Source organism: Acartia tonsa, chromosome 15, assembly GCF_053477335.1.
Source record: "Acartia tonsa isolate MP-2025a chromosome 15, ASM5347733v1, whole genome shotgun sequence".
Taxonomy (NCBI): Eukaryota; Metazoa; Arthropoda; class Copepoda; order Calanoida; family Acartiidae; genus Acartia; species Acartia tonsa.
The window spans coordinates 9,194,616-9,253,874 of NC_137274.1; the positions used below are offsets into that span (position 1 = coordinate 9,194,616).

The window sequence follows — 59,259 nt, forward strand, 5'->3', positions numbered from 1 at the left end:
TTTTTATAATCAATATTCCATTAGTTCTTTTAGAAAATTGGAAAAAAACGCAATTTCATTTTAACTTGGAAAAAAATCATATTTCTCTTATAGCAATACAGTATGACAGAAGCAGCAAAAAATGCCTAATGAGAAATGACGGCATACAATGCAAATGACCAATGATAGGCCAGCATATGTTTTACCATTGATCTTTTACGATGTACACTAGCCTTTCATTGGTTATTTGTATTATATGACGTGTTTTTTTTGAGGCACTATTTGCTGTTTCCAGAATGACAGATTAATGAGTTAATGGATTGACTAAAAATGGATAAATGGACAAAAATTTACCTGATTAATATAGACATTATTCATGTTATTGCCTCCACTGCTTGTCAAATCCTCCCTGTTCAATTTTATACAATGATGACTTGTTTTCTCATTTAATACCTATATTTGCGACAACTTTTACTTCACAGAATTTTCTTATTTTCAACATTAACAAAATTCTCTGCTCTATTACTGCAAGATCCATGTCAGATCTATATATTAAATACATTTCTATGGGTGAGCTCGAGTTCTCCAACCACAGTGTTCCAATAATCATATTAAACTTTAATTTACAATAACAATAAGACCTTTACTCTATTTGTTTATGAAATGAATTAAGTTTTTCATATAATAATAATATGTACTCTTAATATTAATTTTATCCAGTGATATAATTACAGTTTGGTAATGATTATCTAAAAAAATCTATGTTTTTAATGGATGTTAACGGCCAAATGGTTGAATTTATAGATTATACTCAGTCAAAACTTTAACTGACAAACAAAGATCCATTTTAAAATGTACTCTTTTTATTTATCTAATGAAATATTAATAAGTACTCTTTGTATTAATTATCTAAAATAATAGTACATACTCTTTGTATCAATTCCATGTTATTATGTACTTTTTGTATTCGAATCCGGTGGATGGGAACTGGTTCTCATCCATACGAAAAAACTATGTCTAGCATCGTATTATATCCAGCTTTCTACGAATATAAAAATGTACAATCATAAGATTAAAACCAGTTTTTTTAGCCGGTGCCTTCGGCACCTCGGGGCTAAAAACTAGTTTTAATCTTATAATTGTACATTCTATATCCGCGGAAAGCCGTTTATAATACGATGCGAGAAATAATTAATAATTAATTCTCCATTGTATATCCCTGCTGCCACGAGAATTAGATCTAAGTTCCTCTCTGCTCGACGAGTGCTGATACCTGCGAAATACAAAGCCTTAGAAATCTTTATGTGGCGGTCAGTCAAACAATATATTTAATATATAATAATTGTCATAAATCTTTGTACATTGTGTTTGCGTTTGATCCTGCCTCTAGGTAACATATATAAATTTCTTTTTTATATAAATAAATACAGTTTTTAAAATCTATATACACAATATATCTATGCATATATATTCTGGTCCTGTCATTGTGTTTTAATATGTTGACTGAAATAAGTATTTTAATTTTGATATCGAGATGGGCCATATGATCTATCTATCTGTCTGTCTGTCTGTCTGTCTATCTATCTATCTTTCTTTCTGTGTGTCTGTCTGTATGCCTGTCTGTCTGTCTGTCTGTCTGTCTGTCTATCTGTCTGTCTATGTGTCTGTCTGTCTGTCTGTCTGTCTGTCTGTCTGTCTATCTATCTATCTATCTATCTATCTATCTATCTATCTATCTATCTATCTATCTATCTATCTATCTATCTATCTATCTATCTATCTATCTATCTATCTATCTATCTATCTATCTATCTATCTATCTTTCTATCTATCTATCTCTCTATCTCTCTCTCTATCTATCTATCTATCTATCTATCTATCTATCTATCTATCTATCTATCTATCTATCTATCTATCTATCTATCTATCTATCTATCTATCTATCTATCTATCTATCTATCTATCTATCTATCTATCTATCTATCTATCTATCTATCTATCTATCTATCTATCTATCTATCTATCTATCTATCTATCTATCTATCTATCTATCTCTCTATCTATCTATCTATCTATCTATCTATCTATCTATCTATCTATCTATCTATCTATCTATCTATCTATCTATCTATCTATCTATCTATCTATCTATCTATCTATCTATCTATCTATCTCTATACCTGTGTAGATATGCAAACTGCTCCGGGGTGATACAGGTACACTGAACCTAAGGTTTATACAATACTTGCGCAAAAAAAATTTGCATGAAAGTCTGGGGTAAAAAAAGCCGTTTCTTGATGTCATGCGCGGTTATACGCATTGTTGGAAGGGTGACGCAAATTTTTAGATCTCAGTTCTCGATGTTATTTACGTTATTTATAATGTCAAGATGAATTTTTCTCAAATCGCGAAAAATGAGATATAAAATTTGCGTCACCTTTCCAACATTGCGTATGACTGCGAACGACTTTAAGAAACGGCATTTTATTACTGCTCATCATATATGGAGGGGAGGGGGGGGGGGTTGTCACAATGTAATGGATATAGAATAGTGAATAATGTAGCTGTTTATAGTTCCCTATCAAAATGGGGATAGATGTCACAGCTTTTGGCCTACCTATTCTATTTGCGTCAGGGAAACCATATACCCCATCTGTTTTCCCGGGGGTTACTTTCCCCCTTCCCTTTCTCCTTCCCTCTACAACAAATCAATAGTAGAGATGAATATACAGATAACTACCTACCACACTTTTTCAATGACCTATTTCGTCTGCTAGTAAATTGTTTTCTTCTACTTGGCTATGTTAACATTGGGGGGGGGGGGCTTTTGATAATATTCGTAATCATTTATCTAATGAAAGACTTAATGGCAATTTAAATAAGAGGGTGGAGAGGGGGGTGGTGTATTTATCTCGTAACTAACTAATACAGAACGACTAGAGGGGGGCCCGGGGGGGGGGTCAACTAATATCATCTCGAATATATAATTGTATAAAGAATTGCCTTTCTGCTATCCTTGGTTGGAGAACTAGGGGCTGTAGTGCTTAGGGGCTTCCTCTTACTAGAACCACTAGATCTAAATAGGAATTAGTCAGGTAAACTGTTTGGTCACTGACTGACGGACAGACGGACGGACTTATGTACGGACAGATAGATATATAGATGAGTAGATTGATTGAAAAAGCTAAATAGATATATAAAAAGATATACTGATAGATTTATCAATCAATAGACATAATGATAAATTAATACACGCCAGGCTACAATTGATTCAAGACAAAAGTAAGTGCCGAGCTCTTTGACCTATGTATGGTGAAATTAGACATAAAACCATGATGATTCCAGGTAAAACCAAAACATTTCAGCGAGTTTTTTTTTGAGTAAAAAATTTGAAAATTTTAAGTTCAATTTTCATCCTCTAGGAGTTACCGCATAATCATGACAAGAAAAGATTATTTATTTAAAATTTTGAACAACTTTGTTTGTATGAAGTCGTTCATAAAACCTCTCTATATATATGATTTATTTAATGATGAATTTCCGTGACCTTAGCAAAGCAACTGATAACAAGGATGACTACATCCATAAAAGCGAAGCTCTGAAATGGAAGGACAAACGAACATTAACACTTGTAGATTGTCAGAACTGAATAATCTAAATATATTTATGTATAAGACTCGAAGCAAAATTGTAATGTTTATGGACATACTTGCATTTTTAGGACTTGATTATAGAGTTGCTTCGCTTAAAATATTGTACTTTGTTGTCTCAGGAATCAGTTTACCAAAAATCAGATCAATCGGATAATTAGATCACATAAAAAATTGTTGTTAAAAAAGTAAAAAAATCAACATGTTTAAAATGGACGTACGGACATTCTGGTAATGATTAAAGAGTTACTACGCTTACTAAATCGTACCTAACTACTACAGGAATCACAATGCAAAGTTTGAAATCGATAGAACAATTATAACATGTCTAAATTAACGAAAAAAGCTATCCGTGACGGACGGACGGACGTACGGACGGACCGACCCTAATTATAGAAAAGCTTCGCTTTTAAAAAGACTTACCGCTCCCCTCCATGTCCCGCCGAACCGTTGGCTGTCAGTTGTCCATTTCCGCCGCTGGCAGTTAGGCTTCGGCGGTCACCGCCGTTACCAACCTTAGAATAGTTATGTCTAGCATCGTATTACAACAGCATTCCGCGGATATTTAAGATTGAAACCAGTTTTTTTAGCCCCGAGATGCCGAAGGTACGAACCTAGTTAAAGTGTCTGACTCTGATTATGACGTAATAAAAAATAGCCAATGAGAGGCCACCATAAATTTTACCATTGGTCAATTACAGTGTATACTGGCCTCTCATTGGCAAATTTTTTTTACGTCATAATCAGAGTCAGATACTTTTACTAGGTTCCTAAGGTACATTTTTATATTCGTAGAAAACTGGATATAATACGATTCTAGCCATCATTTTTTTCGTATGGATGAGAATTGGTTCTAATCCATCGGATAGGAATCGGTTTCGAATGAATACGAGAAATATAATTCTCATATAAAAATAACAAGATGTCTATGTATTGTATAATACATGTTAAAACCCACGACCGTGGCTTAACACATAGCGCATCCGCTAATCTCGGGGAGGTGATAGGTTCCAATCTCAACTTAACACCGAGTGATAAATAAAGACCAAAGAACTTTGATAAAGACTTTAAAGGTTCCTACTGCTACTATGTCAGGTGGGCGACATTCATAGTTAGAGTAGGGGAAATGCCTTGGCCCAAAACAGGCGCAACTCATTACCATGAACAGTTAGGACTTCTCACACAAAGGTCGTACAGTCTAAAAGTTGGTTGTCTGATGGGTGTTACTTTACCTAATACCTCGGGTGTTTGGACAGAAAATGAGTCCTTTAACCCTCTTTGGTTATCCTGGGTTGTTGGACCATGGCGTTTGAGTGTCATGGACATCATCCCAGCCCGTATGAGGTAAATGATAAAACTAGGGTTGGGCCGGATATCTGGCCAACGTTCGATATCCGGCAATTTACCGGATATCCGGCCGGATAACCGGATATCCGGCGTAAAAAATCAGCCGGATATCATGTAACCGGATAGTTTTAATATCCGGTCGGATATTGAAAATGACCGGATATCCGGCCGGATAACCGGCCAGACCGGATATCCGGCCAAACCCTAGATAAAACATATATTTTGGGTACCTAATGGAAACATATATTTTGGGTACCTAATGGAAACATATTTTGTGTACCTGTTGATTATTTCTATGGTCCTGGTTGTCCTGTCCAGTCTGTCCACTAGTCTGCCCAGTTGTTCCAATTCTATAACAATCATCAAAGCTTTGATAGACAGACAGACAGGCAGACAGACAGATGGACAGATGGACTAACAGATAGATAGACAGACAGAAAGATAGATATACGAACAGATTGACAGAGAGATATACAAACAGACAGATTGACGTCAGACAGATATATAGACATACAGACAAAGCTTTGAAAGACAGATAGACAGATAGACGGACAGATAGATAGAAGAACAGATTGACAGACAGACATACTGATATATGGACAGACAGACAGACAGACAGATGGACATATAGACAGACAGACACATAGGCAGACAGATAGACAGGTAGATAGAGAGAGAGAGATAGATGTACATACTGACAGACAGACAGATATAAATAGAAAGATAGAGAGAAAGATAGATAGATTTAGATAGAGAGAGATAGAGAAAAAAATAGGAACGAGTTTATTTTTATTGTGAAAGCTTTGGCGTCCCTATTAACACTACAGTTGCTAGCGGCGCGTGACCTCGACTCTCTCAGCATCCGCTGCCCGCGGCTCAGCTGCTGCGGCTGACCGCCGCCAGTTGTGGTAGGAGCTGCGGGATGCGAACAGGTGCACTGAGGCTCGCGGCCAGAGGTGCCGCTACCGCTTCCGGTTCCACCGCCTTAACAAAAAAAGACGCTGAAAGTCGTTCAAAAAAAATTATGACGTCATAAAAATGAGGGATGAGGAGAGGAAGAGTGTGAAAGAAAACCCCTAATGGATAAACCTTCATTTTTATGACGCCACATTGAGCGACTTTCAGCGTCTTCTTACAAAAAAAATACATTGTAAATCCTTATATACAAGTAACAGGTTATGTATCTGTCTGATGGTATGTACCAAAGGATCACGCTTACCACTGGATCGATAAAGTTCTCCTTTACAGTGAAGATTCTCAAGGTCCAAGAGAAAAAATAACCCCCCAAAATAACTTTTAAAAATTAAATTAAAAGCAAAGTTCCCACTAACCCCTCCCCCTTCCCTCTCATCAAAACCCCTCCTTGTAGATATATAGGAGTAGATCTACTAGAACTAGAGAATGTCTGTACATTTGTACCTGATCTTGAAGGAGATATATGAGTAGATCTACTAGAACTAGAAAATGTCTGTACATATGTACCTAATCTTAATGGAGATATAGGATTAGATCTACTAGAACTAGAAAATTTCTGGGGGTATATAAGTGATCTACTATAACTAGAGAATGTCTGTATATATGTACCTGATCTGGAAGGAGATATAGGAGTAGATCTACTAGTACTAGAGAATGTTTGCACATATATACCTAATCTTGATAGATCTATAAGAGTAGATCTACTAGAACAAGAGAATGTCTGTACATATGTACCTAATCTTGATATATATAAGTAGATCTACTAGAACTAGAGAGTGTCTGCACATATGCACCTGATCTTGAAGGGGATATAGGAGTTGGTCTACTGGAACTAGAGAATGTCTGTACATATGTACCTGATCTTGAAGGAGATATAGGAGTTGATCTACTAGAACTGGCCTTGACTCGAACCCGCGACATTGAGTCAGAACGTCGGCCATCGCAACATTCTATGGGGAATGGTGAGTTTTGTTTCAAATAAACTGACAGATCAACTTACAAATAAACTTATAGATAAACTGACAGATCAATTGACAAATCGACTGACAGATCAACTGATAGACTAATTGACAGATAAATTCAAGGATTAAATATCTGACTGATCAATTAACAAATCAACTAACAAATTAATTGACAGATTAATTGATAGACATACTGATAGATCAATTAACAGATCAACTAACAGATTACCTAACAGATCAACTCATATTTTAACTGACCGATCAACTGACAAACAAACAGATCAACTTATTCATCAACTGGAAGATCAACTGACAGATTAACTAACGAATCCACATTAATTGATAGACATGCTGACAGATCAACTAACAGATCAAGTGAAAGATCAACTCAAAGATGAACTGATAGATTAACTGACAGACTGACTTATCAATTGGTGTTAAAACTCAAAATTCCTTTGAATTGTTTTGCATCTATAGGGGATGTAAAGTTGAGTCCCCAAGTATCATTTCTAATTTAAATAATAATTTTCCAGCATCAATGAGGTATTTTCAAAATTCATTCATTAAAGTAACATGATGTCTATCTCTGTGTGTGTGTCTGTCTGTACCAAAGAATCTCACTCAAATACTAAACTAATATGGTTCTCACATGGAGCATTTCAAGTTTTTGGAAGGTTTATAACCAACACCCTTTCAAAAGAAAAAATTCCCATAAAAAACTTGTTCCTACTGCTGATATGTCAGATGCGTGACAACAATTGTCAGAGTTGGTGAATGTATTGGCCCATAAACAGGCCTAACTTTAGACCTACTATAAAGGTCTGGCTCTACATTGTCATCAACCATCTCCATATTATGGGTAATGGTATAATAGTATGCTTAGAGATCTTAAGGGATAAGACAATTGACAAAAAATGTGTATACATCCTCAATAATGATCAAGAAAATCAAAAAGTTCAAAAACAATAAAAGCACCTAAAATTTTTGATCTAACATGGTTATAAACCTTTGGGAACAAGTGTAAATAACAGTCCAATGTTCCCTCCTGACTGTGCTAGAAAATTACTATCCTTATTGGATCCTTCCAGTAGACAAAGCACTCGCTTGCCTGACCAATCCGGGTGCCAGGTTGGGTTAGTCTCACATCCAGGATTTTATCCACCTGAAATAATTGTTGGTGTTGTTACAGTGAGATAACAGTTGCCCCAGACTCAGATGCCCAGTAATAGAGTGAGATAACAGTTACCCCGGCTTAAGATACCCAGTAATAGTGTTACAAGTGAGATATCAGATGCCCCGGCTTCAGCTACCCAGTAATAGGGGATTTAAAAATTTCTTCCTCTATTATAAACTGTATGATTTAATTTATGCATTATAATAAAGTAACAGAATGTTATAGTTTTTGTTTGTACTAAATGATCTTGCTAGCTACTAAACCAATGTGGGTTTCCTTTATGTTGTAGCTTCTCATAGATCCTGGGCCATTTATAACTATTTTTGGGGAGGGTACCACCACCCTCTAGAGAAAAAACATCAAAAAACCCCAAAAATATATAACAAGTTCCACTTCAATATTTTTTAGTAAACAGATGGATTAAAAAGAAAAAAAATCAAATGCCGCTAGTGCCTCTAGAGGCGTAGACGCTAGTAATTTAATAAAGTAACTGTATCCAAACTTTTCCACCAATAATGTTATTCTACATGAGGAAAAAGGGAAAAACTTTTAGTCTATCAATATATAGTCCATGTCCATGTTTTGTTCATCCGTACAATGTCCATCCGTCTGTCTATCTGTCAGTCTGACCGTTCAACTAACCTGACTATTGTAAGCAGTGATATGAAAGACAAGCTGAGGATTGTTTGAGACACAGGCAATGTTGACTGGGACCAGATCCTCGGATATCTGCTGCCATTTCACGCTTCCACTTCCTCCTAGGCAATATACAACTCACAGCATGTGCAACAAACAACAGACAACCAACAGACAGTTAAGAGATAACCAACAGACAACCAATAAACAACCAACATAAAACCAAACAATAAGCAATAGAAAACCAACAGACAACCAACATACAACTCTCAGACAACCAACAGACAAACAACAGATAACTTACAGACAATCAACAGACAACCAACAGACAACCAACAGACAACTAATAAACAAGCAACAGACAGCCAACAGACAGTTAATAGATAACCAACAGATAACTAATAGACAACCAACAAAAAATCAACAGACAACCAACAGACAACCAACAGACAAACAAAAGACAACCAACAGACAACCAACAGTCAAGCATCAGAAAACCAACACACAAACAGCCATTTGCTTGCACAACCGTTGTCCTAGTAATAAGCATGTATGTTTACAAGCCAAGGCATTCCCAGTACTTTTATCAAAGTGTCACGCACCAGACATAACAGCTTTAGGTACCATTTTTAACGCTTCTAGTAAATTTTATTTATCTATCTTTTTTAACCGACGAGAAAGTCAAACATTTCTTACATTTAATTCCCATCTTAATAGCACAAAATTTATGTTTTCAAAATGTTTAATAACAAGGATGACAACATTCATAAAAGCTCTGAAATGGTAGGACAAACAAATTTTAACACTTGTAGAGTGTCAGAACTGTATAAGCAGAATATAAATGTATAAGTCGAAACAAATTGTAGGTTATTTTTTTGCAAAACTGCTTCCATACAGGATACTGTTTAAGGTTATGTTTACATTTTGAGAACTTGATTATAGAGATGCTTCGCTTATGACATTGTACCTTGTTGTAATAGGAATTAATATTCCAAAATCAGATAAAAAAGATAATTAAATCACATACTAATTTGTTGTCAAAAATTAAAAAAATAAACATGTTTTATATGGACGTACGTAAATCCTGGTAACGATAACAGAGTTGGTACGCTTCCTTAATCATACCTTTTAACTTTTATAAGAATCATCATGCAAAGTTTGAAATCGATAGGACAATTCCAACATCTCTAAACTAACGAAAAGGACTAACTGTCCCGGACGGACGGACCGACCGTACTTATAGAAAAGCTTAGCTATAAAAAAAGGGATATATTAATAATATACATAAATTAGCGTCCTCAATCGTAAAATGATAATTAGAAATATAATTAGCGAATTAATTAACACCCAATAATTAATTATTGATAATTATGTCAAAGATCTTTAAGAATAAGTTCGATTACTGTACAGGGATCTAAAGGGATAAGACAATGGCCGATAAATTGATGTAAATCCCCAATGATGATACAGAAAATTACCCCTTCTGTATAATAAAATTAGTGATTGAAACGTTTAAACACTAAGCATGATAAATCAACCAATCAAAAGTTCCTAAAGTTGTCAAGCCAACAAATAAGAAAAGGTTATTATAAAACTTTAGAACTAGTGTAATAAACAGCACAATGTCCCCTCCCTCTCTGAGGTGGATTCTTAAAAAAATTTTTGCCCCACTAATCGCTTAGTGGGGCAAAATTGTTTTCGTGAAAAATCCACCAACATCACATTAAAAATCTACAAAAATTAAACAAAATCATAGAAGGGTTATGAACATAAGATTTTATTAATTTTTGCAGATATTTTATGTGATTTTGGAGGATTTTTCACGAAAACAATTTTGCCCCACTAAGCGATAAGTGGGGCAATTTTTTTTTAAAGAATCCACCTCTGGACTACTACGAGTTAGTTTTAGTAAAAATTCTAAATTCGTAAGGACTTCCAGCAAAAGGTCGTGCAATCAAATTAGGATTTTAAAAAGAATACTTTATAACATAGGCCTCTAGGGGCACTTGACCCGCCACTTTTCACTTTAATTGTATGAGGAAAAGTTTTTTTTTTAAAGGGAGGTATTTTTTTATTTCTCCTGGGGGAGTAGAGGTCCCCCCCCCCCCTTGGACCTATACAAAGATTCACTATGAAGGAGAGACATATCGGTTCAGCGGTTAGAGATATCTTAGGCTACAGACATACAGAAATACATCCAGTTACTTAAAAAAATTATTAAGCGTAGCAAATCTATGATTGTCCATACAAACAGACAGACAGAAATCCTACTACTTTTAAATAATCATTAAACATAGCAACTCTATAATTGTCCAGATTCATAGAAAGACAGACATCCTGTTACTTTTAAATATTGAATAAGAGTAGCAACTCTACGATTGTATACTGTATAGACTATCTAACAGACAGACAGACATACTATTACTTTTAAAAAATCATTAAGCATATCAACTCTATATTTGTCCACAGAAACAGACATACAGACATCCTGTACCTTTAAGTATTAAGCATAGCAACTTTATGATTGTATAGACAGACATCCTGTTACTTTTAAATAATGATTAAGCATAGCAACTCCATAATTGTTCAGCTCACCTGTCGTCACATGGAAGACTTCAGCCCAGAGCCTGAGTAGATGTGCATCTTTTCTTGACCTAGTATTGGTTGCCCATGGGTCGTCAAATCTATATCCTAGATAGATAGATCGCTAGATAGATCGATCGATAGATAGATAAATACATCAATAGATAGATCGCTAGATAGATCGATAGATAGATAGATAAATACATCAATAGATAGATCGATAGATACATCAATAAATTGATAGATAGATAGATAGATAGATAAATAGATAGATAGATAGATAGATAGATAGATAGATAGATAGATAGATAGATAGATAGATAGATAGATAGATAGATAGATAGATAGATAGATAGATAGATAGATAGATAGATAGATAGATAGATAGATAGGTTGATAGATAAATTGATAGATAGATCAATAGATAATAGATGAATAGATAGATAGATCAAAAGATAGATCGATAGATAGATTGATAAATAGATAGATTGATAGATAGATTGATAGATAGATGGATAGATAGATTGATTGATAGATAGATTGATAGATAGATCAATAGATAATAGATGAATAGATAGATAGATCAAAAGATAGATCGATAGATAGATTGATAAATAGATAGATTGATAGATAGATTGATAGATAGATGGATAGATAGATTGATTGATAGATAGATTGATTGATAGATAGATTGATTGATAGATAGATAGATAGATTGATTGATAGATAGATATATAGATAGATTGATAGATAGATATATAGATAGATTGATAGATAAATAAATAGATAGATTGATAGATAGATCAAAAGATAGATTGATAGATAGATTGATAGATAGATTGATAGATAAATTGATAGATAGATCGATGGATAGTATGATAGATAGATCGATAGATAGATCGATAGATAGATCGATAGATAGATCAATAGATAGATCAATAGATAGATCAATAGATAGATCAATAGATAGATTGATAGATAGATTGATAAATAGATTGATAGATAGATTGATAGATAGATTGATAGATAGATTGATAGATAGATTGATAGATAGATCAATATATATATTGATAGATAGATTGAAAGATAGATCAAAAGATATATCGATAGAAAGGTCGAAAGATAGATTGATAGATAGATCAATAAATATATAGATTGATAGATAGATTGATAGATGAATCAATAGATAGATTGATTGATAGATAGATCAATAGATATATCGATAGAAAGGTTGAAAGATAGATTGTTAGATAGATTGATAGATAGATCCATCGATATATAGATCTATAGATAGATCAATAGATAGATCGATCGATAGATGGATTGATAGATTAATCAATAGATAGATTGATAGATAGATCTATAGATAGACAGATCAATAAATACCTTTAATTTTAAGTGGTCCACATGAGCAAGAGAGCTTGTTGCCCATCTTCTGAAAAAAGTCTTTGAATGGGGATTTCTTCATTGTGATTAATCTCTTTCCAAGTCTGTTTACAATCAATCAATCAATTAGTTAGTTATATTGATATATAATTAGATAGATAGATTGCAGGATAGATTGATAATAGATGGATAGATAGATAAATAGATAGATATATAGATTGATAGTTAGCAAGTGAAGGCACCAAAACTGTTACCAGAGAGTACTCAATACATAATGTGAAGAATAAAATAAAGATTAAATATGAATTTTACATATTTATTCAGATATTACAAAAGTATTTTAAGTATTTTTGCTCTTTTTAGATGTCAATGTAAGATTGAATTAAAAAAAGTAAAGTAGATAGATAGATTAATTGGTTGATTGATTGATATATTTCCTATTACGAGTATCATGCTGACATGATTGTGAGTGAACCAGATGACCCCGTGCCATATCCTGCGTAGAAACCAACAACATCAAAAGCGTCATTTTACATTTTTTACATTTTTATTCCTCGCCCGTTAGAAGGGTCAACCATGCAAAATATACACCCCTGGTTTAAGTTAAAACCTGAATAATTTACCCTTTAATTGATGGGAATTCCAAAATGTTAACTTTTAATTCTTTTACTGGGTATGTGAGGCGGGGTTTCTGTAGGTTAACCCAATAAAGAGAATATAATAAAATTGGTCAAACCAAATTAAACAAGGATCTGTCTAAATATGCCCACTTATACTATTTCAATAAATGTTCATATTGGTCAGGGATCTTAGGGGATAAGACAATGTAAAGTGTATGTAATAATCAGATGCAAATATTGAGCATACCGTGTCATAACTAAAGACTTAAAAATGGTCCTTTCTTGTCCTATGTCATATGTGTGACAATGATATAAGGGATAGGGGAATGTCTTAGCCCTAAAAAGTCGCAGTGTAACTGATTATTTACACAACATACAAAGATCAAAATATTTTTTTTACAAAACTAGAAGATTTTGTACAAAAAAAATATGGATGACAACATCCATAAGTAACAAAGCGCACAAAAAAATCATCGATGGATAAATGGACAAAGAGAGTTATATAAAAAAGAGAGAGAATATGAGATAAATAAATCACAAAACCTTTAAAATAAATGTATGTTTATCTCCATCATGACCGACTAACCAAAAGACAAAATAAGTTGTATATTGGATTCTGTTGATTTAGGGGTATTTTCACCAAAAAAATCAGCAGAGAATAGCACTATTGACTAATGCAATGATGAAGTAAATTAAAGGTTAGCTAGATTAACTTTTGTTTTCCTTGTAGCGAAGCTATTCTACAATAATAATGTTGTTGGCTCTACGTCCCTGGGGCGAATATGAGGATAATGGTCTGTTTTAAACCGGTTTTAACCAGTTTTTTTGTTTTCTTTCTATATCTCTATAATCTGTCGAAAAGATGAATTGATTTTTAAGCTGTAAATTACTAGGAATATAAAGGGATAAGACAATGGCCGACTAATTGATGTTCATCCCCAATTTTAATAAACAAAACTACCCCTTATGTAGATTGCAATTATTGGTTGAAGCGTTTGAACACGCAACATTCAAGTGGTTAAGCCAACGAATTATAAAAACGTTACTATAAAACTTTCGGCACCTCGGGGCTAAAAAAACTGGTTTTAATCTTATAATTGTACATTCTATATCCGCGGAAATCTGTTTATAATACGATGCGAGAAATAACTATTAAACCTTCCCAGAAACTATGAGAAGCTTCGCTGTAAAGGGGTAACCTTATCGGTTCAGCGGTTAGCTAGATCCTTCGATACACACAGAAAGACAAAAAGACATCCTGTTACTATAAGGATTGTAGATTCGTATCTAAGCAGAGTTGGATTCTTAAAAACAATTTGCCTCACTAATCGTTTAGTGAGGCAAAATTGTTTACGTGAAAAATCCTCCAAAATAACATCAAAAATCTACAAAAATTTTAAAAATCATAGAAGGGTTATCGACATAAGATTTTATTTAATTATTTGCAGATTTTTTATGTGATTTTGGAGGATTTTTCACGAAAACAATTTTGCCGAAATCTCTCGATTAATTTAACCAAAAAAAAACTACGAAGTGATCTAAAGGGATCAGACAATTGCCTATAAATTGATGTACATCTCCAATGATGATACACAAAATTACCCCTTCTGTAGATAAATATTAGTGGTTGAAACGTTTAAACACTCTACTTAATGAAAAAAGTCCGCAAAGATGTTACGCCAACGTATAAGAAATCGTTATTATAAAACTTTGGGGACTAGTGTAATAAACAGCCCATTGTCCCCTCTCTCTCTCTCTCTCTCTGGCGTATACGGCTACAAGTTAAACGACCAATTTACATAAGCAGAATATTAATCTATAAGACTAAACAAAATTATATAAAAATTTGTTGCAAAATTGCTTAAATACAGAATTCTGTTTAAATATATATATTTTGTAAAAAAAAAGTAAAAAAGACTTTTATTTTTGGATTTGCTGCACTTTCTAAATAGTATTTTACTTTTCTAACCTAGCTTTTACAGGAATCACAATTCAAGTTTATAATTGATATAAGACAATTCTAACATGGATAAAATAACGAAAACAGCGATCGTATGGCCGGCTGGACCCTAATTATAGAATAAGCTGCGCTTTTAAATAGGGGTGTATGCAGAAAGAGTGGGGACAATGGGCTGTTTATTACACTAGTCCTCAAAGTTTTACAAAATGTTTTATTATCCGTTGGCTTAACGTATTTGGGGACTTTTACTCAAATTTGATTGTTTGGTTTATTACGTTCGAATGTTTCAATCATTAATTTTAATCTACAGAAGGATATATTTTGTGCGTTATAATTGGGGATGTACATCAGTTTATCGGCCATTGTCTTAGTCCTGCGTTTATGTAAAAAAATAAGTTGTAATAATATTAAATCAATTCTAATTACCTAACAAATTTGATTTATATATAAATATTTTTCCTTCTATAAAAAAAAGCCATATATAATATATATATTATTTTATTGAGCCCCCCCCCCCCACCAACCAACACACAAAAAATAGCTTAAAACCTTATAGGATATACGCATTCTTATATAAAAAATAAGAATCTGTGTCTGTCTGTCTGTGTGTCCCGAAAGATCTCGCTACCCGCTGAACCGATATGGTTCTCCTTCAAAGTGTAGCTTCTCATAGGTCACAGAAAGGTTTCTAACTATTTTTGGGGAGTGTACCACCACCCTACCAAGATAAATTGCCCCTAGAAAAAAGACCCCCCCCCCCAATTTTTAAAGGGTTTTAAACGTAAAATAAAATGTTGGGAGGTCTTCTTCCTATCCTCAAGTGCCCCTAGAGGCCTCTAGGGGCGTTTCCGCTAGTATCATTAAAGTAATTTTTTTTGAGGGGTTTGGCTATTACAATCTAACTAACTACTGAATTGATTAAGAAGCTTTATATCGGCTGGTTTTAGGCTATATTTATATGGCTAATTTCCTGGGTTTTCGAAAAATTTGAGAAAAAAATGTTTAATTCACCATTAAAAGTATTTTCCTACTCATACTAAAACTGTTTTTTTTTTCACTAAATTTTCACTTATATTTATATCATCATTTTTATAACTAAAAAAAACACTAAAATCTAATATTATCTGAAAGTAAATAAAAAAAATATAGGAAAAGGTGTTTTTATCTGGAATCTAAAGGGATAAGACAATGGCCGATAAATTGATGTACATCCCCAATGATTATACTCAAAATTACTCTTTATGTAGATTGCAAAAGTTGAAAAATTTAAACACTCAACTTAATGATCCAACCAATCAAAAATAGTCCCCAAAGTTTTTTACCAAAAGAATAAGAGAACATTATTATGAAACTTTGGGGACTAGTGTAAGAAACAGCCCAATGTCCCCTCCCTCCCTGTTTTTATTGTTGTTAATATTGAAGCGAAACTACTCAAAAAAGTGTTTTAACGTCCGGTTAGACTGTAACTTTTTATTATTTTTAATATTTAACTAAACATTTTGCTCTGTAAAAATAATTATTTCCAAAAAAATACTACGCCACAAAAAAAATATCCTTTTCAATAAATCAAAATATCACTTTTTATACATTTTTTTCTTCACATAATAACATTATAATAAAATGTATTATTTTATCTTTAACAGAGTTACATACAATAGCCTCATCCACTAGAGGCAAATCTCACTCTCTCTCTCTCTCTCTCTCTCTCCCTCCCTCCCTCACTCTCCATCTCCCTCTACATATATCTCTCTCTCTCTTTGATATATCTCCCTGGGATGAAGGGCCTCCGTTTACCTCCCTCTCTCCCTCACCTTCTCCCTCCTCCCTCTCTGGTTCTCTTAGATAAATTTGTGGGGGGAAGGGGGGGGGGAGTTTAGTGTAAGAAAAGGGGGGTCTATTATGGGAGAGGCTGTAACAGAGGCTTTTTTGGTGTTCACAAAAAACTGTAATTTTTTGGCTTTAGCCATTTTTTCAATATCACATCTTTTCATATTATTATGCAGGGATCTAAAGGGATAAGACTATGGCTGATAAATTAATGGTGATACACAAAATTGCCCCCTTCTATAGATTACAATTAGTGGTTGAAACATTTGGACACTCAACTTAGTGAACCAACCAATCAAAATTCAACAAAAGTCCCCAAAGTTGTTGATGCAACACACTAGGAAATGTTATTTGAAATCTTTGGGGACTAGAGCAATGAATACCCCAAAATTACCTCACCCCCTGATACCTTCCAGTTATCTATCTCACCTAACCATTAACTAACAGAAATACAGAAGCTGGGGGGGGGGGGGGGGGTAAATACCCAACCCCCTTTTTTGGCTTTCATTTTAACTTTTTCTGACAATTTTTTTTTGGATCCATTAATCCTGGCGGCATTAGGAGCCATTCAAAATCCAGGTAAATATCTAAAGTTGATTTTAAAAATTATGAATCACATTTTTATGTCACCTCTCCCCTAGAATAGGATAATTTTAAGAGCTAACACCACCCCCCCCCCCAAACAGTCGACCATGGCTCAACACATAGCATATCTGCTCATATGTGAGAAGTTAAAACTGACGTTATAAACCAAAAATGTTAAAAATGGTTCCTACTGCTGCTATGTTTGATGCGTGCCATAAATATTTAGAGTAGGGAGATAGCCTTGACCCATAAAAAGGCGCAATTAATTACCATGCACAGTTAGGACTTCTCGGACAAAGGTCCTGCAATCAAAGGGGTGGTTGTCTGTTGGATGTTACTTAACCTAATATCCTTACTTGGGTGTTAGAAATAGAATATCGCATTACACGTCGATGATGCTTTGGTTTCTCTAGATTATCTATAAGACAAACTAGAATGATGTCTGTCCGTCCGTCTATCTATCCCTTAAGATCTCGGTAACCACTGAACCGAGCGGATTCTACTCTTCACGGAATATACCAACTGGTCCTGTAATGTTTTTATGCTATTATCTTGAAGTATGGGACACCCCCAACCCCCTCAAAAAAAATCCCCCACCCCCAATTTTTACGAATTTTGTGAATTCGCCATTTATTCGTGAAAATTTGCGATCCATTCACATTTTTTTCTGCTGGGTAGGTAATAGAAGATGTAATTATACCTCTTTCGGGGCAAAGTCCCTAGAGGCTAGGGGCGAAACCGCTGGTAACTTAAAAACCAAAGGAGAATTCCGCCCTTACCATGTAAGGTAAGGTAAGATACCCCCCAAAATATCTAACCAATCTAATGCTAAACTATTTTTTTCGCGGTTTTTACAGTTAGATACAGTTCTCCAAATAAGTAAGAAGATCAATGGAGGGGGGGGGGGGGGAGGGACATTATGGTTAAAATTAATCTTCAACCCTTACATCCTCTCCCTAATTTTATCAAATGCTACCAAAGGCATATTTTTAAAATTTCTGGGTTAGAATTATTTTATCATCCATTGTCTTGGTCCATTATCCCTGTAAGGAGGAGGAAATTTTGGGGGTGGGGGCGTTTTTTAGGGGGATGAATGTTTAGGTAAAGATGCTAAGTAGAACCCTCCCCCCGCGGGGCTCTTTCCTCCCCCCCCTTCCGAAGGGATCTGTACTCCACCCTGCAGTCAGCCATCAGCTGGGCTAAAGCTGCCTTACACAGACTTACACACACACCCACACACACACCCACACACACACACACACATACACTCTAGCAAACCCACCCTGTCAAACCTTTACCCATTCTGTGGATACACCTTATGTTCTTCTATGTTCATATGATAACAGCATGAAATTCTGACAGGCTAAAAACACACACACACACACACACACAGACATACATACACACACAAACAAACAAACATATACAAAGTCTATTACTTAAAAATAAAAATAAAAACAGCTTCTTATAATTCCAGATAGGAGAATGAAATGAATTTTAGTAGCAAAGCTACTCTAAAATCAAAAGGTCCCTTTAGATGTATGTCCAACTGTCTGAAACATATTGGGAGAAACATAATTTTCTTATCTTCTATTTAAGATAGATGGATGAAGATTTCTTTACCATAGTTTATTTATTTTTTTAATTTTTTGTTTAACTATCTTCTTATAAATGATAAAATAGTTAATTAGATATATTGATAGATTGATATATATGTAGATATTTAGATGGATGGATAGAAAGATAGAAAAAAAGATAGATAGATATATAGATTGATAGATAGATACTGGTTATTGTTATTTTGGTGACAGTTGTCCTTGTAAAATAAAATATTTAAGGCTTGAACTCTTATCCTCTAAGTATGAGTGTCTGTATTTATCTGTTTGTATGTGTGTGTGTGTGTGTGTGTGTGTGTGTGTGTGTGTGTGTGTGTGTGTGTGTGTGTGTGTGTGTGTGTGTGTGTGTGTGAGTGTGTGTGTGTGTGTGTGTGTGGGTGTGTATGTGCGTGTGTGTGTGTGCATTTGTATGTGAATGTGTGTGTGTGTGTTTGTGTATGTCTTGTACAATATTTTCTCTTATAATGATAGATAGAGATATAAAGAAAGAGAGAGAGAGAGAGAATGAGAGAGAGAGATAAGGAGATAAAAAGAGAAAGAGAGAGGCAAAAATAAGAAAAAAATAATGGTGAACATCTAGAATGAGAAAGGAAAAAAACCTTGATGAACAAACGCACAAAGTGATAATTTTTTAGGGGGGAGGGTAACACCACCCTCCCAAGAATAATCACCCCCTCCAAAAAAATGGGGTTTGGGGGGTTTTTACCCCCTCCCTTCCCCCCAAAATATTTTTTTTACTTTTCAAAAACAAATCTAAATTTTAAAAATAGGTTTTAAGATTCAACTCCCCCCTCCTCAAGAGCCCCCAGAGGCCTCCAGAGGGCGAAGCCGCTTTTAAAGAATAAAGATATATAGGAAAAACTAATGAAACTTTTTTAAAGCGAAGCTTTTCTATAATTAGGGTCGGTCCGTCCGTCAGTCCGTCACGGTTATCTCTTTACGTTAATTTATGCGTGTTAGAATTATCGGTTCCAGGACAAACGCAGGAGTCCCAAACGTCGGAGTGGACAAACGTAGGAGTGTTAAAATATTATTTTTTTAAAAGTATTTCTATACAGATTATATATTTATAACTATATCCGTTAAGTAGTTAGCGAGATTTTTCAGAACACATTCTTTTTCTATTTTAAACGGTCGGTTTAATAAACAAAAATATTTTGATTAATTCTATTGCGAGCTAAAATATGACGACATTTAGAATTATCCCTTTGATTTGATAAATACCACTAACGGTATCAATCCCATTATATAAAGTAGTAAGGTTTTTTTTGTCTGTAGCTCAAGATATCAATTATTGTGTTTTTCATGTTAGGGAAGCTTCACATAGGTCCTGGGATGGGTTTAGGCTATTTTATTTATATATTTATTCCATTTATTCCAAATATCAGGTAAATCAGATTATTACATCACATAAAAATTTGTTGTTCAGTGATAAAAATCAATATGTTTAAAATGAACGTACGGGCATTCTGGTAACGATTATAATTTATACATGATAATTTTTTCCCTTTTCAGTGAAGATTTCCTATCTATAATACAAAGTAGTACGATGACTGTCCGTCTAAAGCTTAAGATCTCAGTAACCACAGAACCGATTGGGCTCTACTCTTCAGGGAATATACCTACAGGTCCTGTGGTGGTTTTAAGCTATTTTTTTGGGGAGGGGGACACCCTAAACCCCCCCAAAAAACAAAAAAATCTCCCTTATTTTTTTTCCCAAAAAGTTCGAAAATAGTGGGTGTCGACTCTAAATTTAAACCTAGAATTTGAGTGCCTTCAAGCAATGTTTTTTCATTCATGTTCTTCATTCATGATGGTTTGTACATGGTTCTTGTGCATGGTCTTCTCGGGGACTTAAGGATACATCAAAATTTAACAAGAGTTAAGATTTAAATATTCGAGAACAACCAGAGTTTTTATGGGTGGTCAGGAACGTTAAATATTTGCGTTAAATAATTGTAAAATACTACCTAGGATTTAAATACGCATAGAAATTTTTTTTTCCAATTCTTTCAAATTCTTCAATTTAGCAAATTTTTGAGCATTAAATTCTCATTTCTTATACTTTTTATTTTTATTTTGCAATTAACATTAATATTAACTTTATTTTAGACTACTTTGTCCGGGCCTGTACAACAGGTGGCTCCTGGAAAGCGTACATTGTGTCCTTTGAGTCCGACTTAAGTACCTACATCCCTGGATTGGGAAGTCATTACAAAATAGATTTCTTACTAGATGTTAACCCCTGTAATCAAATCCTTTTCACCAATTTTTACAAACTTTTTTTCTAACAACTTTTTTATCAAATTTTTTACATGATTTTTTTCTTACATTTTTTCTTACATTCCTTCTTACAATTTTCTTCACAATTAATAATCTTAACAAAACTTTTAATTTTAAACAGTCTTCCATTTTTTCTATAAACTTTCATTAAACTTAATTAAAATTATTTCAACGGGGGAGCGCTTCTAGAAACCTGCTGAGATTCTTATTCTTATATTTTTATTAAACACTTACCAACAAATCTTTTTCCTTTACTTTTTTTCCCTTACTTTTTCTTTGTTTTTTCTTCTTTTTTCGATATTAAGTCACACGAAATTATCTGACTAATCGCTAGCCGGTCAATTCGTTGACCGGTCACGTACTAACATTGCTGTAAAGGTTGACATATGAAGGGTACGGAGATGGAGAGACAGGCAAAGCTGATGTGAAGGTGAGCTTGCAGAAGGAGAAGCGGTGGAACCACAGGCGGATAACTTTCTGATCCGCATTTGGCGGTTACCGGCCGGCGAAAGTGGTACCGACAACAACCACAGTCCAGCCCGAAGTAGGCTCAGTCACACCTGGGCCGCCAAGAGAAATCACTTAGTTCATCAAAATCCGCAATTATGTTTACCAGTAATAATAAAAACATATAATTGTTATCAATATATAATATAAGATATTAGCATGTAATTTCAATGTAATAATTAGTTGTCTGTGTGATTTACTCATAACAGGATTGAAGAGTTATTGAATAAAAGTTCTATTATTATTATTATTATTATAAGATCGTTTTAACCCCTTTAAATACAAAGCCCCTAGATGCTAGAGGCGCAGCCTCTAGTATTATATAAAAGTAATGTGTTTGTATGTTTGTACCGAAGGATCTTGCTAACTGCTGAACCGATTGGGTTCTCCTTAACAGGGTAGCTTCTCATAGGTCCAGGTAATATTTATTTTAATGGGGGTTTGGGAAGGGTACATCTAAACTCTCAATGAACACCCCCCCCCCAAAAAAAAAAATAATTATAATATTGTGCCTTGTTGTTCTAAGAAGAACACAGTAATAGTGTCTGACTGATTATGACGTAACAAAAAAAATTAGCCAATGAGAGGCCACTATAAATTTTACCATTGGTCAATAACGGCCTCTTATTGGCTAATTTTTTTTGTTACGTCATAATCAGTCAGACACTATTACTGTGTTCTTCTAAGAATCATTATTTTAAAAATCAGATAAATAGAATTAAAGCATAAATAAATTTGTTGTCAAAAGTGTTAAATAATGAAATGTTTTAAAAAGACACTCTGTTTAAATGTTTTTGTTACAGGAATCAATTTGATATTAATAGGACAATACAAACATTCCTAAATTAACGATAGAAGCTATCCTTTACAGACGGACGTACTGACCAACCCTAATCATAAGTATCCTTGGCTTTTAAAAAGTAAGTTTACATTAAATTCCATTTGATAAATATTTTTTGTATTAAATTTGTAAAAAAAAATCCGTCAAATTTAAGACAAAAATCCGTTAAAGTTAAGATTAAATTTTAGTTTTTTTTTCTGAATAATGATAATGTAATGAGAATTTACTAAGGTAAAATATTTAGTACATAAAGATTATTTTTGAAGCTAGAAGATTAGAACAACCAAGCTATATTGCTTGATTCACTTCTACAAAAGATGCGATTGATAATGAAGATTTTTTTCTTTGAAATATTTTTCGTTATGAAGCAGCAGTAGTTACTAATTTATAAATATTATGGTTGAGATAGATTTATAACTGTTAAAAGTAGAAAAACAATGTTATGTTTATATTTATGTAAAGTTTATATTAAAAATCTTAAAACATAAATATTAGCAGCAGCAGCTGTACTTGACAGCTGCCAGGTAGATGTCTATAGTGCCCTAGCAAAATGTGGATAGATGTCACTGCTTTTGGCCTACCTATTCTATTGATGTCAGAAAAAGCCCTATACCCAACTCTTTTCTAGGGGGTTTCTTTCCCCCTTCTCTTTCTCTTTTCCTCTACTATGACGTCAATAGAATAGGTAGGCCAAAATCAGTGATATCTATCCCCATTTGCCTAGGGCACTAAACACAGCTACAGCTGCCAACCGCCGCAGCCTGATGTCAGCAGACAAACGGCGCCGGATTTTCATAAAAGGGATAGTTGCATTACGTGCATTTAACAATTTTGATTGCAAGTGTGGTAATACGACAACCAGACGGACGGGCAGTTTACAGAATTGCTATGCAGTGACTTATCATAACAAGCCCTCTGCACTAATCCCCATTATATCACCATTCACCTCGTGACCGACGGTGACCCCGCTATCCAGCGGTCAAACTGGCCTGCCTAAATATGGGGAGGGGCACAAACACGCAGCTATCACGCGCCCCTCACGCAATTATATAACCGGGAGGCGCTGCCTCCCCTTTTACCACGGCTGCCCCCTCAGCCTGTTTACCGCCGTGGGGCTAAGCCCTTGTGTCCCCACACCCCCTTCAAACCTAACCATTGTTATAATCTGTTGTATATAAATAGTAAACATTCATTGTAAATATTATTTCAGTTAAATATATAATTTCTGTATGACTAAATCCTGCTAGTTTGTTTTGGTAGAATAATTCAAGGCTAAGGCTCGTTGGACTCGAACTCGCAACCCTGTGAGCTGAAACGTTCGGCTTACCACACAAGCATAAGTTACAAGAATATCATCTAACATAAAAATTTTGTATAACAGTATTTAGCAATCAATTATGCACCACCAAAATAGTCATCATGCTGTTTTTGAGAACAGGACATCCATTTATATTGCATAAATCTAAAAAAAAATTATTTTCAAGTCTTTATATTTTTAAAAATTGATATTCTTTCAAAGATAGTTAATTCCTATAGATGTAGTTTAAACTATTGAACAGAAAAAATACCTGGAACCTGAAATTGACACTTGACTATGAGGATGTTTCTAATATATATTTCCTTTTTACCTGGATGACCCTGACAGATTTGCTGGCATCCTGTGCCCGCCAGTGTGGAGATATTCAAAAAATTCTAACTCTCACTTATGTGTCATATCCATATTTAAAAAGTCACTCAGTTATCTTTCTCACACAGAAAATGAGATAGAAAAAAATGAAGGGAGGGATGTTCAACACCCTCCCCCCCCCCTCCAAACGTTATTTTCTTTTTTTTCTTTCAATTTTCACATGAGCCGTGCCTCTAAAGGGAAGAAAAGGATGGTCTGATTTTGGTTTTGAAGAGAAAAAAAATATTAAAGGGGGAGGAATGAAATAAGGTTGGAGGTACACTCCTAAAAATATAGTTGTGAATCTTCCTATGGACCTTTAAGATGCTTCACTGTAAAGAGGAACCATATTTGTTCAGCCGCTAACAAGATGATAAGCCACAGACAGGCAGACAAACATCCTATTACATTTAAATAAAGATTTTTTTATTATTGTATAAAGGTTGTGTGATTTTTTATCAAAAATTATATCAAATACAATTCCGTTTTTACGGCCTTATTTGAATGAGGGGGGGTTTGTTTTCCCCCTCATTTTTCTTTTATACATTCAGGGATTGAAAATGATAAGACAATGTACTATAAATGTACAACAGTCTTAATAATTATTACAAAATTACCCCTTTTTTAGATTAAAATTATTTGGTGTAAAGTTTGGACACTGATAGTTAATAGAACAACTAATCTAGTACCCATAATTCTAAGAGCAAATAAAACTAGATAAAAGATATACTAAGAGATAGAGAGACAAACCTAACACTTTAGCAATAAGCAAGATTCTTTGTTACATTTGTTATTTATGTATTTAGTATATATTGAAATAATTTGTAAATTTTTATAATAATAAAAAAACAATTCTAGAATGCAATGAACTGTGTTCAAAAGTATTTATACATAGAACAATTAACAATTCCTAAATTACTAATTATGGCCAAATCATTATTCTTTATATCAATCAATTCCAGGTCGGTAAAGCATGCCTCACAATCTTAGAGAGTATCCATTTTTTTTTTATGCATCTAGTTGAACTCGAGACACAATTCGGGTATAGTCCCTTTCGTGGCAACGTCCCTTAATGGGTGATTCTTCTTATTTTTACAGTAGCTTTTCTCCTATTTCTAGCCCCTGCGGAGGGCTCTAACCCCGCAGGGCCAATTGCCTAACCCTGTGGGGCAATCACCTAACCTAAATATTAAAAGCCATTTTAAAAATAAGACTAATTGCCACGAAAGGGATCCTTCCCCACAATTCTAAATCTGTTATGGAAAACATAAAGTTTCTAACCTAATTTTCAAAAAAATTAAAAATTTTACAAAATCTTTGCTGCAGGCATGCTTTGTACAGTAATCAAATCAAAATATTCCTAATAAGTATTCAAATCTATCTTTCAATCTATGATGATCATGAAATTTGAAGAAAAAAAATATTTAATTTTTATGAGAAATAAAAGTGGATTTGGATACTTATTACCAAATATAACCTTACATGTTAAATACAATCATAATTAATAGTTATATCATTAAATAGCACAGCATTCAAGAATTTTCAACATTTATATAACCTTTTGAAAATAAATATTTAAGATGTAAATCACAATAGTTTTTTCTCACATCGTATTATAAACAGTTTTCCGCGGATATAAAATGTACAATTATAAGATTAAACCAAGAATCCAAAGGCACAGGCTAAAAAAACTGGTTTTAATCTTATGATTGTACATTTTAGATTTGTAGAAAACTGGATATAATATGATGCTAGACATGGTTTTTTCGTATGGATGAGAACCGGTTCTAATCCATCTGATAATAATCAGTTTTGAATGAAATGAGAAAATGTTTACTTTTTAAAAAGTAAGCCACACCTAATCTGATGTTGGCTGTATGCTAGTTACACAATCATGACCATATTATTCACACACTAGTTATATAGTTGCTATGTTGGCTGTATGCTAGATACACAATCATGACCATATTATTAACACCCTAGTTATATAGTTGCTATGTTAGCTGTATGCTAGATACACAATCATGACCATATTATTCACACACTAGTTATATAGTTGCTATGTTGGCTGTATGCTAGATACACAATCATGACCATATTATTCACACACTAGTTATATAGTTGCTATGTTGGCTGTATGCTAGTTAGACAATCATGACCATATTATTCACACCCTAGTTATATAGTTGCTATGTTAGCTGTATGCTAGATACACAATCATGACCATATTATTAACACCCTAGTTATATAGTTGCTATGTTAGCTGTATGCTAGATACACAATCATGACCATATTATTCACACACTAGTTATATAGTTGCTATGTTGGCTGTATGCTAGTTAGACAATCATGACCATATTATTCACACCCTAGTTATATAGTTGCTATGTTAGCTGTATGCTAGATACACAATCATGACCATATTATTAACACCCTAGTTATATAGTTGCTATGTTGGCTGTATGCTAGATACACAATCATGACCATATTATTAACACCCTAGTTATATAGTTGCTATGTTAGCTGTATGCTAGATACACAATCATGACCATATTATTCACACACTAGTTATATAGTTGCTATGTTGGCTGTATGCTAGATACACAATCATGACCATATTATTCACACACTAGTTATATAGTTGCTATGTTGGCTGTATGCTAGTTAGACAATCATGACCATATTATTCACACCCTAGTTATATAGTTGCTATGTTAGCTGTATGCTAGATACACAATCATGACCATATTATTAACACCCTAGTTATATAGTTGCTATGTTAGCTGTATGCTAGATACACAATCATGACCATATTATTCACACACTAGTTATATAGTTGCTATGTTGGCTGTATGCTAGTTAGACAATCATGACCATATTATTCACACCCTAGTTATATAGTTGCTATGTTAGCTGTATGCTAGATACACAATCATGACCATATTATTAACACCCTAGTTATATAGTTGCTATGTTGGCTGTATGCTAGATACACAATCATGACCATATTATTAACACCCTAGTTATAGAGGTGCTATGTTGGCTGTATGCTAGATACACAATCATGACCATATTATTAACACCCTAGTTATATAGTTGCTATGCTTTATATAATATTATATATTTCTAGTATGGTTTTATATAAAAAAAATTTTGTAGAAAATTTAACAAGTATGACTTGTATACCTACAGTCAAATAAAAGTAAATAATTCTTTTAATTTAAAAAAAATAATTTTTATGAAACCATGGCAAACATGATTTTTCATCATGGCTTAGAACCTGTTTGTATTCAGTGGAAATTAATTGGATTCTAAGTCATAATGGAAAAGGTTTACAAACATAAATGTATACATATATATATAAGAAGTACTAAAATATAAAGTAATAGTTAGTGTTCCAGTCTATCAATAAACTTAAAGTTTCAAATTAAAAGTTTAAATATAATTCTCATTTGTTTTATGGTTAATTTAGACCAATTTGAATTCTTTGTTATTTTACAGCATATCATCATACTCAATATTGGTTAATATAGATCATGGCAATATATTAATATAATGTTTAATGAATAGCACACATTAACCCTTATAAAATCAAGAAATATTAGTAAATGAAATGACCAATGATAGGCCAGTATACATTGTAATTGATCAATAGTAAAATTCAATTTGGCCTCTCAATGGTCATTTCATTGTTTGACATCATTTTTTTGGAGGTACTTTACGCTGTTTCATCCATCATACTTACCACTAAAAATATTTATTCCACTTTATAAGTTTTACTAGCGGCTTCGCCCCTAGCCTCTAGGGGCTCTGCCCCAAGAGGTTTGATCAACCTAATTTTTCGTATTTTAGATTTAAAAAGAAAAAGTAAAAAAAAATTTATTTTTTTTGGTGGGAGGGTATTTTTCATTTTTGGGGGGGTTGGGGTGTCCCACCCCCCAAGAAAATAGCTTAAAACCATCACAGGACCAGTAGGTATATTCCCTGAAGAGTAGAGCCTAATCGGTTCAGTGGTTACTGAGATCTTAAGCTTCAGACGGACAGACGGACAGAAAGACGGACAGACATCGTTCTACTTTGTATTATAGATACAATTTTGCTTTCACAGAAAAAACTTGCAATTTGAAAAAAAAATAATATAGAGATAACATAGAATAAGTAGGAGAGTTAGTAATATGTAATATCTAATCATTTCTTTGAAACATTGAAGATTCTGAGAGAAGGAACTCTGGAGAATTAGTGAGCTGATTACTCCTAAAAGCAAATATCATATGCAGATAGAAAGAGTGAGATACTAAACACCCCCCCCCCCTCCTCCTTCAGGGTGTTAATAATCTCATTTTATAAAGTAGTAAGGCTGAAGATTTCAATAACTACTGAACTGATTTAATTCTCTTCAGGAGAGCATCAGATAGTCTCCAGTTTAGAATATTAATTTTTAGATTATAGTTTTAGGATGGTTAAAGGCTTTTTTTCTCCGAATGCTTTACTTATTTTTATCTTATTAACTTAAGCTTGCTTGACATAAAAAGATATATATCAGCTAACAGCTATATGTCTCAACCAATTAATATATATTTTTCAAATATCTTACCTGCTTGTGATTTTTCTTGTAAATATTTTTACTCAATCTCACTTCCTCTCTTACCTCCTGTAATAATATAACATTTTTATTTCTAAAATTTTGTATAAGTTATTCATTTATCTTAAGGGATAAGACAATATAACATAAATTTATGCACATCTCCAATTATGTAAAAACCAGACCAATAACGGTCAAAACACACAAAGATGTATTTAAATGAATCCTGCTAGAAATACACCAATCTTTGTTAAAATGTAGATATGAAAAAAAAATAAGCAAACATTTTGTTACACATTTTCCTTTAATCTGTTACTAATACAAATGGGTGGGATGTAAACATCTCCCTCCAACTCATTAAAACCTTAGTTTGAAATATAAGCAGTGTTAAATTTTTCTAGGGAGGGTGATGGTACCCTCCCATATAATAGTTAAACCCTTCCTAGAACCTATGAAAAGCTACACTGTAAAGAAGAACCATATCATTTCAGAAGTAAGTAATCAGATTACTTTTTAGGATAAGAAATCCATATCTAAGTAATTACTATCCTTACCATGTTCTCTAAGTATTTCTGATATTTCAGCTTTTCTCTCTTCAGTGATCCAAGAAGCTGTGCTATATAGGATATGATCTAGAGCTGTTGCTCCTAGAAATATGATTGATTATTAAATATTAGAGGCCTCTTGGGGAACTTGAGGCAAAATGGAGAGGGTGAGAGTTTTTTAGCTTGTAAAAGAAAAAGTAAAAAACTATTTTTCTTTGGGGGGATACAAGAAGAATTATTATATTTTTATTAATTAATTAAAATTAAATTAATAAATAAATTGATTAAGACCATATTATGAGGTCATTGTTTTGACAACATAACTTTTAATGCAGACAAATCAAAATAACCAAAATTGAAAGGCCTGTAAAAAATGAGAAATACCTAATCACTTTATACTATACAAGAATTGTGTTATATCCAAAAATGCACATTTTTTCCAATTTTACTAGTTTTTCTGAGTGCTGAGCACTTTCTGTGTATTTTCGGTAAATAATGATTTACAATTTGTTTTATTTTGAGATATTTCAATTGTGATTATATTGGAGTGTGATATTAGAGGCTATGATGCTTTTTATGTTTAAATATTTAGATTTAGATATATATTATAACAACTCATAAAGTGTATCATTTACTTTTCTGCATCACCTCTCCAATTTTGGTAATACTCTATATTTTAGTCTGTTTGGTGGTTCTTACCTTCAAGAGGGCAGAAAAAAAATTATTGTGTAAATAATCTTCATCAATCTTTACATTAATATCATGTAACTATGGATAGATAGATTTACAAAACGATAGATAGATATATATAATAATATTATGTAACTAACCATTATTAGTTTTTGCATTGATATCAGCTCCGTTTTCTAATAATATCTTCACAACATCAGTCTTTCCATTACTTGCTGCCCACATAAGACTGGTCCATCCTAGATATAAATATATTAGATTTATTATATATTTAGTATTGTCATTTATAGTTAGATATGTATAGATAATAGTGTAGTGGGCAGGTTTTCTTCTATTTTATTTAACTTAGATGCAGTATACCCCTGCAGGACTTATTTTCTATCTGAAATATATGTTGTTTGGTGTCTATGGAAAGCTTATAAAGTCGCATGACTATTTTTCTTTGATTTGAATCTTTTTAGCCAACGAATGACGGATGCGGTGCATTTTTAGTTAATGTATCTATAAATTTGTTCTATTTATTGGAAATATGTTTAGTCACGGATTCATTGCCATGAATCCGTCTATGTGCGCTTATGTAGCCAACCTTTGGTCGGTACGCGCCCCAAGCAAGCCTTCAGCGCATTTATTCTTATGCTTTTCAGATGATTGCGCCAACCATGAGAACCAGGGACATTCAAGTACATAGCCACCCAGCATTGAAGCCCTGAACATAAACAGTTCAGTGAAAATATAGTAACTCTTAAATCCTGGGAGATGGTTCCCAGTGTTCGTGAAATTATTCTTTGTTGAACCCGCAACGTACGGGACCGTCCATTGCGGGCTTACCAAGGCCATATGTTGCCCTTCTATTTTGTATCAGTTATCTTGTGCTCTTATTGAAATACACACCTTCAAATACTTAAGTGAACACTCTGGATAGTTAGATAGACTTATTAGTTTAGTGACTACAGAACTCTGTGAGGAACTTGGATTAAACCCACCTTCACCGCTTGAGGCTACGTGCGCAGAACGTAGCAGTCATCCTTTTTTTAAAAATAGTGAACAGAGAGTGTAGCCACTAGATTTTGGTGGCAGCGCTAGTGATAGTTTTTTTTGGTGAAAAAAATAAAGTCTCTATCGTGTGTAATATCCAGAGTGCAAGTCATTGGTGAAAGTGCAAGTCACTGGTGAAAGTGCAAGTCATTGGTGGAAGTGCAAGTCACTGGTGAAAGTGCAAGTCATTGTGAACAGAACTATACACAGTGACTGGGAATAAAGTGTATACAGTAACTGGGAATTAAGTGTACACAGTGCCTGGGAACAGAAGATACACAGTGCCTGGGAACAGAAGACACACAGTGCCTGGGAACAGAGTATACACCACCACAGAAGGAGGCTGTTAGCTAAAGTATAGAAGGTTAGCAGAAAGAGGAGATAATTCAGGTAGAATTTCACCGAGATTTGTGAAATTTAGCAAGTGTTGGGAAAAGTTCTTATAAGAATCCAGATATGGCTATGGGTCAGAACCCTATGGAACAGGCAGCATGGAATCTGGCCGTGGCTGCGGCCCAGTTTGAGAATGAAGAGGGTCCAGCAGGGGAGCAGAGACGCCTAGTGATGGCCTGGATTGACAAAGAACGGAAAAAGTTGAAGCCAGCGGACTTCCCCAGGTACCGGAACTTGCCTGGGGAAGATTGGGAAGACTTCAAGTTACAGATGGACACAGCATTTCGCCGGTGTGGACACAATGCCGCAGATTCAGAGGGACGGAAGTCAGCCTGGATAGGCTCTTTGCAGGGGAATGCACACTCCATAGTGAAGGAGATTATCCTGGCCCGAGACAACCTCACGCTGGAACAACTGTTAGAAAGGTTCCAGACAGCCTTTACAAGTCCCATGGATGGTGAGTATATGAAGCAGATCTATATGAACCACAAACAGAAAGCTACTGAAGGACCTACCAGCTATGTGGCTAAAAAGCTGGCTCTCTGGAGGCAGGCATACCCTGAGCCAAGGGATGAGCGGGCTTTTATGTTTGAGTGCAGCAAATCACTCTATAATAAGAGTGTGAGGATCTCTATAACACGAGAAATAGGGTCCTTCAACGGCATTGAGTCCTACAAAGCACGGTTGAATGACCTGACGGCGGCTGAGAAGATTCTGATGAACCAAGGGGACTTAGAGGACACTGATGCTGGCGGCCTCATGTCAACCCAACGGCTGGAGACGCGGCTGGATGGAACGGAACCGATGGACATGTCAGCCTTGGCAGCAATAGCAGCCATCACGGGGAAGGCGCAGTGCTTCAACTGTGGGGTACAAGGGCATTGGGCCCGCGACTGTACCAAGCCTAAGAAAGCTACAGCTGGTCCTTCCAAGCCTAACCAGCAGAAGACGGACACCCAGAGGAAGAAAGGTAACTGCAACAGGTGCTCCGCACCCGGACACTGGAAAAAAGAGTGCCGGGTGCCGGAGCACAAATTGGAGAAAGCTAGGGCCGACAACAAGGCCAGAGCCGCCAAAGCTGCCAAGCAGGGAGTTCGAGAGATGCAGGAGAACAGTGGAACTGCGGCCCCTGTTGCCAACGGACTCGGGGCTGATGACATGGAGGCACAGGTTGCAGAGATTTTCCAGGGGATGGGCATGAACAGCATGGACGAGGTGCTCTCCCTGGATGCCAACGGGTTCCTGGTGTCGGGAAACGGGAGGGGGTACGGGCATTAGGCGGCTCGTACAACCCCCAAGCAACGCCTACTGACACAGTTAACAGCCTGTCGGCGGGCGGCAAGGCCATGGTGAGAGTGGTCTTGCAGGGCCGGGACCGGCTACTGCCAGTTTCGGTCCTTTTGGACACAGGTAACAGGATAAATGATGGAGTAGCCATCAGCGAACGGCTGGCACAAAGCTTAAAGTTACCTATCCATCCTTGTCAAGTAAGGATAAGTACGGCGGCGAAAGGAGGTTCGATGGATGCAGTAGGTCGGGTAAAAGGGTTTAAGATGTGGCTTAGTCCAAAGAAATGCATGGACATCAAGAAAGCCTTGGTGTTACCCACCCTTAACCACGACATCAACATTGGAGCCCAGTGGATTGAAACACAGAGAGGCGTATTGGACTACAGTCAGAAGACGCCAAGCTTTGTGATGCAGGGGCAGAGTATTCCGTTGATCAACGCCATCGGAGGTGAGAACCCTCCAGAAGCCGAAGAGCGGTATGGAGCACCGCCGGGGGATCACTCGACCCCCAACCCTAAGATAAGTGCATTTTTTGAGCCGTTTCAAAGATTACACCATCAAGTAGCCCAACATTTCGCTAAAAAGGACCATGTAAATAATCAATTGAATGTAAATAGTTTTATTGATGTACACAGTTTAGTTGTAAATAATCTGTCTAGTAATGATGATCTTTTGTTTTCGCACCGCGTCGTCGAATCTGAGCAAGCCCACTTGGCAAATTTGAATGCAATTGCTATGGAAAAACGTAGAGCAAAGTTCAAAATGCAGAATGCAAGTGCAGTCCGTAAGGGTGGGGTGAGACATGCGCCGTTGCCGGAGGGAGTAAGGGTAAAGATAGTCCAAATTAAGTCCCCTCCGACAAAACTGTCTGTCTGTCATACTCGTCTAATCGCTCCTGAGAGTGTGGGTGTCACCCACTTTAGGGCCGTAGGGCTAGGGCAGCAGAAAAATGTCATGATAGGGTCGAGTTGTCTAAATGCTATGGCCAATGCCTACACCATAGAAGGGGTGTATCAGACCGAACCCGGAGGTATCATCAGAGTCCCTGTTGTGAACCTGGGGCAGGACCCAGTGGTTATCAGAGGAGGTGATACAGTTATGGGAGAAATATGCTCTGATAGCATGGCGAAGATAGACAAAGAAGACCTGGAGTTGCGACCAGTGCCAAGCCTAAACAAGATAGGCGAAACCCAAGAAGCGGAGCCAGAGTGCGAAGATTTGACAAAAGGAGAGGAAGCAGACCCTTCATTCCAGGAGGTGTGGACAGACCTTAAGATGGAAGAAAATGAGTTACTGCGAGAACACCCTAAGGTCAAGAAACAAGTCAAGAGGCTTGTTTACGAGTTCAAGGATGTATTTTCCAGGAGTGCGCCAGGCAAGACGGACCTGGTCAAGATGAGGCTTAAGCTGAAGCCTGGAACAGAGCCCGTGCGACAGAGGTACAGAGACCTCAACCCCAAGCTTTTAGCTGATTTGGAAAAGCAGATGGAGGAATGGCTGGAGCAGGATGTCATCGAGCCAAGTACGTCGCCATGGGCATCTCCCCTTGTTCCAGTCCGCAAGAAGGACGGGACGTACCGCTGGGCTGTGGATTTTAGAAGACTCAACTCCGCATTAGAACAGGACAGCTTCCCGCTGCCGAGGATTCAGACGCTTCTGGAGAAAGCAGGCGGGCATCGAGTCTATTCAGCACTGGATGCGACACAGGCCTATTTTAACATTGAAATAGAGCCTGAGTCGCGTGCCCTGACGGCCTTCGCGACACCAAACGGCTTGTGGCAGTTTCGCCGCATGCCGTTTGGAATCTCCACAGCCCCAGCCGTCTATAGCCGGTTCATCGCCGCTGCACTAAACCCACTTGGCTCTGACATTTGTCAGAGCTATTTGGATGACGTGATCAGCTACAATCGGGAAGTAGCTGCACACGTTCCTCAGATGAGAAAAGTTTTGACCGCCCACCGGACCTCTGGTATCAAGTTGAAGGCCAAGAAGACACACCTGTTTCAGAAGTCTATCCAATATCTGGGACATCTGTTGTCGGAGGAAGGTATCGGGATGGTACCTGAGTACACCCAGAGGATACAGAACTGGCCATCGCCCAAGACGGTGGCAGAACTCAATTCGATGCTGGGGTTCATGGGATATTACAGGTTGTTTATCCCGGAGTATGCTGAGAGGACTGCAGACATGAACGCGCAGAAGAAGAGCCTGAAGTTGGAGTGGACCCCCAGTATGGAGAGAGAGTTTCAGCAGTTGAAGGAGGAGTTCGAGAAGGCCCCGATCCGGGCGGTGCCGGACTTTGAGTCGGCGGAACCGTTCCACCTGACAACAGATTATAGTGGGAAGGCCATTTCAGCTATCCTGTCCCAAGTTCAGGGAGGTAAGGAGAGGCTAATCGCGGCAATGGGCCGGAAGACTACAGCAGCGGAGAAGCGGTACCCCTCATGGAAAGGGGAAGCTGCAGCTGTAGTGTATGGAATCAGGAAGTTCCATCCTATCCTGTCATATCGGCAATTCAGAGTGAATACGGATAACAGTGCACTGTTACAGCTCAAAAGCCTCAAGAAGAACACGGGGATGTTGAGCAGGTGGACAGAGGAGTTGGCCGGGTATGATTTTGTGGTAAATCATAGACCCGGCAAGAAGAATACCAACGCCGACGCACTGAGCAGACGGGAAGACAGCGATATGCCAGAGCCTACCAAAGAGGAGGAGGAGGAACAGGAGGAGTATATTGGAGCAGTGGGAGCTGAGGAACCAGACAGTGCAGAAGCCGTAAGAGTCACAAGTGAGCTGACACGGCCGAAATTTGCTGAAGCACAGCAAGAGGATCCCATTCTCAAGCAAGTGAGACAATGGGTAGAAGTGAGAAAGAAGCCCCCGGATAAGCTGGAACTGAGAGGGCGCCACCGAGACCTACAGATGTATGCAGGGATGTTTGGATCGTTGCAGATGGCTTCAGACAAGGTCCTGGAGCAGAAGATCATTACCTTTGCGGGCGACAGGACAAGGATAGTCGTGCCGGAAGTGTTGAAGGCAGCGGTGTTCAAACAGGTACATGAAGGAGTGGCAGGAGCTCACTTTGGAGTCCATTCAACCTTGTCTCGGTTGATGAGGAATTACATTTACATTGGTGCCCAGACTGATGTAAGGCTGAGGGTGGCGGTCTGCCACCCCTGCGTCCAGAAACGAGTGGAGGCCAACATTAAAGCGGGAGTGCAGGTACCCATTAGGAATGGCTACCCACTCCAGACTATCTATGTGGATATCTGTGGAGATTTTGACTTGACAGCTGACGGTTACAAGTATATCTTGTCGGTTCAGGATGGATTCTCACGCTTCATACAAGCGTACCCCCTGAAAACTAAGACAGCAACAGAAGTGGCCAAGACCCTGGCAGACAGATACATCAGCACTTTTGGATGCCCCCAAAGTATTCATTCAGACCAAGGCAAGGAATTCTGCAACAAGATTGTGGACAGCTTGATGAAACAGTTGGGCATAACACATGAGCTGGGACCGGTCGCGAATCCACAGAGCAACCTAGTGGAACGTTGGCACCGCACCATGACAGAGGCATTGCGAGCCATCACCCATCAGGACAGCAAGTGTTGGGTGAACTACTTACCTGGACTGGTGTTTGCATATAACACCAGGGTCCACAGTAGCACGGGGCTTACCCCCTTCCTGACATTCATGGGGCGGGAGGCCACCTTACCTGCAGACCTGGTGCTGAGATTGCCAAGTGCAGGGCAAGTACAAGATGTCAGTCAGGCCACCAGGATGATATTGGACAGGTACACCAGAATGTACGAAGAAATAGCAAGGAACAACGAGGCAGTAATCAAGAGAAATGCTAAGCAGTATTTACAGCAGCGTACATTTGCAGTCGGAGATCTGGTGTACTACCTGAGAGGAACAAGGAAGAAACTCAAAGAAGGAGAATCGAGGAAGCTTGACAAGTTATGGGAAGGACCATTTCTAATCATTGAAAAGGTTGCAGACGTTCTTTTCAAGCTGAAGGGACCAAGGAACCAAGATACAGAGGTTATCACCGCCCATGTGGGGCGACTCAAACGGTTCTATGGTCAAGTGTCGGATACTCTAGTTGGTAGACCCCCGATACGCTGGGAGTCCGATGATGATGATGAGGAGGGTGAAGTTCTCCCTCTCAACATGCGATTTGGTGCACATGCAGCTGTGGCGCAGCCACCTGCATTTCATGATGAATTTCCACCAGCACCACCACCACCGGGACCCCCACCACCTCCGGGAGATGGTGGACAGCCAGGCGGTGGGCAACCCAGACCCCCCGAACCGAGGGAAGAGAGGAGGGAAAACCTTCCCCCTGTGGTGGAGATGCCTGCAGCACCTCCAGCCCCGTCCCCTCCTAGAAGGGAAGAGAGGGAACCCGAACCGTCTACATCTAGGCGAGAGAGGAGTCCGATGAAGCGCTCACAGACACCACCGAGAAACGTCGCAAGTCCAGATTTAGTGCGCGATCGGAGCCCAATGGACCGACCCCGTCCCGACTCACCGAAAGTCCGCGATCCAAGTCCTACAAAGCGCCCGCTTAGTAGCCCTGATCTAGATGAGAGAGAGTCAAGAGAAAAAGGGGAGAGCGGTTCACCCAAGAAGCAAAAGGGAGGCAAGCATTACAGTGGGACGATGTACACACAGATGCGAGACGCGAAGCAAGCGCTCAGCAGCAGTGATGAGGAGATTGATATGCTAGGATGCCTGAGTGTGTCCATAAAAGAGGGAGCAAAGTTACCACACCGTGCGAGCGACGGAGCAGCGGGCTATGACTTGTATGCACCAGCAGCCGTATCCCTTCCCCCACACCAAGTCACAGTCATCCCCCTCAATATTGCTGTGCAGATTCCACCCGGCTTCTTTATGAAGATCTTTGGGAGGAGCAGCCTAGAAAGGAAAGGGGTAATAGCACTCGGCGGAGTCATCGATTCAGACTACCGCGGCCCCATCAGTCTCATTCTACTTAACACTAGTGAGGACTTAGTGAAAATCAACAAGAACGAGCGAGTGTGCCAAGGAGTATTTTTGAAATATGAGCAAGCGGTATTTCGTTACGTTTTTGCTCTTGATCCTAGTGAACGTGACGCTGGCGGCTTCGGCAGCACCGGCAGCGGGATACACGATCGAGGTAACTGATTGTACAACTCCTTCAAAAGTCCGGAGTTACAACAAGGGGTCACTATGTCAAACAGTGTCCCCTATCGACGAACAACCTGGAGACCGGCTGTACACTGTTTTACAACAGAGTACCACCCGACGCATTAAAGGGTATAGCTGCGAGGTCACCGTATCCCACTACTGGTTCAAGTGTGGGGTATGGGGACATATCAAGATGCAGCAAGTTCCCGAGATCTTAAGACACAAGGAGATATCTACGGCAGCCTGCAGAAAATTGTCTACTACCCGGGAGTTCGAGATCGCAAATTATGCGAATCCAATCCAAGTTAGACTGAACCACCCGACTTATGTCCCGGTATCCCTGACAGGAAGCTTAACCCTAGAGGATGATGCCATCAAATGTCAGGGACAAGAGGTAATGATTGGTCAAACTATTCACAAGGATACTTTGCACCTGGCTGAGTATCGGATATTGTTGAAAGAGGAGACTTTCCTGGAGAATGGTGGTAAAGTTGAAAGTCAGACGGATCATATCGCGCTGGACTGCCCATATGACACCCAGGGCTGTGTCACCGGCGGAGCCACTTACGTATGGGAGCGTATTAGAAACGCTTGCCCATTAGCAGTAATCAACACCATCCGTCCGAGGAAAACTTTGGGAACCTACCTGGTAGACCATCAAGCGCAAATGTTACTAAATACTACGGGCGAAACCACCGTGACTTACTGTCCGTTTAGAATTATGCGCACAGACCATGAGGGAATCTTCATAGCTGACAGTGGAGCACATATGCCCCTACCCACAGTAGACCCTACAGAAGTCGATATTAATTTACAGGCCGCTGTTCATCTAAATTATTTGGCCTATACCATGAAAGCTACTTTGGGCAGCTTAGATACCACACTAAGAAAGACTATTTGCGAGTCCCATTATCGCAGTGTGGATGACCAACCTGTACTACTCCATGAGGAAGTATATGGGATGATTAAGGGTGACCTGTTGCTCACCTTTACCTGTAAGAAGGAAGCCAAGAGAATTCGTGAAGAGAAGTTTTGCTACAAGGATGTTCCGGTAGATCCTGTTGGATTTGCAGACGCCAGGACAAGGCATTTTATAATGCACTCAACCAAAGTCACCTGCAGCGACACCTTTCCACTGACGGTTAAAGCTCGTGAAGGTTGGGTACAAATTACCCCAACACTCAAGGTACGGCCGGAGCCGTTAGAGATGGCAGAGACCTCCCCCACGGCAAACTTTACGGATTTTTCACATGGCGGTTTATATACTGAGCAGGAGACGGCCGATTGGTTACACACCATTTCCTTTCCATCTTATGCAACCGCGAGTCTTCAAGAGATCGCGTATGGCCTCTGCGTCGGTACAGGCAACTGCGAGCAACAACAGACAGAAGGACTGCCTATTTATACTTTGGATAATCTCATTCCAGATCTTGAGAAGAAGCTGAATTTATGGGGAAAGTTGAAAGAATTCCTGCACCAGTGGGGCGATCTAATGGCCCTACTGTGCCTGGTCATATTAGGAATCAAATTTCTGGCGGATTTGGTATGCATCACGCTTACAATGTTACGAGTTGGACCTGGAGCAGCGTTGGCCCTGATTGGCCACCTATATTTGTATAATAGGAAAACGTATCGGAAGATAATGAAACGCAGCCAAGCTAACAACAAGAAAGAAGAAGAGCCTAGAACTGCGGCGGCTACTGAAGCCTCCGAAGCACGGCAACCCTTGATCCTGCAACCGCGGATCGAGCCAAGAGGCATCGAGATGCAAGTAATCAACACCGGAGCTGGCGATCAAGGCAGATATTACATTAGGTATAATTAGACAACTCGACCGCCATTTAGGTAGGACAACGGCTGGCTTGTCTTTTGCCGTTTTAAATTTATGTTTCGTTGCAACAAGACTGTCGCCAACGAAAAAAGGGGAGAATTGTAGTGGGCAGGTTTTCTTCTATTTTATTTAACTTAGATGCAGTATACCCCTGCAGGACTTATTTTCTATCTGAAATATATGTTGTTTGGTGTCTATGGAAAGCTTATAAAGTCGCATGACTATTTTTCTTTGATTTGAATCTTTTTAGCCAACGAATGACGGATGCGGTGCATTTTTAGTTAATGTATCTATAAATTTGTTCTATTTATTGGAAATATGTTTAGTCACGGATTCATTGCCATGAATCCGTCTATGTGCGCTTATGTAGCCAACCTTTGGTCGGTACGCGCCCCAAGCAAGCCTTCAGCGCATTTATTCTTATGCTTTTCAGATGATTGCGCCAACCATGAGAACCAGGGACATTCAAGTACATAGCCACCCAGCATTGAAGCCCTGAACATAAACAGTTCAGTGAAAATATAGTAACTCTTAAATCCTGGGAGATGGTTCCCAGTGTTCGTGAAATTATTCTTTGTTGAACCCGCAACGTACGGGACCGTCCATTGCGGGCTTACCAAGGCCATATGTTGCCCTTCTATTTTGTATCAGTTATCTTGTGCTCTTATTGAAATACACACCTTCAAATACTTAAGTGAACACTCTGGATAGTTAGATAGACTTATTAGTTTAGTGACTACAGAACTCTGTGAGGAACTTGGATTAAACCCACCTTCACCGCTTGAGGCTACGTGCGCAGAACGTAGCAGTCATCCTTTTTTTAAAAATAGTGAACAGAGAGTGTAGCCACTAGAAATAGATAGATAGAAATATAGACAGAGAGAAGAAAAAATATTTTAAGATAAATATATGATAGAAATATTGTATTAATAATAGTATTTTGTAACTAACCATCATTATCCTTTGCATTGATATCAGCTCCATTTTCTAATAATATCTTCACAACATCAGTCTTTCCTTCCCTTGCTGGCTCCATAAGACTTGTCGATCCTAGATATAAATATATTAGATTTATTATATGTATATTTAGTAGTGTTATTTATATTTAGATAAATAGATATGTATAGATAATAGATAGATATAAATAAGAAAAGATATATTGATTAGTATTGACATTTATAGTCAGATAAATATATATGTATAGATAATATATAGATATAAATAAGAAAAGATATATTGAGATAATGATAGAAATATCATATAATAAATATAATATAATACATTTAAATATGTATAGATAATAGAAAGATAGAAATATATACAGAAAGAAAAGATATGATAGATATATTATATAATAATATTATGTAACTAACCAATATTACTCTGTGCATTGATATCAGCTCCGTTTTCTAATAATATCTTCACAACATCAGTATTTCCCCAAAATGCTGCATATATAAGACTTGTCCATCCTAGATAAAAATATATTAGATTTATTATATATTTAGTATTGACATTTATAGTTAGATATGTATAGATAATAGATAGATAGAAATATAGATAGAGAGAAGAAAAAATATTTCAAGATAATATATATGATAGAAATATTGTATTAATAATAATATTATGTAACTAACCAATATTACTCTTTGCATTGATATCAGCTCCGTTTTCTAATAATATCTTCACAACATCAGTCTTTCCATTACTTGCTGCCCACATAAGACTGGTCCATCCTAGATATAAATATATTAGATTTATTATATATTTAGTATTGTCATTTATAGTTAGATATGTATAGATAATAGATAATTAGAAATATAGACAGAGAGAAGAAAAAATATTTTAAGATAAATATATGATAGAAATATTGTATTAATAATAGTATTTTGTAACTAACCATCATTATCCTTTGCATTGATATCAGCTCCATTTTCTAATAATATCTTCACAACATCAGTCTCTCCCTGCCATGCTGCCTCCATAAGACTTGTCGATCCTAGATATAAATATATTAGATCTAGTATATATTTAGTATTGTCATTTATAGTAAGGTAAATTATATGTATAGATAATGCAGAGATAGAAGGAAGGATATATAAAGATATTACATTAATGATAAAAATTGTGTAATAATAATAATATGTAACTAACCATCATTATTGTTCGCATTGATATCAGCTCCATTTTCTAATAATATTTTCACAACATCAGTCTCTCCCCGCCATGCTGCCTCCATAAGACTTGTCTCTCCTAGATATAAATATATTAGATCTAGTATATATTTAGTATTGACATTTATAGTTAGATATGTATAGATAATAGATAGATAGAAATATAGATAGAGAGAAGAAAAAATATTTCAAGATAATATATATGATAGAAATATTGTATTAATAATAATATTATGTAACTAACCAATATTACTCTTTGCATTGATATCAGCTCCGTTTTCTAATAATATCTTCACAACATCAATCTCTCTGCTATATGCTGCCTTCATAAGACTGGTCCCTCCTAGATATAAATATATTAGATTTATTATATGTATATTTAGTATTGTGATTTATATTTAGATAAATAGATATGTATAGGTAATAGATAAATATAAATAAGAAAAGATATATTGAGATATTATATATATGATAGAAATATCATATAATAATAATATTATGTAACTAACCATAATTATCCTTTGTATTGGTATCAGCTCCGTTTTCTAATAATATCTTCACAACATCTGTATCTCCATTACTTGCTGCCCACATAAGACTGGTCCATCCTAGATATAAATATATTAGATTTATTATATGTATATTTAGTATTGTGATTTATATTTAGATAAATAGATATGTATAGGTAATAGATAAATATAAATAAGAAAAGATATATTGAGATATTATATATATGATAGAAATATCATATAATAATAATATTATGTAACTAACCATAATTATCCTTTGCATTGATATCAGCTCCATTTTCTAATAATATCTTCACAACTTCAGTATTTCCAAACCTTGCTGCCCACATAAGACTGGTCCATCCTAGATATAAATATATTAGATTTATTATATGTATATTTAGTAGTGTTATTTATATTTAGATAAATAGATATGTATAGATAATAGATAGATATAAATAAGAAAAGATATATTGAGATATATGATAGAAATATTGTATAATAATAATATTATGTAACTAACCATAATTATCCTTTGCATTGATATCAGCTCCGTTTTCTAATAATATCTTCACAACATCAGTATTTCCCATCTCTGCTGCCCACATAAGACTGGTCTCTCCTAGATATAAATATATATTGACATTTATAGTCAGATAAATATATATGTATAGATAATATATAGATATAAATAAGAAAAGATATATTGAGATAATGATAGAAATATCATATAATAAATATAATTTAATACATTTAAATATGTATAGATAATAGAAAGATAGAACTATATACAGAAAGAAAATATATGATAGATATATTATATAATAATATTATGTAACTAACCATCATTATCCTTTGCATTGATATCAGCTCCGTTTTCTAATAATATCTTCACAACATTAGTCTCTCCCCACCTTGCTGCCTCCATAAGACTTGTCCATCCTAGATAAAAATATATTAGATTTATTATATATTTAGTATTGACATTTATAGTTAGATATGTATAGATAATAGATAGATAGAAATATAGATAGAGAGAAGAAAAAAATATTTCAAGATAATATATATGATAGAAATATTGTATTAATAATAATATTATGTAACTAACCAATATTACTCTTTGCATTGATATCAGCTCCGTTTTCTAATAATATCTTCACAACATCAATCTCTCTTCTATATGCTGCCTTCATAAGACTGGTCCCTCCTAGATATAAATATATTAGATTTATTATATGTATATTTAGTATTGTGATTTATATTTAGATAAATAGATATGTATAGGTAATAGATATAATATATAAATATGTATTAATAAGAAAAGATATATTGAGATATTATATATATGATAGAAATATCATATAATAATAATATTATGTAACTAACCATAATTATCCTTTGCATTGATATCAGCTCCGTTTTCTAATAATATCTTCACAACATCAGTATTTCCCTTATGTGCTGCATATATAAGACTGGTCTTTCCTAGATATAAATATATTAGATTTATTATTTATTTAGTATTGACATTTATTGATAGATAGATATAAATATAGACAGATAGAAGAAAGAATACATCAAGATCTTATATATATATAAATTATTTAATATAATAATATCATGCAACTAACCATATTTATTTTTTACTTTGCTATTAGCTCCATTTTTTAATAATATCTTCACAATTATTTATTATTGTGATTTATAGTAAGATAAATATTTAGATATGTATATGGTGCATTATTTGCCAAGTGTACCACTTTTCTGTTCTACCTTTTGGTAATACTCTATATTTTGGTCTGTGGGGTGATTCAAGGATGATGGATGGCCAAAAAAAAATTTCAGAGTCTCCCTGGATGTCTAGAAGCTATCTATGAAGGTAGGTAACAAAAATTTTAAAAAACATTTTCACAATTTTAAAAATAAAATTTTTTTTTTCATCACATTAGTCACATTTTATATACCAAAATTATTGTTTATTCATGTAAAAAGGGGACACATAATGCTAATTTGGCCAAAACTAGTTTTACAGGGTGTCCAACAAAAAGTGTATTTTGGGTATCTAGTGTAATACTCAAAATACCTGTCCAAAAAATCGTTTTTTGGCTTAAATCCTTATTATCTGTGGGCATATGTGTTAACTAAGGAGGACCTGGGACTATAAGGTTGTCAAATTTCACATAAGGATACCCTGTAAGTGTGGTTTTTGTGTCTTTAGAGCTAAAAATTGGTTCAACTTGGTTAATCTATAAAGTGTCTGAATGTGTTAGGCTAAAGTGTTTTCTGACCAGATCAATATTTGGCGTTATCCTCTTAGAACATTTTTTTTTCAATTTTTTTCAATTTTGTATCCCCCCTTCCCCTCCTAGATATACCACACTTTTCTGGGATCTTGCTGAGTCAAGTATCAACTGTGGGGAATACCAAAGGATGACTCCATGCAAAATTTGAGCCAGATCCGGCCAATACCGGCCGGGATTTTTATAAAAAAAACCGTTTTTTTCCGGTTTTTAGGGGGATTTTAGGGTGTAAATCAAGCCCCCTCCTGGGTACGCGCGCCCCAATGATGATTTTTGCTTTAAGCTCTGATCTGAATTCCTCAACACTGGATATGACCCCTAGAGTTGAAAAAATGGTTAAAATCCGGTCTTTTGACCGGTTTCCGGCCCTTTACTGCCCCAAAAAAAAAAATTTCATCTAAAATAAAAATAAATATGCTTAGAATTCCATTTAAAATTTTATGAAAAATCGTCAAAAATCGCGCCTGTGGCGGCGCGTATCGGCCAAACGGTTCGCCCATGGCTGATAATGGGTAAGTAAAGAAATGTCCGCCCCAAAAAGTTGTACAAACTTGCTTTTGTATGTCAATCCCAAAAAACAACTCCCTGCATGAGTTTTGGCCAAAAAACCGAAAACCGATTTTAACCATTTTTCAACTCTAGGGGTCATATCCAGATTTGAGGAATTCAGATCAGAGCTTAAAGCAAAAATCATCATTGGGGCGTACTCAGGAGGATCTTGATTTACAGATACCCCCTAAAAACCGGAAAAAAACGTTTTTTTATAAAAAATCCCGGCCGGTTTTGGCCGGATACAGCTCAAATTTTGCATGAAGTCATCCTTTGGTATTCCCCACAGTTGATACTTGACTCAGCAAGATCCCAGAAAAGTGTGGTATATCTACCCCCCCCCCCTCCCGACAAACAACTATTTTAGGTTAGGTTAGGTTTTAGGCTAGGGAGCCGAGCGCTGCAGCTAGGCAGGTAAGGGGGCCAAGCGCTGGGGCTAGGCAGGTAAGAGGGCCGAGCGCTGTGGCTAGGCAGGCTAGGGAGCCAAGCGCTGCGGCCAGAGTTCATAGTTCGCTGTCAGGGGGGGGTGTGTACTCAAATTTTCAATATTGAAAAAAAAATTTCTAGGAGGATAATACCCAATATTTTTTTTGTATTTGAAAACAAATGGGAAATTTTTTTTTTGGTTATTTTAAATTTTTTTCTAAGTGACTAAAAACTGTCATATAGTTACAGATTTTGACTAATAACAATAATATTCTATTCTACAAATTTTCACACTTTTGGGACACACCCTGTGAATTAGGGTGGGTCGATTTTGGACCTTTTTTTTCTGAGACCAAAGCGGGGTTCTGCAAATGATTTGTATGAGTATAATACACCTCTGGATGATTTAAAATTAAAACCGCTGACGACCAGACATTTAATTGTATAGCTATTTGTAAATGGGAGTCAAAAATTTATTGAATCAGAACTAAGGCTTCATGGTGCTCCCAGGAAAGGCATTGAGGAGTAGAATCAGGAACTTTTGGCCGTTTCAAAAAATCTCGTTCCTAGCCTGAGAAAATCTAAAAAACCTCTACAAATTGGACAATTGTCAATAAACCTTAAAAAATTGTGATTTTTAAGTCATTTCTAAGGCTAGGAACAAGACATTTTGAAACGGACAAAAGTTCCTGACTCAGCTCCTCAAGGCCTTTCCAGGAAGCACCATGAAGCCGTAGTTTTGATTCAAAAAAATTTTTGAATGTCGTCTTTGCATATTAATAAGTAATGAAATATATTTTTTAGTGGTCGCAACTCAATTTTTTAAAATTCTTTTTCGATCAAAAATGTTTTTAAGGTTAATCTTATCTGTTGCATATCCCCTCTTTGTCTAATTCCGATATGAACCCGCCCTACTGTGCATGTTATCAAAAATAGTAAATTTGGCTCCTTTTTTGGGGGAAGGAGTTGTTTTAGGGCCATAGACCTTTTCATTTGTTATTTAAGCATCAACTGCCTCCAAAAGATGTTGTTTTATCAAGATCACTTTAAAACACTTTTATTTGGGCAATTTAATTTACTAAATTTCATGTGAAGTAAATCTTTTTGTACATCCAACCCATTTTTGTCTGGATAGATTTTAAAACATGATTATAAAGTAAATATATTAAATATATGATACAACTTATTTACATGAATTTACTTTACATGAAATTTGTAAAAAGATAGATAGAAATATAGACAGATAGAAGTAATTTCCATCCTCTGATGCATATATAAGACTGACCCATCCTAGATATAAATATATTAGATTTATTATACATTAAGTAGGCAGATAAATAGATATGTTTATATAATATATAGATAAAATTTAGACAAATAGAATAAAGGATATACAGTGTTTTTTTATGAAAACTTTTTGAAAGCAATTTTCCCCACTTGGTAAATTAATCATTAAATTCTGATTACTATAAGTGGGATAAAATTGCTTTCAAGAAAATTGTCATATAAAAAACTCACTGTATTAATATAAGACACAGGGTGTTTCATGAGAAATGTCTTTTTTTAAATCCTAATTATGCATAAAAAATAAAACAGTTATATGAAATGCTTAAACTGTGTGTGCCAATACCCTGTTTTGTCACACTCTGCTTTACTTGGGGGAACATTGGCATACTTTGTTTTACTTGGGTGATTATTGGCATACTCTGCTTTACTTGTCAAAATATGCTTTTCCTAACTTTTGAAATAATCTATATATATAAACTAGCAGCTACGACCCTCAATGCCTCTAGGCGCACTTGAGAGAAGGAGAGAGCTGAAGATCTATTTAATTGATATTTAGGTTTTAAAAAGAAAATCATCAGGGTGTGTTTAGTACCAATGATTATAGAACCATAAAAGTCCAGCAATCAATTATATCCTTTAAAAAAGGTGTCTTAACTTTTTGATTTTTATTTAAAACAGCTAGCCGGTGTTTTTAGTAAATAGTAAATGTAAAATTTTCCATAGAATCTAGATATGCAATCGTTTTTTTTGTAGACCTCTTATTTGTAAAGTAATTTAAGTTTTTTTTTAAATTAAGTGGGTTTTAAGGTACAAAAACGCAACAAAAAAAGATGAAAATTGCCATTATGAACAAAAATAAATATGAACAACAAGATCTTTAATTTGACACCTTACTTTTTTAATTCTGTTGAGTATTATTAGAAAAATCTGTTTTTTGGAACCCAAGATAATGAAAACTTTTTACTTAAATATATCATAACACAGGCATTAGAAATAGGTGTTTATGTATACTTTTAGAATGAGAAAAATATTACAAATCCATTCTAAGCAAAATTGAAATAAAAAGTTTACAAAATAGTAAATAAACTGCAATAAAAGAAATTAAATGAAAATATTATATTATAAAGGCAACCTTTACTCCCCCCCCCCATTCCCTTTTACCATCTTAAATCCTTGTTTTGGGAGTAAAAATGGGAAGGGGGTAAAGTAAGTGTTGCCTGTATAATACAATATGTTAGGACATTTTAATAAAATTTTTTTTTACTTTTTTTCAATTTTGCTTACAATGGATTCGTAATATTTTTCTGATTCTAAAGGTATATATGAACACATATTTTTTATGCCTGTGTTAGGATATATTTATGTTCAAAGTTTTGATTAAACCGAGGTTTAAAAAAATCAATTTTTTCAATAATTACCCGACAGAATTAAAAAAGTAAGGTGTCAAATCAAAGAAAATTAAAAAAAATTACTGTTTTTGTTTATAATGGCAATTTTCTTCTTTTTTTTTGTTGTGTTTTAGTACCTTAAAACTGACCAAATTTTTTTTCTTTAAACTTAAATTACTTTAAAAATAAGAAGTCTACAAAAAAAAACAATTGCATAACTAAATTCTATGGAAAATTTTACATCTACAACTTACTAAAAATACCGACTAGCTATTTTAATGAAAATAAAAAAATTTGGGACACCTTCTTTAAAATTTTAATGGTTTTATGCTATTTTTTTGTATCTTTTATACCACTTGGAATAGTGAGCCCCTAGATGCCAGGGATGCAGCTGCAATTTTATTCACATTAAGTTGTAAATTTATAGATTGATTTAGATGAAATAAATTGAAAAAAATGTAAAATTTATCCTCATTTTTATATTTTTTTGTCATTCTGCTTTGTTTGATAAAATATTGGCATACTTGATAAAATAATGTCAAACTCTCCTTTGCTTGACATACAAACATGGACAAACAAACAGACAAACATTGTTCTACTTTGTATTTAGCAAAATTTATTTAAATAATTGAATTTAAAGGAATGCATAATAAATCTTAATCTTTACCTTCATTATCATAAGCATCAATGTTGACTCCTCTGCTTAACAACTTTATCACTTCACTTGAATTTCCAGCCTCAGATGCTTCAATCAAACCTAATGAAAAATAAAACTCTTGGTTTTGCACCCAAGAAGAGTTAATTTATCTTGAATGAAAAAACCTATCCTGCACCTACACTAAGATTCCTGAAAACTTGGTAAAAAAATTTTCTGCTGTTTACAAAATATTCTTTGACAGATACACATTTTAACATAAAATAAAAATAAAGAAAAAAACTATTTGTTTCTTGTATGTGGTGAAGATTATTTTTGAAATAATTATCAAAATAAATTATACATTACCCAATTCCATATTTCTAGCTTCTACTTCAGTTATTGTAGTAACTTCAGGAGTTGTTGTATCAAGTTCAGCTAGTGTTGTGTCTTCAGGATTTGTTGTATCAGGTTCAGCTAGTGTGGTGTCCTCAGGAGTTGTTGTATCAAGTTCAGCTAGTGTGGTGTCTTCAGGAGTTGTTGTATCAAGTTCAGCTAGTTTGGTCTCTTCAGGATTTGTTGTATCAGGTTCAGCTAGTGTGGTGTCTTCAGGAGTTGTTGTATCAAGTTCAGCTAGTGTGGTGTCTTCAGGAGTTGTTGTATCAAGTTCAGCTAGTGTGGTGTCCTCAGGAGTTGTTGTATCAAGTTCAGCTAGTGTGGTGTCTTCAGGATTTGTTGTATCAGGTTCAGCTAGTGTGGTGTCCTCAGGAGTTGTTGTATCAAGTTCAGCTAGTGTGGTGTCTTCAGGAGTTGTTGTATCAAGTTCAGCTAGTGTGGTGTCCTCAGGAGTTGTTGTATCAGGTTCAGCTAGTGTGGTGTCTTTAGGAGTTGTTGTATCAAGTTCAGCTAGTGTGGTGTCTTCAGGAGTTGTTGTATCAAGTTCAGCTAGTGTGGTGTCCTCAGGAGTTGTTGTATCAGGTTCAGCTAGTGTGGTGTCCTCAGGAGTTGTTGTATCAGGTTCAGCTAGTGTGGTGTCCTCAGGAGTTGTTGTATCAAGTTCAGCTAGTGTGGTGTCTTCAGAACAAGAAACTTCAGTTTTTTCCTACAAACAAACATAATTTGCTATGTCATATTTTGATTAATCCTTGTATAACAGATGTGTGTCTGTGTGTACCACCCCTGTAAGAGAAATCACCTCTAGATTAAATTGTTTCCCAAAATAAAAAAATAGAAAAAAATTAATGTGGTGGGGGTGACTTCAACCTAATATGCCCCTAGAAGCCTCTGGGGGTGTATCCATTAATTATTAATAAAGTACCTGTACAGGGGCACAAGATATAATTGGATACACAAGTAACAGCAGGAAGACCTTAAATAAAAAGATTAATATTTTAAGTTGATAAATATTTTCCAGTAAGGCTTCAAAACTGAGGTGAATTCTTAAAAAATTTCTGACTCACTGCCTCATTAAAATCAGTGAGGCTTGCTAAAAATTTAGAGAGGCAGTGAGCCAAAATTTTTAAAAAAGAATTCACCTCTGAATAATATATGCAGGAAGAGACTAAGCTGTCACCCATACTGAAAAATCATGTTTAGAGGTAATTTTCTATGAATAATAAAATAAAAATTATAATATATTATTAATTCTGGTTTTGTTAGCCCAGCTCTTCAACCCTGCTAGGCTAAACAAAATTGGTTTTGATCTTTTATTTTATAATTTTAATATCACAAAAATTTCCCCAAAATAACAAAATTAAATTCTATAACTTAATGTATATATAAATAATCAAAAATTTCTTTTTAGACTAAATAATCATACATTGTGTTTAAAAAAACAACTAAAATGAATATAAAAAAAAGAATGCCACATCCATAAAAGCAAAGGACAAATAACATTGTATAGTGTCAAAACTGAATAGGCTGAAACAAAATTGTAAGTAAATTTTTGGCAAACTGATTAAATACAGGATACTGTTTATGGACACACTCACATTTTAAGGATTTGATTAAAGAGATGCGTTGCTTTTACCTTATCATAATAGGAATCAGCATTCCAAGAATCAAATAAATAGGATAATTATATCACATAAAAAAAATTCAACCACCCTCTCAAGAAAAGTCGCCCATGGAAAAAAATACTCACCCTCCCCCATTAAAAAAAATATTTACTATTTAAAATTAAAATAAAAAATGATAAATTGACTCCCCCCTTCTCCCTCCAATTCCAAGTGCAACTGGAGGACATATATGCTAGTAAAATATAAATTAAAAGAATATATTGTTTAGTGTTTTCCCTCAAATAGTATAGTCAATCAAAGAACTCATTCCCCCCCCCCTCCTCCAATCTTGTTCAGAAATGAAGTGTTTCTAAGAAAATTTTATTTGATAGCTACTGCTCTTTAATTTGTAATGTCCACCTGTCCATCATTTTTTTGGTAATAGCAACAAAAATAAATTTCTAGATTAGTATTTATCATCCCATTATATGTTTCTTTAAAAATATCTTTAAATGTTTTTTGCTTCACAACTTTTGGATGTTGTCATCCTTGTTTTATTAAAAATAAACTTTAACATACACAGTTGAGCCATCTCATGTTGACGTCTACACTGGTTATATATAACTAGGTAGTAAAACTGGTACTACTGCGTGATAGAGAGATAGATAGTCAAGCTGGTACAACTGTGTGATAGATAGATAGTCAGTCAAGATGGTACAACTGTGTGATAGATAGATAGTCAGTCAAGATGGTACTACTGTGTGATAGATAGATAGTCAGTCAAGATGGTACTACTGCGTCATTATGCAATTGGGGCCTAATCTAAATTAAAATTTAACAAGATAAATATTTTGCAAACAGAGGAAATATTTTCATTTTACATAAGGTTCTTAGTTTACCCTATTATTGGGAGTGTCCAAATAACTATTATTATGATCTAAATTGGCCTCAATTATTTTTGTAATAAAAACAATTGTAACAAAAATATTTGTAATTAAGGTATATTTATCATAAAAGTAAACTTGTCATAAAAGAATAATTGTCAAATTTATTATAACTATTTTCCTTACATGACTAATTTATTTTACATACAAGGATGTCCAAGTTTTTTTATGTAAGGGGGGAAGGGGGAATTGCCCACCAAAAAATAATTCTTCTCCCGAAATTCTTTTTTCACCCCTAAGGCAAAATTTGCTTGAAGTAGGTATAATTTTTAGGTTCTTTTCTACTTTCCCTACCCCTTTGAAATAAACACTCCGATTGCATTGTTTACCTTAATTAGGTCATTGCAATATGATCCAACAAACTATTACATGCCTTTTCTTATCTGGTGGGACTATAACGTATTGGGAGTCACAATCAAGGACGTCAAAGCTTTTTTGGGGGGCTTACCCAAAGTAAGGGTAAATTTGTATGAGGGGGGTAAAATAATTTTTTTTCAAAAATTGTTTTTGGGTGACAAGTATCATATGAGAAGTGATATTAGTGATAAAAATTACTCAGCTTTTTATTTTATACTAGTGTTTACGCCCCTAGAGGCCTCTAGGGGCACTTGTGGAGGAGAGAGTCGAATTTAATAACCTAACTTATATTATTTTTAAAGAAAAAGTGAAAAAAATAATTTGGGTTGCCCTCCCCCCATTTCAATTTAGTTTTAAAAAATAAAAATTGGGGGAGTAATTTTTTCTAGGGGCGATTTCTCTTGGGAGGGTGGTGGTACCCTCCCCCAATATAGTTATAAACCCTCCCCGGGACCTATGAGAAGCTACCCTGTTAAGGAGAACCCGATCGGTCCAGCGGTTAGCAAGATTTTTTGACACACAGACAAACATCTTTTTACTTTATCAATAAAACAAAAGCCATTGTTAGATTTTTATTTAAAAGTATAAAAATCAAGAATATTTATAAAACTACAATGTTCTAATTTTAAAACTTCAATGTTCTAATTGCATTCATGATCCCTTAATATGTGTGTAAGGCAAAATAAAATAGAAATTCCAACTTATGCAATGGTTACTTTTAGTTGTCTCCTAGAGGGCCCCAGCCAGGGATCTAAATGGATAGGACAAATAATAATACATCAAATTTAACCCTTCTGTACATTAGAATTAGTGGTTGAAATGTTTAGAAAATTAACTAAATGAACCAACAAATCAAAATTCCATAAGGGTCCCCAAATGTCCCCACCAAGCAGGTTTTATGATATGTTTTTCTAGCGGATGAATGTGGGGCCCAAAACATGCTTACCTCATTATACTCATAAAGATTGACGTTTTTGCCCCCCCCCCCCCCACTTCCCAGTAAAGGGTAAAGGGCATATAAATAATAAACAAATGAACATTTATATCTAAAATTTGTTTTATAAACGACCTACCTACATCTTTAATAAGTACATTGATATTTTTTAACAAAAAGGGGATTTACAATATTTTTGTTTCAAATTTGTACACCGTGTGGGGCCCATGCAGTTAGGAAATTTCTCTTTTAAAATCTGGTTTTATGCAACAGTCGGCTGACATCATACAGGGCCCCAACAGGGATCTAAAGGGATAAGACAATGGACAATAAATCAATATACATACCCAATGATGATAGACAAAATTACTGCTTCTGCAGTTTTAAAATATATATTGAAAAGATTATTAGTTTGCATGTAACCAATCAAAATTATTAAAATACCTAAAATTTTAAAGCTTAAGAATAAGATATAGCGCTTATAATACTTTGGGTACCAGTTTCATTTACAGTCCAATGTCCCCTCCCTCCCTGGGGCTCCAAGCAGGTTTTCAAGTATATTTGCGCTTCATTGCCTAGCCAATAGATTTATAACCATAGATGGGCTGTTAGACACGTTAATCTGTCAAACTTAAAAAGTAAAATAGGCGGGTAAATTCAGGGGACTAAAGGGATAAGACAATGGCCGATAAAACACAATATTAGCCCTTCTTTAGAATACAATTAGTGGTTGAGACATTTGGACACTCAAATAAATGAACCAACCAATCAAAATTCATTAAAAGTCCCCAACGTTGTTAAGCAAATAAATAAAAAAAACTTTTATTATAAGACTTTGGGGACTTGTGTAATAAAAAAGCCCAATGTCCCCTCTCTCCCTGGGGGTTAATGCTTATTTTTTTTTTTTTTGAAGAGTCAGCTTTAAATAGTCAAATATACGTATAATACCCAGTCAATAATTAAAAGTTGAATTTCTTAGCATAGAGCTAGCTTTCTAAAAATTATAAAGACGAAAAATTTCATTGCTCATATTTTTAGAAAAATCGTATTTAAAAGAAATGTTTATATGCAAGAAATTCTTTTTTTTTATATTTGACGGATAATTAGGCGAGTTTGAGCATCTAGACTTACTAGATCTATTCTTGATTCTAGTTAAATTGCCGCACCCATTTTTAAAAGCAAAGCTTTTCTATAATTAGGGTTGGTCCGTCCGTCCGTTCGGAACGGATAGCTCTTTTAGTTAATTTAGGCATGTTAGAGTTGTCCTGATTGGTGATTCCTGTAATAGTTAGGCACAATTTAAAAAGCGTAGCAACTCTATAATCAACACCAGAATGTCAGTGCGTCCATTTTTAATATGTCGATTAAACATGTTGATACTGATTCCTAGGACAACAAAGTACAATGTTATAAGCAAAGCATCTCTATAATCATGTCCTAAAAATGTCAGTATGTCCTTAAACATTGTCCTGTATTTCAGCAGTTTTTAACAAATTTACAAACAATTTTTTCGACTTTTATTCTTTTAAATTCTGATTAATGAGTTCTGACACTGTACAAGTGTCAATCTTTATTTGTCCTACCGTTTCAGAGCTTCGCTTTTATGGATGTTGTCATCCTTGTTTAGTAGCAATCTCTATATACAATTCTGACTGTCAGTATGTCTTTTTGTCTTACTGTCCATCTACAATAAGACGTTAAAAATGGTTCTTACTGCTGCTATGTCAGATGCGCGATATAAATAGGTTGTGCATTTAAAGAGTTGTCTGATTAGTGTTACCATTGGATGACTAAAGAAAAAAAAATCTTTTACTTCTGTAATTTATGCATTATAATTTATGAATGGAACTTTTGAGTGTCTAATTGTGAATTATCTCATATATTCTTGTAGATTTATTCTTGTAAATTTATGCCTTTTTTTTTGTTGTATATAGCATCAAAAAATACCTTTTTTTGTGCTTGATAAGGGATTTTCTAAAGCAAAATTTAGGCCAATAAGTTGTAAATATAAGCATAATTTATGTTTTAAAGATCGTGTATCCTTTTAAAACTAAAATGGTATATATATGATGGTAGGTGTAGCGGACAGACCTACATTTAGGGCTAGCTTCGCTCTGTAGCATTTATGAGTATTTATAAAAGTTTGCTTATTAGGATGGGTCGATTTTGTACATTTTTATCTGAGACCAAAGCGAGAACTTGCACATGATTTTTATAAGTATAATACACCTCTGGATGATTTAAAATTTATCTAAAGTCTAAAATTCGTTGGCTAACACACCCACAATTGTATAGCTATTTGTGAATATGGTTTCATGGTGCTCATAGAAAAGACGTTAATCAGGAACTTTTGTCCGTTTCAAAATATCTCGTTCCTAGCCTTAGATTGACCAAAAAACCTATCCAATTCTCATCAAAACCTAAGATTTAAGATAAATATTAAATCATCCAGAGGTGTATAAAAAAACGTTATGGTCCAAAAATGTCCAAAATCAACCCCTAATAGTCAATACTCAATTGAGCAATAAAGACATATTTTACGTGTGTATTTTTCAAAGGGATAAGACAATAGCCAATAAATTTATGTACATCCCCAATGTTAATGCACATAATTACCCTTTCTTCAGATTACAATTAGTGGTTGAAACGTATGAACACCCACTTTAATAACTAAACCATTAAAATTCGTTAAAAGTCCCCAAAGTTGTTAATGTTATTAAAAAACTTTGGCACTTTGTGTAATAAACAGCCCATTGTCCCCTCTCTCTCTGAATTTCTCATTCAGCTCATAACTATGTACGGGAATAACATGTACGTTCAGCCGTTTGGCAGCCAGTACACTAGTCTTTAAAGTACGTATATTTGTTTTGTAGCAAAATATTATTCAAGTGCGTATATATCTGTATGTTTGTCTGTCTGTGTGTATGTCTAAATGTCTGTCTGTATTTTTGTTTGTTTTGTGTCTATCTTTCTGTCTGTCTGTCTGTTTGTTTGATTGTCTGTCTGCGTGTCTATCTGTGTGTCTGTTTGTTTGTCTGTGTGTCTGTCTATCCATCTGTCTGTTTGTTTGCCTGTATATCTGTGTGTCTGTCTGTTTTTTTATCTGTCTGTCATAACTATGTACTGGAATAACATGCTCGTTCAGCCGTTTGGCAGCCAGTAGTCTTTAAAGTACATATATTTAAGTTTTGTAGCAATATTATTCAAGTATGTATATATCTGTGTGTCTGTCTGTCTGTGTGTCTGTCTATCTGTCTGTCTGTTTGTTTGCATGTCTGTCTGTCTCTGTGTTTATCTGTGTGTCTTTGTGTCTGTTTGTTTGTCTTTCTGTTTTGTGTGTCTGTCTGTTTGCCTGTCAGTCATTCTTTCTGTATATCTATTTATATGTCTGTCTGTCTGTCTATCTGTCTGTCTGTCTATCTGTCTGTCTGTGTGTCTGTCTATCTGTCTGTGTGTCTATCTGTTTGTCTGTCTATCCGTCTGTCTGTTTGTTTGTGTGTCTGTCTATCTGTTTTTTTGCCTGTCTGTCTGTCTGTTTGTTTGTCTGTGTGTCTATCTGTGTGTCTGTCCGTATATTTGTCTGTCTGTCTGTATATCTGTCTGTCATAACCTGTACGTTCAGCCGTTTGGCAGTCAGTTTTCTTTAAAGTACAAATTATTTTTGGAGATAATCTTTCCCTGCAATATTATAGCTAACATTCAATTATGTATATATCTGTCTGTTTGTCTAATTGTGTGTCTGTCTATCTGTCTGTTTGTTTGTTTGCCTGTCTGTCTATTTGTTTGCTTGTCTGTTTATCTGTGTGTCTGTCTATCTATCTGTCTGTTTGTTTGCCTGTCTGTCTGTCTGTTTGTTTGTCTGTCTGTCTCCGTGTGTATCTATATGCCTGTATGCCTGTATGTCTGTATGTCTGTCTATCTGTCTATCTGTCTGTCTGTTTGTCTGTCTGTGTGTCTGTCTGTTTGTGTGTCTGTCTATCTGTCTCTCTGTCTGTTTGTTTGTTTGTTTGATTGTCTTTCTGTATGTCTGTCTGTTTGTTTGCCTGTATGTCTGTGTGTCTATCTATATGTCTGTCTGTTTGTCTGTGTGTCTGTTTATCCGTCTGTCTGTTTGTTTGCCTGTCTGTCTGCGTGTCTATCTGTGTGTCTGTGTGTCTGTTTGTTTGTCTTTCTGTTTTGTGTGTCTGTCTGTTTGCCTGTCAGTCATTCTTTCTGTATGTCTATTTATATGTCTGTCTGTCTGTCTATCTGTCTATCTGTCTGTCTGTGTGTCTGTCTATCTGTGTGTCTATCTATCTGTCTGTGTATCTATCTGTTTGTCTGTCTATCCGTCTGTCTGTTTGTTTGTGTGTATGTCTATCTGTTTTTTTGCCTGTCTGTCTGTCTGTTTGTTTGTCTGTGTGTCTATCTGTGTGTCTGTCCGTATATCTGTCTGTCTGTTTGTTTGTCTGTGTGTCTGTCCGTATATCTGTCTGTCTGTCATAATCTGTACATTAAGCCGTTTGGCAGCCAGTTTTCTTTAAAGTAATTGATTTTTATTGGAGATAATTGTTATTAGCATATTTTAGCATGAACTCAACTAGATCCAAAAATGCAGGAAGGGAGGGGACATTGGGATGTTTATTACACTAGTCCCCAATCTTTAAAAGTAATGATTTATTATTGGATTAACATCTTTGGAGACTTTTATTGAATTTTGATTAGTTCAATGTTCAAACGTTTTAACCATAAATTGTAATTTACTAGGGATAGAATCATCATTGGGGATGTATTTCAATTTATCGGCAATTGTCTCATTCCTTTAGATCCCTGCAAAAATGTAAATAAATCACTCACTCATATTTCACAAACATATAAGTTTAGTTTTTCATCAAAACTTTGCTTTACAACATGTTTAACAATATTGACAGCAAAGCTTCTCAACAAAGCCCAAATTGTGTAAAAAATGATCCATATGACGTAATAAAAATAAGGGATTATCCATCTCTTTTCTAGGTTTTTTCCCCCACTTTTCCTGTTATTTCCCTAATTTTATAACGTCACATGGATAAGTTTTGACACAATTTGGGCTTTCTGAGCTTTTCCATATTTAGGATTTTTCAGTCCGTCCGTCTGTCTGACAGTATTGTGTAGCTCTTATTCAGGGATCTAAAGGGATAAGACAATAGCCGATGAATTGATGTACTTCCCTTACAGAAATGATAGCTTCAATATATTTCAATTAGAGGTTGAAATATTTGGACACTGAACTCTATAAACCAACCAATCTAAATCCCAAAAGTTGTTAAACCACCGAATAAGAAAATGTTATTATAAAACTTTGGGGACTAGTGTAATAAACAGCCCATTGTCCCCTTTCTCTCTGAAAGCTTTTCCATATTTAGGACCTTTCAGTTCATCCGTCCGTCTGACAGTATTGTATGATGACGGGTAAGAAAATTCCGAAAATAGAAATGACGCAAATTCTGATCTCAACTTTCACGTTTTTATAAAAATGCAATATATAATAATAGCTATAAAAACAATTTTCAAGCATAACTTTTATCTTATTAGGATATTGATTAAATTAGAAAAAAATGTTTGTCATGTGCAATTCGTGATCAAACACCTAATTGAAAAAAAA

The 59,259-nt window shown here is 35.4% G+C and overlaps 2 protein-coding genes across 2 annotated transcripts; both read right to left on the minus strand.

Annotated features, from left to right (window-relative positions):
* Positions 1-2,932: 2,932 nt before the first annotated feature.
* Positions 2,933-13,192, minus strand: LOC145307455 (uncharacterized). Its single transcript, XM_080149899.1, has 11 exons — positions 13,130-13,192; positions 12,693-12,796; positions 11,319-11,414; positions 8,730-8,845; positions 7,984-8,075; positions 7,367-7,422; positions 6,809-6,901; positions 5,789-5,960; positions 5,257-5,326; positions 4,053-4,144; positions 2,933-3,055 (listed from the first exon to the last, which is right to left on the minus strand). The coding sequence occupies exons 1-11, from the start codon at positions 13,183-13,185 to the stop codon at positions 2,950-2,952; spliced, it is 1,053 nt and encodes a 350-aa protein (XP_080006025.1). The 5' UTR covers positions 13,186-13,192; the 3' UTR covers positions 2,933-2,949.
* Positions 13,193-25,409: 12,217 nt separating this feature from the next.
* On the minus strand, positions 25,410-51,012 carry LOC145307631 (uncharacterized). The gene is made up of 20 exons (XM_080150107.1): positions 50,940-51,012; positions 50,723-50,773; positions 49,774-50,506; positions 49,438-49,527; positions 44,207-44,305; positions 43,929-44,027; positions 43,664-43,762; positions 43,344-43,442; positions 43,086-43,184; positions 42,821-42,919; positions 42,556-42,654; positions 42,292-42,390; positions 42,038-42,136; positions 41,775-41,873; positions 41,511-41,609; positions 41,089-41,187; positions 30,555-30,653; positions 29,734-29,826; positions 29,192-29,248; positions 25,410-28,851 (listed from the first exon to the last, which is right to left on the minus strand). The coding sequence occupies exons 1-19, from the start codon at positions 50,979-50,981 to the stop codon at positions 29,220-29,222; spliced, it is 2,325 nt and encodes a 774-aa protein (XP_080006233.1). The 5' UTR covers positions 50,982-51,012; the 3' UTR covers positions 25,410-28,851; positions 29,192-29,219.
* Positions 51,013-59,259: the final 8,247 nt, after the last annotated feature.

Excerpts from the sequence above, each read along its gene's own strand:
- LOC145307455 (XM_080149899.1), bottom strand. The coding sequence starts at position 13,185 with ATGGCACGGGGTCATCTGGTTCACTCACAATCATGTCAGCATGATACT. Across the intron at positions 6,902-7,366 it reads AGATGCAAAACAATTCAAAG|AATGTTGCGATGGCCGACGT; the intron begins GAATTTTGAGTT and ends CATTCCCCATAG. Across the intron at positions 5,961-6,808 it reads TATATCTCCTTCAAGATCAG|GCGGTGGAACCGGAAGCGGT; the intron begins GTACATATGTAC and ends TTTTTTGTTAAG.
- LOC145307631 (XM_080150107.1), bottom strand. The coding sequence starts at position 50,981 with ATGGGTGACAGCTTAGTCTCTTCCTGCATATATTATTCAGAG. Across the intron at positions 49,528-49,773 it reads AGCTAGAAATATGGAATTGG|GTTTGATTGAAGCATCTGAG; the intron begins GTAATGTATAAT and ends ATTTTTCATTAG. Across the intron at positions 44,028-44,206 it reads CAATGCAAAGGATAATTATG|GAGGGACCAGTCTTATGAAG; the intron begins GTTAGTTACATA and ends ATTTATATCTAG.